This window comes from Ambystoma mexicanum, chromosome 9, assembly GCF_040938575.1.
Source record: "Ambystoma mexicanum isolate Mex_15411 chromosome 9, UKY_AmexF1_1, whole genome shotgun sequence".
In the NCBI taxonomy this organism is placed as follows: domain Eukaryota; kingdom Metazoa; phylum Chordata; class Amphibia; order Caudata; family Ambystomatidae; genus Ambystoma; species Ambystoma mexicanum.
In genome coordinates, this window is record NC_090931.1 from 336,097,927 (window position 1) to 336,158,713 (window position 60,787).

The window sequence follows — 60,787 nt, forward strand, 5'->3', positions numbered from 1 at the left end:
CTGCTGTTTGATTGACAGCTTGGCTGGAATGAATGCGAGAAACCTGCATGAAAGGCAAGGCTTTTAGGCTTGCAAGGCAGAGTCGACCACTGGACAAAGGAATCCAAAGAACTTGGAAGAGAGGCCTGCTGCAACTCCCAGGCCGTTGGTTTGCCCGGTGAAGCCCTGCTGCTGTGCTGAAGCTCTGAATTCACCTCGACTAGAGAAGCCCTGCAAGGATGACTTCTCCCTTTGAGTTAGTAGGACCAATCAACTCCAAAGTAAGCCCGCCTGGACATCCTCTCGAAGCTGGTTGCATTTCCACTGCTGTTGCTGCTGGAACTGAAGTGCCAGGGAGAGGAACACCAGATTGCATGTGTTGCTTTTAAGTCTGGCCTGAGCACTAGGAAGATCCTCTGGACTTCCCTGATGCAGGACTATCAAGCCTGAGCCACCTCAAGAGTGCTGGACAACCAGATGCGAGGAAAGTCTGAAGTGGTATCCGAGAACCACAGTGTTGCTATTTGCTGCCAGATGCGAGGAGCAGAAACAGAAATCACTGAATCGAAGTTTACCCATTGCTGCTGCCGACCTTCCCACTGCAGAGCAGGAGTCCCCCAGACGTCCTCCCTCTTGTTCCCACGACTGTGGCTCAGAAATAAGCCAGCTGGAACCATTTCTTCTAACCAGATGTACCGTAAGTCTAAGATCACTTACCTCTTGTGTGGCCTTTCGTTTGAGACCAGTCTTGGTTACCTTGCAGAGTTGCTAAAGCTTTGCCCCTCACAAGCCTCCCAGCTTGTAGCCCTTAATGTGTTCTACTTTTCTAGAAACATTTCTAAAAACATTGTGCAAGGCTTTTTACCTACCTGCAAAGATGATCTTCAGCTCCCTTTGGCATTGTGCAATTAACATTGGCTGTCCTGGCTCCCTGAGACTCTTTACCTCTGACTTTGTACTTTGGCCTTTCCCCCAGGAAAGGGTCAATTTACTCTGCTTTGGAAGGTTCCTAAAAAGTACTTACCCATTTAAGAATGTGTTGTTAAAGGGGTAGTGCCATCAGAATGTTATTGGCTCAAGATAGACCATCAAAAATATACACAAAAAATAGAAAGTTGCTATGTAAACTTTTGAGCAAACGAGGCTCAAAGTACTAGTAGGCATCCATTTTGTGAAATGGATGAGCCTCCTGTGCTTGTGTTAATTTCTGCCCTTGCTGCACTAATAAAGCAAAAGCCAGCCAGCTGTAATACACAAATGCTACCAGCAGGTGGCTTTAGCTCCATTATTGCCGGAGAGCAGAGATTAACACAACCGGCTGCTGGAAAGTGCTTTAAATTTCTTTTTTTTAAGAGAACTGGAAAATAAAAGCTGCGGTTTTCTTTCCAACTTAGAAAGAAAACCGCAGCATTTAAAACTTGCATTTGTTCACTGTGGCTTCAGCTTTGAGTCTCCTGGGCTCACCCAAGTCAGGGGAACCCAGGAGACAAACAGCAAACCTAAAAACAACGTATTTAAATATGCAGCGGTTTTCCTTCTACGTTTCCTGGAGCCCGAGAAACGTAGAAAGAAAACTGCAGCATATTTAAATACGTCATTGCATTTCTGACTGTGGCAGCTTTCACTTTGAGTCTCCTGGGTTCCCCCGACCCGGGAGAGACCAGGAGACAAAGCGAAAGCTGCCGCAGTCAGGAATACAAAGTGGTATTTGTGATTGCCGTGGTTTTCCAACCACGGCAATCACAAACACAACATTGTATTTGTAATTGCTGCACTTTTGCTTTCACTCATTTTACGTTTTCTGTGCTTCCCTTTGCTTGGGGAGCACCGACAACATAGAATGAAAGTGAAGGCAGCCCCCTCAGCTCATGCAGCTCTGCTCTGGCTGCAGTAAGTAAAAGCACCCAGTAGGGAGGCTTTTGCTGCTTGTTTAGTGCCGCCAGGGCAGACCTGAACATGAGCTGAGCAGGCTGCCTGAAATGGCAAAATGGATGCTCCCATGCAAACGCTTTGAGCCTCGTTTGCTCAAAACATTACATAGGAACTTCCAGTAAAATTGTTTAATGCAGGTTTTGGATTATTGCCAATCTTTTGGGACAATATTGGAGCATACTACTCCTCTAACCTTTCTTTTATTGCTTTATTCCATCTTTTGCACCAAACTCAGTATTACGCTACATGTACCAGTGATAAATGAAAGTCAACAGTGTCCTGGCTTTTTAAGTCATCTGAGGGTGTAGTGTGTGCCATCCCCGATGGGTATCATCTGGTTTAGAGAAACTAAGTCTGTTATGAAGTATATTTAAGTGTTACCCATTTTGCTCCCTTTCTGAAGAATGCTTATATAACTGACTGAAATAAAATAATTGTTTTCTTGAGAAAAGTGTGAGTAACTGCGAAACTGTCACAACCTTACTGCTCACATTGACCCCTCTTGATAAGCCTGGCTGCTCAGCCACACTACCAGCCTGTGTAGTTCGGACTTACAAAGGTTGAGTCCCTATTGCCAGGTGGTCAAGGTTATTGTAGTGCACCTAAAGGGTACTGCATACAATCTTGCCAAACAAATGTCATCCTCCTCCCCTTCATATATGGGACAGTCATCTTTCTAAATTGTCTGTACATTCTTATGTCAGACAGTTGCAGGGTTTACCGCTTGGGCACAAGAGGATAATCTTGTATGCTGATGCTCTTTGTGTTGTCAGAGTAGATTTCAATCTTCAATCTTTCTAAAATTGCAAACACTGACTGTTCCTCATACAAAGTGACTGAGCATCCCATTACAATTGTGGAACTCGGATTGCAAAAGCAGCAGCGCGTTTGCACACAATGCATAACTGAGTAGCATACCACTGTAATGGGCCAGTGGCCCATGGGGCTCTACTGGGTTAGCACAGCAGTCATAAGTTTGCAGTTGGAATGTGAGCATATGTAAAATTCCCTGTGTGTAGTCTGGGGTGCCAAGAACTTGCTTTTCTGCTTCTTTGAGGGTCCTGCAGGAGCAATCTTGTGTACACTGCATAGTCTAGAATCCATGCTCTGCAGTAACTGCACAACACAAAGAAATGTTTGCATATCCTTCACTGTCACAGGTCTGGGTGTGGCACGCAGATGCCACTGTCTGGTATTCTGTGGCTGATATTAATTGGGCCAAGTACAGCACTTTCTGCAGGCAATACTGAGTTAGCACTGTCATTGTACCCCTTGCAGGCCAAATGGTAATGGAGTCTCTTCGGCAGTTCTGCTAACTGTCACTGCACACAGTCATCCGCATACTGGATGAATGTGCTGGGCACTTGGATGTGACCTAGTTCAATGTGTAGTACTGTTAAAGATGCTTGGGCTTTCACCATACCCTTGGGGCAAACAAGTGCGTTTGCAGCGCTTTCCACTATTGGTAAAGGCAGAGAGGTACTGTGAGTCTGGGAATCGAAAAGGTGTTCTTTAAATGTACCATAAAGTGGGTCACTTCTTTGGGGCTACTACACAAAATGGTGGCCAGGTTCGGAACCACAGGAAATTCTGCACATCACATAAGGGGCATACATCCTCGATCATCCTCCACTTGCAGCTCACCACATCCCCCCTCCCCCCATGGCCTTTTTGACAGGATAGCTCACAGTATTGTGAGGTGGATGGCATCATTATCCCTGGGAGCAGGGCCTGTATCATGTCCTTTATTCCCTCCTCCACCTCTTGATGGTGGGTACTGTTTCACTCATGGTAATAATGCTCCAGCCTTCAATGTGATGTGTACTGAAGTCACTTTTCAAAGCCAAACGTCATGAGAATGTGTGGTCCAAAACTGTGCGGCTACATACTCCAAGTCTGCCTCAATGAAGGGAGGAGGCATCACAACAGCCATCAGGAGGCACTGCACCCTTTTGTACTGTACCAGGATCCCACAGGGGATACAAATCTCTAAGACTCTCCATCAGTCATTGTTTTTTTAAAAAAATCTGAATCGGTTACCTCCTTGAGGGGTATTGCGGGATGTAAAGCACTGTACACCATTTGCACCCTTGTCTGTTCCCAGCACAACCACTCCTTTCTTACCACCAAGCCTTGTAGGTCTAGAGAAAGACTGAACACCACCAATTCTGTGTGACACTACAGGGCAAAAAAAATAAATTGACTCCACAACAGCCCTTGGCAATTAGTGGCACCGCCTCCACAAATACGGTTATGCTGTAGATTAACATGTCAGGGTCTACAGGTATTCCCCAGACCACCTCACCTGCCAATGTGTATTATCACCATTGCATGGCGCAGACTATGCCATGATCAGAAAAGGAGATGGTCATATCCAACTTACTAAGCAGATCCACACCGAGCAGGTTGACAGGAGAACTCGAGAACAGGGGAACACACAGCACCCTCCCCCCTACTTTTACAACCAAATCTTCAGCATATGTAACCATACAAATAGCCCCAGAGAATCCCAGTGTGCCAAGAGTTTAGCCAGATAATGGGCAGTCCCCTCCCCGATGCAAGATTTCTCAGTGCCCGATTCGGCCATAGAAATGAATTGCTGTCTCCCATCTCTGCCACAACTAAAGGTTCCTCTTCAGGATTAAGTGTCATTGACCAGACACACAAGAGCTCTCTGTGGGCTATCCTAGTCAGGGTATATTTGTCCCAGGAAATTAGGCGTTTCCAACCCCAGCACGGCTGCGCCTTGAAACAGGGCAACCATACCATTCAGAGTTCCATTAAATGAGTTTGTGCCACCTGCCTGTTGGGAGGGGAGCATACTGTTGCATTGCTCGTCACTGCAGCAGCAAGGGTGCATCTGGGATCTGTGCTGGCAACTGCGTGTATGTCTGGTGGTCATTCTGGGCGTGCAGCCCCTGTGGGGGGGTGGGGGGGAGGTACCAATGTGGTAGACCATAATTCTGTTGACCATAGCTGTACCCCATCTGCTCCTACTCCCTTGAAAAATTAAATTTTTTTTCCACAGTTCCAACATTTCTTCCAAATCCTGCTCTTCCTTGCAGCGGTCCTCCTTGGTACTCCTGTATTCCCAACCCACTGTCCTCCTTCCGACCACAGCTATTCTAGCATTTGCAAAGTTTGTGTTGTATCCTGCCACTTGTATGAGCCGACCACTCCGGAGCAACCTTAAGCTAGTTTTGTACTAGTGTTGCCGCCTCTGAGCCATTTCTTTGCCACGCCCCTTTATTATTCTGCAACGTAAATTATGGTTTGTATTTCAGGCCCCCCCCCCCCCCCCAGAGTGCTGCCAAGGCCTTTTTTTGGTATTTCACTTTAATGGTTTCTGTTCCATGAACCCCTTCCAAGGAAGATGTATCTTGTCCTTGGCAACAGTGATATTGATTGGTCCCATGAATTCCCGTCTCCACATCTCCTGAACCTTAAGAATGAATTGAGCATGGTCTATCACCCAAAGCACATAGCATAGATCAAATCGGGTATGTCTGGGAATGCTCGCCATAGCAAATCCTATCCCTGGCTCTAATCTCGTTAAATACTCCATCGTGTGCATAATTTCTCCCCCCCTCCCAAGTCACTCCCATGTACCCCACTTTCACCCACGCCTCCCCAGCCTGACCTCCATCATTGCCAACAATAAGGTATTTGCCACCTGGCAGTTTGCTTTTCTTATATCCATGTGCTCGCTCCCAACGTGAGGTGCTGGAAGGCCTTTATCAAATTGTTTATCCATATGTGCCAATAGTACATAGTGTGGTCAGCCTCCGAAGGGTGAACAAGGCCTTACTACCAGATCTGGGCATTCCCTGGGAGGTGCAATCTTAAGATACTTGGGGATCCACATCATGCACACGCCTAAAGGCACCCAAGGCCATGGAGGGCCTAAGAGGTCTATCTGGTCCAGACCACTAGTGTCCCTTATGGGAAGAGTTCTCCCTAGATTTCTTTACTGCTTCACAAATGTTTCCCACTACATTGGGGCCCAATTTTCCACTAGACATGTGACTGATTTCCTCTGGGGCCTGAACCGTTTCCCCTAAAAGGTCCTGTACCTACCATATACTAACTCGTGTGGAACTATACTATCTGGCAGCGCAAGGTTGTTTTCAAACCCCACCTCCAAGTCAATGCTGCTTCTGCACTTGTGCTCACCTCAAATCCAATGGCTCCTGCAAAGCTCTAGTAACACCAGACAACTCCTTGTGACCCTAGGCAGAAGGATTTGGTCCCAAGCAATGAAGTACCTGCATATACGTCACCCTTAGGCATTAAACTTTCCTATTGCAGCAGATGTAATAAAGAGGACCTGGCAATCATCAGGCACTGGGAAATATGGGTCAACATGTTTGAAAAGTGGGATGTTCAGAGAATCATACCCTAACCCAACAGACTATACAGCACAAACATGAAGACACTTGACAATGATGAATGACAAACTGAAGCTGCTCCAGATTAATCCAGATGAATGTCTATCGCACGTAGATGACCTCCCCTCCCCCCCATTAGAGTGGCAGAGACAGGTGCTCATCCTCTGTGGTGCAAACTTGATGGTGCAGACAATCCAAATGTTCGGTACAAACCTTCTGGTCCTGGGTGGACCACGCCAGCAGGGCAGCCAGTATCCCAAGATATACCTGGAGCCCACACAAGTGCCTGCTTGGGGCATACTCCAAAAGGAAAACAAATCAAATATAGTACCAGGTTCATGGAGTTAGCCTCCATCCTCCCCAAGTCTTGGAAAAAAGAGGCTGCAATACAAGCTGTGGTACCTTGAACTGCACTTGGTGCAACAAAAGCATAGGCTGGTCACTGCAAGGCCTGGACGAACTTCAAGCCGGAGAATAGACCCGACGTACCAAGCCTCTTGCCCGACCGGATTGTTTACTGCTCCCACCCACTCTAAGCCCCTTACTACTGATCCCATCCCCCATTCCTATACACCTGTACCATGCCTTTGTTTCTGCATGAATGCTCCTTCGTTCCACACTGAAGGAGAGCCCTGTTGCACCATGAAGCAGAGCCCAGAAAAATGTGATGCATGTTTGTTTCCATTACCACCCCTCCACACCCCACCCCCACCACCACCACCACAATAAGCACGGATGGTTCACAAACCACCTTTGGCTGTTACCACATGTCCACTCCCAAATCCACGACACATACCGCCCACCCTCCGAGACATCCAACTAATTATTGGGCATTTATAATGCAAGTGTTTCAATGTGCAACAAGACTAAGGGGCAGGGGAGGAATGAAAGAACAAAATGGCTACTAGGCCATGCGACTTCGGATTGTGCATGTGCAGTAAACAAGTGGGTGAACTGCCAGTCAGGGCTCAAGTACAATAAGTGTGCCAAATGTACATATTTCTTCTAAACGCAGTGCATGAGCCAGCCTACCCAATTCAATCCAAGTGCACTACATGTGTTAGCCCACACAATTACGTGCAATTCAATATCCAGCCTTCACAGTTCAAGTAAACAAGTGCTAGACATACTCAAAATACGAACCCACACAATTGTGCTGACCTACAAATACCAAGTGCAGTACAACTGCTCTACATGTCTAATATATGCATGTGAGCCAAGGAAACTGAGGGTGGCAGTAGTAAGTGGGCTAGTATATTGGACAATAAAAGGGGGGTAAGTAGCAAGTAGTTGGTGACCTGGTAATGCGCAAGCAGATCACAAAGGGTTAAAGGATTACACAACATGGGAATTAAGTTACTATAAGGAATACACGCACAGTGTGGTGCAAGACATTGACACCAAAGGGCGATGTATCAAGGTCATTATCCCAAAAGGTAGGTCAGGTAGCTTGAGATATGCATGGCCTGCATGCCCCTGCACCAGACTGGACCAGTCTATACTGAAGGTATTCACCTCAATAGTGCATTTTATTGCACAGAAAAGCATTTATCCGTTTCTATTGTTGAAGATGAACAAGTTACTTTCTTACCTGGTAACGTTCTTTCGATGGGATGGTCCGACGACGTATTCCATATCTATGACATGTAATCACCACAGCTAAGCTGTGGTGATTACATGCGAGATATGGAATCCCGTCGAAACAATATTGCTTTATCGACCACCTCTTTACACATTGGTCTAAAATTATATCAGATGGCATCAACAAAGATGTAGCCTGCTGCCAACTTTACAAACTGGGACACACGGTAACTGTATCCTTCACAGCTTCCCCCCTCATTTCACAGATATTGGTGCATATGCGAGTTTCCTTGGGTCTGGGTCTCTACAAAACCATAAATGTATGAAAATATCAATAGTATGCGCTTAAGAATGGAGAATGTGGCAAGAGGCCGGTATGGAGTTAACTTATTGGATTCACCCAAGTCCTTCACTGTGGTTAATCCATGGCTCATCCATCCCAGCAGCTGGTAGCTGCCCAGTTCCACTTGAGTCATGACTGCTGTTGAATGACTCTTGGCCACGACAAACCAGGCCAATACCTTGCCCAGCTAAAATGGATGGAATGGAATTTTAGGCCGCACATAAAATATTGAGCAAAAAATAAAGACATCCAAAATCCATCATGTACAGCAAACATGGGTTTAGCCATTTTTTATTGAGAATTATCAAGTTGTCAATGTAACGCAATGTACCTCCAGACAAACACCTGAAATTAGAAAACAAAAATCAATTTAGCATCCGTGAAACAAGAACCATTGATTACTGGAAAAGCCTATACCAGAAAGTAACTTGCATAATGGCAAAGCACAAATACAAAAATGACTCCCTTGTACAAGATTACTACACCTTCGGCCCAAAACATCTGAACAAAAATTACAAGATATGCATTGCCTCTTCCCTTTTACAAAGGCTAGCTAGCAACAAGGAAACTCAAGGCATGAGTTGTACTAGCCATGTGTTAAGACGGATTTCTGAACTCTGTCCTGGTGGCGCAGAAGTTCAGAAGGCCAACCTAATTACTTGGAACAGGGTAACCTCTGGACAAGCCAGACCAATCAAGGTAGCGATCGCGGCGGTCAAGACTAGGTCTCAAGAGGGGTGAGGGTGACTGAAAGCCCGCAGTGAGCACACAAAGCAAGAGCGCTAACAAACTACTCCAAACAGTTGTTATATCAAAAATAGATACACATTTATTTTAAGGCCTTTAAAATAATGACCGTAGCGAGAAAATCACAATATCACAATATTAAACCAACACATACCATATCAACACAATATATATACAAATACACAGTCGCAAGCGTTTAAAGCACGAAATATGTAGTCCACCTGCCAGGGAAGGAAAACAGGCAGTGCGATAACGCTTTAGACTCAGTTCGCCTTCAGAGGCACCTAACTAGATGGAAGTCCGAGCCCTACGAAGAGTGGAGCCTTGTGCTCAAAGTACCTGCCACGCCGGTGCCGACGGGCACAAGGGGAAGCTCTTTGGAGGAAGTCAGGCGGTTCACGTTAGTGCACAGCAGAAGAAGAACAGGTTCCGCAACTCAAGCGCAGCCTCCACAGCGGGCAGAGCGCGAGCGCGGCAAAAGGGTGCTGTTTTTACACAGCAGGGAAAAGCAATGGGATACTGCAGGAGGGCGACCAGATCCTAGATATACTACTCACCGGTCCCCGAAGCAAGCAGACCCAGGCTTCTCCCCGATAGTTTCAGCAGCTGGCAGGTTCAGAAGAGCAGGGAACGCTTTGTAGTCGTGTAGAGCAAAAAGACGTCCCAATCGACGAAACCGGCACAGTTTTGTTGCCGCACAGGACAACGGAGCGGCCGTGTGTATTCGAGCCAAATGAACCCTCCTCCCTTCAGACCTGGGGACGCCAAGCGTACGAAGCGTGGGAGAGGGACAAGGACTCGCAATACAACACAACCTGGCGGCGGTTGCAGAGCCAAACTCCTTTGTAAGCTGGTCAGTCAACTGGATGGCCCAGAGACGCTTCCGAAGGCTTACTTGGCAGGAGATGGTTGAAGATGCCGGGAATAGCTGTTCCTGCTATTCCAAAGGTCGAAGCACCAGTACAGGCCTTCTGGTTCGATCAAAGGAGGACAGGGGCTCTCCGGACGACAGCAGTGCAAAGGAGGATTCCTTCAGCGGGTCACCAGCGATTCCTCGGTCCAGCCTCGTAGTTGCAGGATACTTGGCTCCTGTATTCCTTCGTTCGTGAGAACTCAGGAGATCGACATGGTAGTGGTGTTTCCAGCCCCCTCTTATCCACGGTTCCCTTCGCGCCAAAACGGAGGGGAGCCAATGGGAGATCCGCTCATCAAAACACATACCATACGTGGACCAATCACGGACCACGGTGGTCCCAGGCATTCACACCACCCTAGACTCTCTGGCACCCAGGATGTGTATTGGGACCAGACATCCCAGCCCACACCCTGGAGGCACGCAAACGACATGTAGAAGCCCGCGAAAGCAACCACGTTTCGCGGGAAAGTACATGCCCAAATAAGGAAGGCCCCGGGTCGCCGGACCTGGAGAAGGTGAAGGGAGCAAGACGGACAGTGGACAGGACAAAGGAGCCTCGCGGCCTGGCCATTTTGGGAGCCAGGCCACCATTTTGGGTTCAGTGCAAAAACGTGCTCAGAACGCCAAAAGGAGCTCAAAATAAACAAAACGATCGCTGCCACCATTCCAGTCCCTGAATGACTTGCACCGATCAAATACCATCCTAAAAGAGTATCTAGGGCCTGTAGAAGGCTAGAAACCCAAGAGAGCTGTAACTTAGCTTACAGTGCCCTCTTGTGTCGTGTTGCACTAAAGCTGCGACACGATAAAAGAAACTACGGGAAACCACGTTCCCCGGTACTGACTGTCTTAAGGGCATGTCAGTTTCCCCGTAAGAAAGGAGCGAAAGCCCAGAGAAGTGCGGCAGAAGGCTGTACTTCTCTGGCAAAGTCAAGAACAAGGTTAAAAACAATAGCAAAAAGTTTAGGGGTTGCCACATGGAAGGAAAATTCCCTACAATTACGAAATCTTTCCTAACACCATGTCAATACCCATGCTCAAGTTTTATAGGAGTAACCCCAATTGTTGTCCCCTCTGGAATAGACCGAATTACACGTGTGTCCCCGGTATCCTGTAGAGGGTGTCATTTTTTGGTCATAGCGTTAAGGGCTATAGGTTTTAGAGCCAAACAAGCCCTCTTTGAAATGACCACAACTTAAAGATGGACAAAAGCCTTACATAAGAGGCTCCTTCAAATGTAGGTTGCAGAAGGTCAAACGTTTTCAGGCACCCACATGATATTCAACCAAAAGGGATACATGGCAGTTGCACCACAGACTAAAAACAAGAAAATGGTATTATAGCGTTTCTATACCAGCTTTTCACCTCTGTCTGATGAAACAGGTGTCAGCTGCTGCATTTGCCTCCACCTTCATCCCTCCAAGTCATGACACGGTGCCAATCTCCAACTTGCTTTCAATAACACTTGCCCCGGTTGTTAAGACGGATTTCTGAACTCTGTCCTGGTGGCGCAGAAGTTCAGAAGGCCAACCTAATTACTTGGAACAGGGTAACCTCTGGACAAGCCAGACCAATCAAGGTAGCGATCGCGGCGGTCAAGACTAGGTCTCAAGAGGGGTGAGGGTGACTGAAAGCCCGCTGTGAGCACACAAAGCAAGAGCGCTAACAAACTACTCCAAACAGTTGTTATATTAAAAATATATACACATTTCAAGGCCTTTAAAACAATCACCGTAGCGAGAAAATCACAATATAACAATAGTAAACCAACACATACCATATCAACACAATATATACACAAATACAACAAGTCTCAAGCGTTATATGCACGAAATGTGTAGTCCACCTAAAAGGGAGGGAAAACAGGCAGTGCGCAATAATGCTTAGACCCAGTTCGCCTTCAGAGGCACCTAACTAGATGGAAGTCCGAGCCCTGCGAAGAGTGGAGCCTTGTGCTCAAAAGTACTTGCACGCGCTGATGCCAACGGGCAAAAGAAGAAGCTCTTCGAGGGAAATCAGGCAGTTCAGTTTAGTGCACAAAAGAAGAAGAACAAGTTCCGCGACTCAAGCGCAGCCTCCACAGTGGGCAGAAGCAGAGCGCGAGTACGGAAAAGGGTGCTGTTTGACACAGCGGGGAAAAGCAATGGGCTCCTGCAGGTGGGCGACCAGATCCTAGCTATGCTACTCACCGGTCCCCGATGCAAGCAGACCCAGGCTTCTCCGCGTCAGTTTCAGCAGCTGGCAGGTTCAGAAGAGCAGGGAACGCGTCGTCGTGTTGAGTAAAAAGACGTCCCAATTGAAGAAACCCGCACAGTTTGTTACCACAGCAGGGCAACGGAGCGGCCGTGTGTATCTGAGCCAAATGTACACTACTCACTTCAGACCTGAGAACGCCAAGTGTACGAAGCGTGTGAGAGTGACAAGGGCTCGAAATACTACACAACCTGGCGGCGGTTACAGAGCAAGACTCCCGTGTAAGCTGGTCAGTCAGCTGGATGGCCCAGAGACGCTGCCGAAGGCTTACTGGCAGGAGATGGTGAAGATGTCGAGAATAGCTGTTCCCGCTATTCCAAGGGTCGAAGTACCAGTACAGGCCTTCTGGTTCGATCAAAGGCGAAAAGGGTTTCACAAGGCGACAGCAGTGCAGAGGAGAAGTCCTTCAGCGGGTCACCAGCGATTCCTCGGTCCAGCCTCTTGGTTGCAGGATACTTGGCTCCTGTATTCCTTCGTGAGAACTCAGGAGATCGACATGGTAGTGGTGTTTCCAGCCCCCTCTTATCCACGGTTCCCTTCGCGCCAAAACGGAGGGGGACCCAATGGGAGATCCGCTCATCAACACTCACACCATTCGTGAACCAATCACAGACCACGGTGGTCCCAGGCATTCACACCACCCTAGACTCTCTGGCACCCAGGATGTGTGTTGGGACCAGACATCCCAGCCCACATCCTGGAGGCACACACAAGACATGTAGAAGCCCGCGAAAGCATCCGTGTTTCGCGGGAAACTACATGCCCAAATAAGGAAGGCCCCGGGTTGGCTCGACCTGGGGAAGGTGAAGGGAGCAAGACGGTCAGCGGACAGGACAAAGGAGCCTCGTGGTCTGGCCATTTTGGGAGCCAGGCCACCATTTTGGGTTAAGCGCGAGAAACGCGCTTAGAACGCCAAAAGGAGCTCAAAACACAAGAAACGATCGCTGCCACCATTCCCGTCCCTGAATCACTTGCACCGATCAGATACAATCCTAAACGAGTATCTAGGGCCTGTAGAAGGCTAGAGACCCAAGAGAGCTGTAACTTAGCTTACAGTGCCCTCTTGTGTCATGTTGCACAAAAGCCGCAACATGATAAAAGAAACTACGGGAAACAGCGTTCCCCGGTACTGACTGTCTTAAGGGCATGTCAGTTTCCCCGTAAGAAAGGAGCGAAAGCCCAGAGGAGTGGCAGAAGGCTGCACTTCTCTGGCAAAGTCAAGAACAAGGTGAAAAACAACAGCAAAAAGTTTAGGGGTTGCCACATGGAAGGAAAATTACCTACAATTACGAAATCTTTCCTAACACCGGTCATGATACGCCTGAAATCGGCCTCCAAGCATAAGAGCTGGTACAACCAATACAAGTGCAAAGTTGCTAAAAGTGGCAGACCTCAGGCTCATCCCCCGACAATGTGGCCTGTTGCCTACTGCAATACAGTATATCCACTCCCAAGATGGCTCACATCCAAGCCTGTATCTCTGGAGCCTCCCAACACAGCCGATTCAAAATACAATCCATCTGCGGTCCTCTCACCTCTTCCTTCTCAGACACCCTCTACTGCAATGGCCACCCATTTCCAAACCTCTATTATGACCTCTTCCTCCTTGCCCCCATTGCTTTTCCTATCCTGGAATATATTTCACCCCACCCTCTGCATGTATCACAATGGATGATCTCTAGAGCAGTCTGCTCAATAAAGGCCTCATCCAAACGGGTGCCCTTAATGCTGCTGGAGGAACAAGGGGCCAGCTCACTTGCTCTTGCAACCACTGGCACCTGGCCCTTTCCCTTCTTCCCTCAAGCACTCCTTGTGCACCCCAAAAACCTTCTGCCGACCCGTGTCTGGCCAACTACCACCCTCCACAAAACCATCATACGGGAAACCCCTGGATAAGTTGGTTGTCCCAAACTGACAACACACTGAGCTTACTGGTTGTTTATGACCATCAATCTGGAGCATCCAGAGGCACGGAAACTGCTCGGACCACAAGTGAAGCATTTCGCAAATCCGCTCCTGCTGTTAGCACTTATTGACCTAATTTACACCTTTTACAAGGCCAACCATTATATCCTCATGAAGCAGCTCCAATAATCTAAGACTGGGCACTGGATTGGTTAACCTCCTCCCCGACTGCCCTTCCCAGGTGCTCTGAGTTCCCTCCCCAAGGCTCCATCATCTCGCCTTGTCAACCTCTACCTAGCACACCTCACCCCGATCTCAGCCCTCCTCATTTCCAATGACCCCTTGTCACTGACTGCCCATCGGCTTTTCACAGTCTTGGTGCACCCATGATCTCGGTCTTCAGACAAGTAAAACCGATCCTATTGTAACACCTGCTCCCAGTCCCTCCTGCACCTTCTATGGGCTCGCTGCCTCCTTCCAATGAGGCCAGAAACCAACTCTCCTCATTTGTCACAAGGCCCCACTTGCAACTCCACAGCATTCTTCCTTTCCTCACATTACCCCCAGAAGCACAATCTCCAAGTTATTGTCCTCGTCAGGCTAGATTATAACAGCATCTTTCCTCCCTCTTAAACAAATCCAGAATAAGGCTGCACTACTTGGCCTCAAACCAGGTGACTGCATCTCCAGCTCAAATCTCTCTACTGGCTCCCAGTTGTTGCAAGGATCAAATTCAAGACCATTTGCATCATCCACAAGGCTGTCTGGGGCCTGGGTCCACACTATTTGCAACTTACTAAATACTCCTTCCAGATCCCTTCAATCCTGGCTCCAACTCAACTCTGAAGATCAGATGCTTCTCCAAGCAGAGAGATGGTGGCAGATCCTCTACGCAGCTGCTCCCGTCTAGGAAGTCTCCCCTTTCTGTCTTGACCTGGCCCACATCAAGTTTCACAAACCACTCAAGACTTCTCCTCCCCCTGCTAACCACCCCCCCCCCCACCCCAATCACAGATAATCAGCCTAGCCACTCGAGTCAAATAGGGTCCTGGCATCTGCCCAACTGCCACCCCCCTGCACGGCCCATACCCAGGTGTTGTCCTACTGTGTCCCCTGCCTGTGGGGCAGTAAATCTCCCTCTTCCCCTGGGATGTCTCCACCTACAAGGTACCACTTCCTCCTATAGGGCACTCCAATGGAAATTACCCTACTCAACCCTTCCTTTTCATTGCACATCACAAGGCTTAGTATGACAGCTGTTCCATCATTTTTCTCCTTTTTCCCCTTCCGGCGCTTTGAAACACTGTCTTGTTGTATAAGCGCCTTAAATATACAGAGCATGTCAATTTGAAGTGTCCGACAGCAGATATATACCACTTGCGTAGGCGAATATTTGCTGTAGGTTTATATTATGGTCATGTCCACAGCAGACTACAAATGTTAACTTCCAAGTAGCCTTGGTAATGACCACAAGCTTGCATAACAAACGAATATGGCTGAAAAGGGTATATTCACAGGAAAGTACTCAAAATCCAATTACCTGAATTGTTTCATCCAGCCCCTGCAAAGAATGAAAAAAATTACTCACGTTACAAGAGAGGTGTAGCTGCGCCATCACAACCTGATTTAGAAACTATCGAAATGGCACAGCCTGAACAAGCAAGGTAAAATAGTACCTAGCAGGGAAGGAGATTACAATAACCATAACCACTGCAGGAAATTAGCAGTCAACAGTAGGTTGCATAGCATTGCATTTACCATTATGGGAGGAACACAGTTTGTTCAGTAGGCAATATCTGCCAAACAATCTTCCCTAATCTTTTAATGCAGCAGCCCCAGATTAGTTGGGAGTAAATGCTGTGTCTGTGTGGGAGCCATCCATTTGAAGGCCATGGATTGACAGACCCGTTGAGGGGCCATTGTGTATGCCTGCAGATTGAGTCCTATGTTCTGGCAAAAAGCAGGCTACACCGAAGTGTGAAAACAGCAACTGACCCAAAGCTTTTGATTAGGTAACCGATATATTTCTAGTTGAAAACAGGTATTGCTGGCATAGTACATTAGGTGCACACTGCTGCAGGCATAGCATGTTCACCAGATAAGTAGTAAAACTATTCCTGGAGCAACTAATGCAGTTGTGGCATCTGCATCTAAATGCATATTGAATAGACAGGCGTCCGCTCATACTAACGGAAGAATGAAAACCACAGTGAATACACAAAGTATCAAAACGGAACTCATGCACTGAAACCAGCCAATTGTAATCAGATCAAAAGCACAGAAGACAGGCAATTGCATATTGAGTAGTGACATGTCTCAGTAGAAATACCAGGATTTAACAAACACTGTCTGAAAACCAACGATGCCAGATAATGAGTTATTATAGCACAGATTAATGAACACACCACCAGTGGAAGGCTAGTGGGTGCAGATACCACTCAGTGCAAGAAGCAGAGTGCCAGGAGGCGGTGCAGTCCAGCAGAATATAAAACTTTATACAATACCAAACTTTGCGTCATATATATTTATATATGTTACTATCCAGCACAAAATAGTTTTGCCAGCAGCTCACCGAACAAGAGATGCGTTGACTACAAGCCAAATCCCCAATCACGATTGTCATCTGTAAAAAGGAAACAGAACATGATGCGCCCATCATGGTACTAATGAAGCACAGGCAGGCAGTTCTGCTCAGAATAGCCTTTCAGTTCATATACTAATCACACAGCAGTTGAACAGTAGGTTTCATCATTTGAATTACAGTAGCACTATTTATAAGCGTCTTGCTGGTACAAACCTGGACAATCCAAATCTGCTATCCCTGGCACATCCAAGTCATCCCTTTGGAGGTGATCTGGAAAGTAGTGCTCTGTTAATTTTTTGTTCAAACAGTTGGAACAGGAACCTCCCCCAATCAGCCATGTTCAATTGTGTGGCACTGCTGCAGTGCTACAAAGGGACTCATTTATGCCAACACATGAACCGAAGAAAATTGCACCCAACATAAGCAGCAACATTCTATACAGTGCCCAATGCAGGCTGGCCATGACCATCAGGTTTTACAGCTTGGCCAGAATAGGACAGCAGTACGTACAGACGGTCTCAGTCACCTCCGCAACTAGCACTGCAGTGGGGTTTTGTCAAATGATATGCAACAATAATGCATGCCATTACACCACTACCTATTGCTTTCAGCAGCAAAATGCAGTGCAGGGAATGCATTGGTTAGCTTGTTAGGCGGCGCTTAAACATTTTAAAATATTAAAACAGTGGCGTAAAAAAACCTACGCCTTGAGTATTCAGAACGTGCAAATGCCGGAAGTGGGCAGGTGGCTTGTCTCTGCTTGCGGGTGAGCACGGCATGTGCTACACGGCATGTGCTACACGGCAAGGTACCAATGCGAACGTCCAGTGTGGAGGGTGTGCCGAGGCAAGTGCTGAGGGTAGACAGAAGCTGGGGCGATAGGCGTGGAAGGTCAGACTCCCCTCCCCCCCCACCGAGTACACATAAAGGTCCAGGACACCAATCACAGCCACTGAGATTAGCAGTGGGGAGGAGGTAAAGGGGAAGGTCTTGAGGAGCTTCTTGAACTAAGTCCCACTCAAGGCAAAGAGGGATGGGGGGCTGTTCAATAGGGAGTTGGCTGAGGCAAGTGATCCACCTCCTGCCCTCCGTGGTTACAGTTTGTGCCATAGGAACGTAGAGGTCTACAGGTAGAGTACTTAAGATGAATACCGCCCAGAGGGATTTGAAGCCGAGCAGCAACTGTGAGCCACTTTGACAGAAGAGATGCAGAACATGGCCTTAAGGATAGGTCTTGCTGCCTGGAAACATTCAAAAAGACCATCCATTTGTATGAAAAGACCAGAAAAGCCTGTACCATTCCTACGAATGGGAAAATATTGAACAGGAGTGGGGATGTCCCCTGCTCCTTTCAGCAATTTTGGATTAGGAGAGGGACGGGGGTAGTCCCCTGCAAAGGAAACATCCCTACAAAGGACCCTGCAGCGCCAGTTCCCAAGCATATAAGCAAAGGGTGTATATGTTGGGGAGGCATTTGCTTTGGGTTGTTTGACCATTGCAGTCAATTTAGCTACAGTCTTGCAAATACTGCTATGCGATAGCGTGGGGGGCAGTCACAGAGTGGAAGAAGGTAGATTCAGGAGGAGGCCATTGCAATAGTCGACTATGGACAAGAATCAGGTCTTGGGTAACATTGAGGCTTGGGGTGGGGGTGAGAAACGGGAGAACTCCTTTGAGATGAGCTGAAAGTGGGACTTCTTGGCTGAGTGTGAGGGAGGAGGGAGAGGAAGATGACTCAAGGTTTCTGGCTTCACAAGGAGCAGGGGGAGAGCCCATGGAGTAAGGCCTGGGTGAAGGGAGGGAGCAGGGGTCCCAATGAGAAGGATCCGTTTTACAGGCATTGAGGCAGAGCATTTGTAGGAGGTTGGAATGGTTGATTGTGTCAAAGGCAGAGGAGAGATCAAGTAGGATGAGGACAGCAGTCCAAAGATGTGAGCAGTTCACAGGTGTTCAGAAGAGCAGTTTGTGCCTCTGGGTGCTCTGAATCCAGATTGTGAGAGTTGAGACAAGGCCAGCTTCCACAGGAAGGACAGGGGGTAGAAATAGGGTGGTAGTTGGCAGGACAGGTAGGGTCTGCTGAAGGTGTTTTCAGGAGGGTGTCACAAGGGAGTGCTTGAGGGTGGATGATCCAGTGGTAAGTGTATTGCAGACAACAGCGAGTGTGTGGCAATAGAGCCAATGTCCTTGATGAGCAAGGGGAACCTGTTAAGACAAGACCTATAGGGAGCAGAAAACTCAGTAATTAGGTGCGACATGGAAGGAGGGCAAAGTGCAGCAAAGGGGTATGGGTTGGAGGGTGAGTAAAAAGGGTGTTCAGGATGTCCCGAGTGGTGGCAAAGTGTGGCCAGTGCATTGCAGAGGACCCGGGAAAGAAGGGGAGGAGACTGCAGAACCACCGGGGTTTGTGTAAAAGCTCAAAATGCTCTACACCGAGAACATTTAGGTTTCCAAGTTCACCCACTGCCTGGCTGTGGAGCAATAAAGATTTGCAAAAAGGTGAAGTAGTCTTGGATTGACAAGTCTAACTTGAAATTGTGTTTTATAAGTCATTTGTAATGCACAGCCTTTTATAATTGCCTCACAGCAGCATGGAGGCATTCCACCCATGAAAACAATACGTCAAATGAGCAAATAAATTCAGCAGATGCACCACATTAACAAAGCCTGTGCACTTGGATTGCTGCGTTCAGAAAGGCTTGTGTCAGTCACTTACTCAGAGCAGTTGAACATTGCCATTCATCATTACACAAGTTGCGCCATAATGGAAGACTGGTATGAACAGACCAATTTATATAGCGCACAAAACCTAGAGGCATCTAGGCACTTATAGCTTAAGAGAATGGTTACATTATGAGCTGGCTGTATCCGGTTACAGCAATAAGCAGTCCAGCCCAGTACAGTGGTAGCCGATCACAGGTTACATCATCTTACATTTTTCCCCAACGCTCTGACAACATAATTTGTTCCACAAGTTACATGTGTTGCCAAGAGCAGGTTGAGACTTTTTTATTTGGTTCACAAGGTTATGCTGGGGCACTGCTAGAGAGGCTTGTGTGTTAGTGAAAGGACATCGTGTTAGTGAAAGTTGATCAAACTTAAACAAGCTAGCTACGGAATGAAAGTAAAGCTGTGTTGCTCAAAGATTGCAAATTGTGAGCCTACCTATGGCAGGCCTAGGTATGATCTCGCCATGGTGAATTAATGTGGCTAACCTAGAGGGCAAAGCTAGTGTCATACACGTGCATCTTGTGTATGTGGAACCCCATCAGCTCCATGCAATAATCAGGTCATTTACACCCAGTAAAAGGTCATGCGAATATGATGTGCACATCACCAGTTTGTCATACAGCACATGGCCTTCCCAGAAAGATGGCATATCATGGCTCAGCAAAGGCATTACCAGACCTTAGTAATTGAAATGGGGAGGTTTCATAAAGAAAATAATGTGTGGGCCTATAGTAGTCAAAGTAGCGATGTGCAGGTTATTTAGTGCAGCTGGGAATAAAGCAGTTTTATAGTTGTGTAAATGGGTTTAAACATGGTACTATATGTAGCTAATTGGTTAGTGTTGCATCGACTGAATATGGACAGAATACCCTAGCATTGATAGGTGGAGTTCACTTGACTGCCAACATTAGCTACAAAAATACCACCAATGCTTGGATATTCGATAACTGCAATTAGTGTTCAACTTTTGCTAGTAATGGATACCTGAATACATTGTCCTGAAACAGAAATAATTACGTGCCTATGGTGGGCCCAAATGAGAGCGGTTGTGTGACCTAGTACTTTTATTAGGTCACCAGGCATTGATGCCCATGGTTGCCAATGTTGTACATACTAGCGCTAGAACCCCAGGGAATATATTTAAGGCAACAATACGGAACAATTGGGATCCATGTAAATGGGGAACTACACCTAATCTTGTTATATGCAGACGATATGCTGTTGTACCTACGATATCCTGAGGAAAACCTCCAATACATACTGGAAATAATGGCGAGATTTGCGGTACTATCGGGCATCGCAGTTACTCCCAAGTAATCATGTATATTCCTGCTGGGGAGGTACATAGGAGTCCCAGGAAAGCAATTGCCAGTCTTGCAAATACCATGGGAAACTGATACATTCAGGATTAGGGGGTAAACGTTTAGCACACAGAGGAGAAGGAACATAAGTATAAAACAGAGTGGTAACAAGTAAAAAAATAGCATGAAATTCTGGATTAAACTACCCTTGACTATGATGGAAAGAGGAGCGCTACTGAAAATGGCCGTACTACCCAGATTACTACATTATTTCGGGAACATCCATATATGACACCAAAATGTTTCTTTGCCAAACTTCAGAGCATATTTGGGGGTTCCTCTGGCACAGTACTAGAACAGAATAGCCCTGTGGAAACTGGAGAACATTCACAACAGAGGGGGCATAACAATGCCAAATTTTGAGGCCCATTATCTGGCTAATCAATTCGAAACATGCGACCAAATGGCTATCCGAGGACACCACGTCAGAGTCCAGATTGCTGAGTCAGGAGTGTGGCCCATATTTCCTCAAGGAGATGATATGGCTCCCCAAGTCGGAATTGAGAGGGTCCCCAGGGATGCTGGAGCTGGGATGGAAGATATGGCGAAAGGCATGTCAAGCTATGGAAAATGCAGCCCCATGTTCCCTGCTAATGGCATTCAATGCAGGGGATGAACAACTGAGGAGAATAATCCGAGGACGATGGGAATCAGTGGGGATTGCAACAGTGGGAGATATATGGCAAGAGGGGAAGATAAAAGAATTCAAGGTGCTGGTGGAGGAGACGGGTTTACAAGTGGGGCAATACATCACCTATGCTAGAATGGTATGGCAAATTAATAAGACATGGTCCAAAATAATACAAGAGGGACAACCCGACCAAGCTACAGAAATGATGTATGACATGGCAGATGGAGCATGAGATTTCTCGAATTTATGAGCTCTTGATGTCCAGGATAGGCAAAGTGACCCAACTAAGGTTAGACTGGGAGGAAGAGGTGGGGGGAGGCCATGAGTGACAGTCTATGGGGAAGAGTCCAAGGGTACCATAAAAAGGTGTCCAGAAATGCGAGGCTGCAGCTGTATGCAACTCAGAGCATATTTAACCCCACAATGAATAGCTAAATTTGAGAAAGCAGAACGACAAACATGCCGCAAATGTGGAAAAGTAAATGCAGGAATAACATGTTTTGGGCATGCCCAGACATAGGGAAGTTCTGGGGAGAGATAGCCCATCAGTTAATGGAAAAAGGGATTATGATAAATGTAAAATCAGTATGGGCATGTATGGTGGGGGGTTCCCTAGGACGCGGCAATTTAAGCATGTATGCAAGCTGAAGGATCTGGCATACATACTTGCCCAACGAAGAATTGCCATGGGATGAAGGCAAGCCACAGACCCAAAGTAGAAGTATGGTGGAGGGACCTGCAGAAATGGACTGAAGCCGAAATAGCAGTATGGCAGGAAGCGAGCAAGGAGGGGGGGCTGAAACACTGATGGCCTGGAGACATATGGTGGCCACATTACATGAACCCGCCTAGAACGAACTCCTTGAGAATGACTCAGCTGAGGAGCAGGTTACAAGATTGCCTTGAAACGGAAGAGCAGTGGAATGCGAGGTGGAGTAGGCTCGAGTTGGGGGCAGGAGGGGAGGGCTAATGGTGAACAGCAGAGCCTAAATGTTAAGCATCAGATGTTGTAGACCAAAAAAGTATACTGCTGGTTTGACGACCGTTTGTGGTTTATGAAAATCAATAAAAAATTGTTTAAAATATACCTTGCATTCAGAGACTTGGTAAAGAAGGTTACAGTTTTTCAAAGAGAAATATTCTAAGAAAATACTTGCACAGAAAAGGACATCCAAGACAAGGTCAAGCAGAAGAAAAAACAACTGAAGGTGTACCAACTACAGCAGCAACTGGAAGCTAAGTGCAGATTCATTTTCTTTTAAAAAGCAGGGAGCAGGAACTTTCATGTATATATGCTAGGTTGCAACCAATGCCTGAAGTAGTTGCCAGATAGAACTGCTGACATTAACTGGTAACATGTAACACCAAGCGCGGATGTAATTACTAGCTTTGCATGCAAAAGACAGCGATCCATACAATATATATTTTCTGTGTCACACTCATTAACTGTCAGTGTGTGCATTCTACCAGCCTTCCACGTAGTCTGCCTGAGCGAAGATCAGACATTCACGAAACTTTAGATTAAGGGACACAGCATTATGTCAGAGCATGTGTGCACACATACAGCTCTTCAATGTGGATTCTGTTGGGACAGCATGCCGGGTGAAGTTCTCAGGTTTTCTGCAGTCTCCCAGACAAGCTCAAGAGCAACACGTGACATTAGAAGAAGAGCAGCACGGCGTGTTAGGAGAGTGTGGCTATAATTTGCGACCGCAGAAGTGACAGACTAAAGTAAGGAATTCCCAGAGTTGCACCACAGTACTTTAATGTAGAACGAACCTTTAGCTTCTGTGAACTATTTATCAAGAGTAACAGTTTGGAATCCAAAATCTCAAGATTTTGTTGCAGATGCAAGACTGCTTACAAAATAATTTAGTTTAAAAAAAAAAGGATTAGTCTTTAAAATATGTCAAGAGCAGAGAAAAGGATCACTGAATCTTGAGTGGAAATAAAAGTAGTCAGTCTGACTTTAACCCTTTAGCTGAGAAAATAAATTCAGTGAAGATTTAAGCTATCTGGTACAATAGGTTTTCATGGGGGTATTCTCTGAAGGGTTATGAAATCAATAATGATCCTGTATATTTGTCAGCAGGTCTGAGAGAGTAGTCAAATCCAGTTCAGAGATCCAGTGGCAGCAACAGGACCTGGTTTGTTATTTTATCCACTTCCCCTTTCCCCTCGGGGTTGTCAGCCCTGCAATTTTTGATTAGCGTGGGCGAACCAAGGGGATCTGTGGGGCCATCATCTCCTCCTGCAGGAAGAACTGGGACCTTATAGTGGTCTAGAGCTTAGAGAAGTCTGCTCTTTAGCAGACCGTGTATTCTATATATGCTGCCGTTGGCCTGGTGTTAATTTGAACACATCCGGTGCTGTGATCTCATTAAAGAGCTCATTGAAGAAATGTGTGCCATTATCAGACCGTAGTACATCGCACAAGCCCCATCGGAGGAACACTTAACACAAGGAATTTAGCTGAATATTTGGCATCCGAGTGTGCCCACCGACCTGCCTCAACCCACCATGAAAAGGGGCAGACCACAACGATCAAGTATCGTGACCCATTGCATATTTCTTCCATGTCAGCATAATCTATCTGTAGCTCGCAGATTGGCCAAATAGTGCATGGCAAAGTGCCTCGTAGGGTCCAGAACATTTATCCTGTGGTGCATTGTACGATTGTTTGTGAGGTGCTCCTGAAGATTGGGGACAAACCAATCCTCCTGTATGTCTGCTGCAATGTGTTTCAAGCTGGAAGGGATGAAGTTGGTCAAAAGCTACTGCTAGCAGCACATAAGGCATTACTGCTTTGCCAGATCATTCCTGGCATCATAACAAATCTGTCAAACTGTTTATACCCTCTTTTGGACCACATTTCCTTTTCTTCATGCAGCTCGGTGAGCTGTGCAACGGGCAATGCTGTATATATGGTATGTCTTGATGATTGTGTGTTGTGTCGTCAGGACATACTCAAATTACTGGGACAGGAAAAAAGGCCATTTTGGCCACATCCACCGTGGCATTTCCCAATGAAATTGTCTGTTGGTGGGGGCGGCACATTTGGCAACCACCACAGAGGGTTGTGAATTCAGAAATCAATACATCTAGCAGTGCAATAGTTTGTATGGGGAACTGTCTGCTCTCTGGAAACACCTCTTCCATTGTGACAACCCATCATGCACTGTTGTAGTGACATATGCAGAGTCTGGATAGATGGTCACGTGGCAACCTTGTGAAGCATGTAGCGCTTCAATGAGCGCCACAAGCTCTGCTGCTTGGGCCAAGTAGTACATGGGTTGCCTTTTCATCACTGTTTCATAATCACCTCCGAGGCGCACTACCGCCACGTCTATGCCTTGGTCCTGTCTCTTGGTCATTTGCCACTAACCAGTCAACGAAAAGCACCTCCCCACCTCCAATGCACCAACTCTTGCTTTAGGAATGTTAGGGAGAATTCTCAGAACTGTTAATTCCCTTCTACCATGGAGACCCCCCCCCAGCTCTTTTAGGATTTCTCATGCAATTTGTATGCAATTTAATCTGTCCTTTTGACTTGAGTCTGACAAACTCCATAGGCACCTTTATATTGTGTCACACAGCATCTTCAGTGCAGTGGCACAGGGAAGTCAGTTTCCCAAAGGTTTAAATACCTTCTCTTGGTGAAACTACGGTTTCCAAGAGCAGTAAAGGGAAATTGACTTTACTTATATTTTGTAACTTTCTAGACCCAGCACACATTATCTTACCATAGGGTGCGGAAGGGGTTACTTAGTATACCCTTTGACTAGTTTCTCATGCAACATGTCCATGTTACCCCGTCTACAATTAATGGCTGGTGGTAGTGGTTTACTTTTTACTACCATTGTGCGTTTTACCACACACTGCATTGGCAGCCACAGTAAGGACCCATGGGTGCCCATTTCGTCAAAATGGGCCCTGGTTTTTTTTGCCATTTGTCGGGAAGTTCCTTGTGATTCTCTCTGCATGCCAAACCAGGTTTGGTCCCTTTGTTAGTTTTGTCTTTGGAGGGGGCGAGTTCATGAGGGAAGCCCACCTCTGGTTCCAGTATGTCTGACAGGGGCAGGCAGTGAGGGGGTGCCCGAAACTCCCAATGCTTAATCACCTTGGTTACAGGAATGTACCCAAAGGTGATGGTCAGCTGGCTGTCCAGCGAGGACAGCCACCCTGCCGTTTGATAGCTAGGCTGGAATAAATGGGAGAAACCTGCATAAAAGGCAAGGCTTTTTGGCTTGGAAGGCAGAGTGGACCACTGGACAAAGGAATCCAAAGAACTTAGAGAGGCCTGCTACAACTCCTGGACCCTTGGTTTGCCCGGTGAAGCCCTGCTGCTGTGCTGAAGATCTGAAATCACCTCGACTAGAGAAGCCCTGCAAGGACGACTTCTCCCTTTGAGTTGGTGGGACCAATCAAAGTAAGCCCACCTGGACATCCTCTTGATGCTGGTTGTATTTCCACTGCTGTAGCTTCTGGAACTGAAGTGCCAGGGAGAGGAACACCAGATTGTGTGCGTTGCTTTTAAGTCTGGCCCGAGCGCTAGGAAGAGCCTCTGGACTTCCCTGATGCAGGACTGATCAAGCCTGAGCCACCTCAGAGTGCAGGACCCCAGATGCGAGGAAAGTCTGAAGTGGTATCCGAGAACCAGTGTTGCCATTTGCTGCCAGACACGAGGAGCTAAAACAGAAGAACCACCGAATCGAAGTTTGCCCATTGCTGCTGCGGACCTTCCCTTTGCAGAGCAGGAGTCCCCAGACGTCCTCCCTTTTGTTCCCACGATTGTGGCTCAGGAATAAGCCAACTGGAACCATTTCTAACCAGATGTACTGCAAGTCTAAGAGCACTTACCTCTTGTTGTGTGGCCTTTCGGTTGAGACCGGTCTTGATTACCTTGCAGAGTTGTTAAAGCTTTGTCCCCCACAAGCCTCCCAGCTTGTAGCCCTTAATGTGTTCTACTTTTCTACAAACATTTCTAAAAACAATTGCGCAAGGCTTTTTACCTACCTGCAAAGAAGATCTTCAGCTCACCTTGACATTGTGCAATTAACATTGGCTGTCCAATGTCCATCTCTTTTTGGTTCCACTTCCCCTTTGATTTTCAAGGACTAATTCCCGATTTGGTGACATTGACCTCCAGGCCTAGGTCCTCAATATAGGTTTTTAGCGCATAAAGCTTTCTTTGAAGTCTGATGGGGTCAGATCCAGAAGGACCAGGTCGTCTGCATAAGAATCCAGCTGATAAATGCCCCATTCAGCTTTGGTGGAAACAATGTCACTCCAGCCAATGCAATGCCAACCTCCAATCTGTAAAGTGTGTCGCTCCTAGAGGGCACCCTCGTTTGACCCCCCTTGCCGTTCGTATGGGCTTGGTCAGGTGGCCTTCGCTATCTAAACAGATATGTACATGTGTGTCCCGAGTACAGTTCTTTTATAGCCTGAATTAGGCTAGGGGAGCAGCCTCTAGCTTTTAATTTAGACCATGTTTCTCAGTCAACTCCGCCAAAAGCATTTGCTAGATCTATAAATGCCAAATATATGCAGCCTGATTTTATGGCATTAATTTGTGGCTTTTATTAATTGGCCCTAGCACTTCCTGCAGGCAATACTGCCATGTGGCACTTATTGTACCCCTTGCTGTACAAATGGTAATGGAGTCTTAGTTCTGCTTACTGTCACTACACACAAGCAGTCATCCACATGAACGTGTTGGGCACTTGGATGTGACCTAGGTCAGTGTGTTTGGGCCTTCACAGTACCCTTGGGGCAAACCTGTGTTTGCAGCACTTTCCATTGGTAAAGGCAGTGAGGTACTGCAAGTCCGGGTGCAAGGGTATCAAAAAGGTGTTCTTAATCTACCATAAAGTGGGCCACTTCTTTGGGGCTACTACACAAAATGGTGGCCATGTTTGGAACCACAGGAAATTCTGTATCACATAATTTAAGGGGCATACATCCTGGATCATCCTCCACTTGCAGACCATAGCATTTAGAGTGCCATTAAATGAGTTTGTGACACCTGCCTGTTGGGAGCATACTGTTGCATTGCTCGTCACTGCTGCAGAAAGGAGGCACCTAGGATCTATGCTGGCAACCATGTGTATGTCTGGCGGTCATTCGGGATGTTCAGCCCTTTGGGGGCTACTAATGTGGTAGACCATAATTCTGTTGACCATAGCTGTACCCAGTCTGCTCCTATTGCCTTGAACCCCCCCCCCCCCCCCATTTTCAAGTTGCCCCATTCCTTCAAATCCTGCGCATTGCTACTGTCCTCCTTGGTACTGTATTCCCAACCCACTGGCCTTCTGACCACAGCTATTCTAGCATCTGCCAATTTGTGTTGTATCCTCCACTTGTCTGAGCCAACTGCTCCACAGCAACCGTAAACTAGTTTTGTACTAGTGTTGCTTCCTCTGCCTGCCGCCTCGGAGCCAATTCCTTGCCACTGCCCTTTATTTTTCTGCAGTGGCGAATTATGCTTTGTATTTCAGGCCACCCCTCTGCTTAATGCCCTTTTCACCTTTGGGCAGACCCTTAATGATATGGATCCCATGAATTCCTATCTCCACATCTCCTGAAATGGTCTATCACCCAAAGTACATTGCATAGACCAAGACAGGTATGGTCTGGGAACGCTCGCCATAGCCCATCCTAGCCCTGGCTCGAATCTCGTTAATTGTACCCCACTTCACCCACACCTCCCCAGCCTCACCTCCATCATTGCCACCAATAAGCTCTGTCGGCTGGCAGTTTGCTTTCCTTATATCCACGTGCCTGCACCCACTGCGAAGTGCTGGAAAGCCTTCGTCCCTGCTCCCACCGTGAGGTGCTGGAAAGCCTTTGTACATGGCTGGACCCCTTTTGCAATGGCGCAGAAGGGCTAAAACGTTGGTGCGGAAGGTTGCCCATTGCAATTGCCAGTGGTTGATTCATTCGAAACCTTCCACCCATCACTTTTGTGGTGTTTGTCTCTCCATGTGAGAAAGGGTGTGCCCAGGCGTGGGTCCCTTGCTCGCTGCGCCATAGGGAACCAGGCTGCACCTCACTGAGGCGGTCCAACAAGGCCGAAACATGTCTGGGTTGCTTGGTTTTCTGTGCAGAGGGGACCTGGCCTAGCAGTTTGGGCTGGGCCGCTAACATTGTGGCGGCAGCTGACTTGCACATGGCTCCACCCATCACTTTTGTGGTAACAAATATTTATCCTGCCACTAGTACATAGTGCGGTCAGCCTCCGATGGGTGAACAAGACCTTACTAGCAGATCCCTGGGAGGTGCAATATAAAGATACTTGGGGCTCCACATAATGGCCTAAGAGGTCTATGTCTATCTGGTCCAGACTACTAGTGTCCTTTATGGGTAGAGTGGCAATCGTGAAAATAAATGTTCTCCCCAGATTTCTTTACTGCTTCACAAATGTTTTCCACTACATTTGGGCCCAATTGTCCACTTCCTAGACACGTGACCGATTTCCTCTGGGTCCTGAACCACTAAAGGTCCTGTACCTACCATATACTACCTCAGTTGTGGACAATACTATCTGGCAGCGCAACTAAGCTCTGTCATGAATTGCAAACACCACCTCTGAGTCAATGCTGTTTCTGCACTTGTGCTCACCTCAAATAAATCCTATGGCTCCCCTTAAGCTCCACTAACACCAGATCACTCCTTGTGACCATAGGCAGGAAGATTTGATCCCAAGCAATTAAGCTCCTGCATATACGTCACCCATACTTATTTATGTCTTCTATTGCAGCAGATGTAAAACTAGAGGACCTGGCAATCATGCCCTCGGAAATATGGGGCAACATGTTTGAAAGTGTGATGTTCAGAGACTCATACATTAACGCAACAGACAGGGCTGCCAAGGGGGCAATTCCTGGGATATGGGAACGTTAAGCATTGCAGGTGTCAATTGACAAGGATGACCAGCTGAGCCAGAACTCTGACCTTAATGTAGATGCTGGAAGTGTTTCCAGACTACAGCATGAACCACGAACCTTAAGACACTCGGAATCAGTGCTGCGAACATGCATAGATACTTGTACTATACTTCTGTAAGAAAGTCCCCTGTAATGACAGATTGAAGCTGCTGCTCTAGATTAATCCAGATGAATGTGTTCCATCGCATGTAGATCCACCCCCCCCCCAAATAGGAGTTCATCCTCTGCGGTGCAGACATAATCCAAATGTTCTGGAAATGTGGAAAAGTGCAAACCTTCTGGTCCTGGGTTTAACACGCAAGCAGGGCAGCCAGAATCCCAAGATATACCTGCCTGGGGCATAGTCCAAATCAGACATATCACCAGGTTCATGGAGTTAGCCTCCATAGGGGCCGCAATGCAAGCTGTGGTACCTTGAACTTGACTTGGTGCAATGCTGAGACAAAAGCATGGGCTGGGTCACTACAAGACCTAGACGAAATTCAAGCAGGAGAATACACCCAAATTACTAAGCCTCTTGCCTGACTGGATTGTTTACTGCTGTACCTGTACCATGCCTTTGTTTCTGCATGAAATGTCCCTTCATGCCACACCGAAGGATAGCCCTGTTGCACCATGAAGGCCAGAGTTTCATGTTTGGTTTAACAACCTTTATCTGTTATCATTTGTCCACTCCCAAATCCATGCCACTCCAAGACATCCAACTAATTATTGGGCATTTATAATGCAAGTCAAAGTTCAACAAGACAAAGGGGCAGGGGAGGAACCAGAACAAAAATCCCTACTAGTCCATGCAACTACGGATTGTGCATGTGCAGTACACAAGTAAGGTTGCTAACTGCCAGTCAGGGCTCAAAGTATGCTAAATGTAAATGTTTCTTCTAAAAGCAGTGCATGTGCTGACATTCACAATACTTCAGCAGTACGTGGGTAGTGAGCCATCCTACCCAATTCAATCCGAAGTGCACTACATGTGCTAAGCCCAAAGGTGCAATTCAATATTCAGCCTTTACAATTCAAGTAAACAAGTGCTAGACATACTCCAAACACGAACCCACACAATTGTGTGGACCTACAAATACCAAGTGCAGTACAACTGCTCTACATGTCTAATACCTACATGTGAGCCAAAGCAACTGATGGCGGCAGTAGTGAGTGGGCTACTATATTGGACAATAAAGGGGGTGAGTAGCAAGTATGTAAGCAGAACAAAGTTACTATAAGGAATACAAGCAGTGTGGTGCAAGACATTGACGGCAAAGGGCGATGCAACAAGGTCATTAACCCAAAAGGTAGTAGCTTGAGATATGCATGGCCTGCATGCCCCTGCACCAGACTGGACTAGTCTATAATCAAGGTATTCGCCTCAATTGTGAATTGTATTGCACAGAAAAGCATTTAGCTGTTTTCTATTACTGAAGATGATTGCTTTATCGACCACCTGGCCAAAAACGTGATGGTATCAGGGAAGGGGAAGATGTAGCCTGCTGCCAACTTTACAAACTGGGACACAAGTTAACTACCCATCACAGCTTCTCCACCCCCTCCCCCCCCCCCCCATTTCACAGATATTGGTGCATATGACAGTTTTTGGGTCTGGGCCTCTACAAAAATCTTAAATGCGCTCAAAAACGGGGCCAAGAGGCCAGTATGGAGTTTACTCATTGGATTCACCCCAGTCCTTCACTGTTAATCCATGGCTCATCCATCCCAGCAGCCCGTAGCTGCTGAGTTACCGTTACCTCCATGACCACTGTTGAATGACTCTTGAACACGACAAACCAGGCCAATACCAGGCCCAGCTAAAATGGAATTTCAGCCTGCACAAAACCAATGCGCAAAAATGAAGACATCCAAAATCCATCATGTACAGCAAACATGGGTTTAGCCATTTTTTTATTGAGAATTGTCAAGTTGTCAATTTAACGAATGTACCTCCAGACAAACACCTGAAAATAGAAAAAAAAAATCCATTTAGCATCGTGAAACAAGAACCATTGATTACTGGAAAAGCCTACACCAGAAAGTAACTTGCATAATGGCAAAGCACAAAATGACTTCCATGTACAAGATTACCATACCTTCAGCCAAAACACCAAATTACAAGATATGCAGTGCCCCTTCCCCTTTAAAGGCTAGCAACAAGGAAACTCAAGGCATGAGTTGTACTACCCATGTCAACACCCATGCAAGTTTTATAGGAGTAACCCCAATTGTTGTCCCCTCTGGAATAGACCGAAGTACACATGTGTGTCCACGGTATCCTGCAGAGGGTGTCATTTTTTGGTCATAGCGTTAAGGGCTATAGGTTTTGGAGCCAAATAAGCCCTCTTTGAAATGACCATATCTTTAAGATAAAGGGACAAAAGCCTTACATGATTAGAGGCTCCTTCACATGTAGGTTGCAGAAGTTCCAACATCTTCAGGCACCCACATGATTTTTTCAACCAACTGGGTTACACGGCAGTTGCAGACTAAAAAAACAAGAAATGGTATTATAGCGTTTCTATACCAGCTTTTCACATCTGTCTGATGAAACGGGTGTCAGCTGCTGCATTTGCCTCCACCTTCATCCCCCCCAAGTCACTTCACTCAGTGCCAAACACTTGCCCTGGTCTTGAGGACACGCCTGAAGTCTGCCTCCAAGCATAAGAGCTGGTACGACTGATAAAAGTGCAGAGTTGCTAAAAAGGGGCAGACCTCAGGCTCATCCCCCTCACAATCTGGCCTGTGGACTACTCCAAAAGCAATACAGTATATCCACTCCCAAGATGGCTCACATCCAAGCCTGTATCTCTGGAGATTCCAACACAGCAGATTCAAAATACAATCCATCTGCGGTCTTCCACCTAAACTCCTTCTCAGGCCCTCTGTACTGCAATGGCCACCCTTTTTCACTCCAAACCTCCCATCATGACCCCTTTCTCCTTGCCCCGTCGCTTTTCCTACCCTGTAATTTCTTCCACCCCCATCTTATCACAATGATCTCTACAGCAGGCTGCTCTATGAAGGCCTGAACCAAACAGGTGTCCTTAATGCTGTGGGAGGAACAAGGGGCCATCTCCCTTGCTCCTGCAACCACTAGCATCTCGCCCTTTCCTTCTTCCCTCAAGCACTGTGCACCCCCAAAAGCCTGCCGACCCGTGTCTGGCCAACCACCACCCTCCACTAAACCCTCCGTTGGGAAACTCCTGGATAAGTTTGTCGTCCTGCAACTGACCCAACACACAGCTTACTGGTTGTTTATGACCATCAATCTGGAGCATCTAGAGGCACGGAAACCCACAAGTGAAGAATTTCGCGAATCAACTCCTGCTGTTGCCACTCATTGATCTAGCCCCAAGTCTCCATCCTCTCACCTTGTCAACTTCTAACCTAGCACCTCTCGTCCAGATCTCTGCCCTCATTTCTAATGAGCCACCCCTCTTCCCCGACTGCCCATCGGCTTTTCAGTCTTGGGTCACCCATGATTTTGTCTTCAGACAAACTGATCCACCTATCGAGACACCTGCTCCTAGTCCCACCTACACACTCTATGGGCTTGCTACCTCCTTCCAATGAGGCAAGAAACCAACTCCCCTCTCATTTCTCACAAGGCACCACTTGCAACTCATGGTATTCCTTTCCTCACATTACCCCCAGAAGCACAATCTACTTGTCCTCCCCAACAGCCTCTTCCCCCCCCTTAAACTAATCCAGAATAGGGCTGCACTACTTATGCCAGGTGATGTGCATCTCCAGCTCAAATCCCTCCACTGGCTCCCAGTTGGTGCAAGGATCAAATGCAAGACCATTTGCATCATCCACAAGGTTGTCTGGGTCCACACTACCTGCAACTTACTAAATACTCCTTCCAGATCCCTTCAATCCTGGCTCCAACCCTCAACTCTGAAGATCAGATGCTTCTCCAAGCAGAGAGCTGGTAGCAGATCCTCTCTGTAGCTGCTCCCGCCTAGGAAGTCTCCCCTTTCTGTCTTGACCTGGCCCACCTCAAGTTTCAAACCCTCTAACCCCCCCCCCCAAATCACAGATTAGCACCCTAGCCCCTCAAGAGTCAAATTGGGTCCTGGCCTCTGCCCAACTGCCACCCCCCTGCACGACCCACACCAAGGTGTGTCCTACTGTGCCCCCTACCTATGGGGCAGTAAATCTCCACTCTTCCCCTAGGATGTCCCCAGGTACCACTTCCTCCCATAGGGGACTCCAATAGCAATTACCCTACTCAACCCTTCCTTTTCATTGCACACTACAAATGTCACAAGGCCTAGTAGGACAGCTGTTCCATCCTTTACTCCCTTGTTCCATTCCGGCACTTTGTCTTGTTGTATAAGCGCCTTACATATACAGAGCATGTCAATTTGAAGTGTCCGACAGCAGATATATACCACTTGGGTAGTAGAATATCTGATGTAGGTTTATTCTATGGTCATGTCCACAGCAGACTAGAAACGGAACTTCCAAGTAGCCTTGGTAATGACCACAAGCTTGCATAACATCAACGATTATGGATGAAAAAAGGTATATGCACAGGATATTATTCAAAAATCCAATTACCTGAATTGTTAGAATGCCTCATCTGAAGTTATTCATCCAGCCCCTGCAAAGAATGAAAGAAATGTACTGCAGTTACAAGAGAAGGGTAGCAGTGCCATCACAACCTGCTTTAGAGACAATTGAAATGTCATAGCCTGAACAAGCAAGGTAACAGTACCTGGCAGGGAAGGAGATTACAATATAACCATAACCACTGCAGGAAATTAGCAGTCATCAGTAGGTTGCATAACATTTAACATTCTGGGATGAATGCAGTTTGTTCAGTAAGCAATATCTGAGAACCAATCTTTTAATGCAGCAACCCCAGATTAGTTGGGAGTAAATGCTGTGTCTGTGTGGGAGCCAGCTGAAGGTCATGAGTTACAGACCCGTTAAGGGGGAATTGTGTATGCACGTAGATCGAGTCCCCTGTTCTGGCAAAAAGCAGGCTACACCGAAGTGTGAAAACGGCAACTGACCCAAAGTTTTTGTTTCTAGCTCTAAACAGGTATTGCTGGCATAGTGCATTAGGTGCATACTGCTGCAGGCATGGCATGTTCAGCGGATAAAGTAGCAAAACTATTCCTTGACCAACTGATGCAGTTGCGGCACCTGCATCTAAATGCATATTGGATAAGACAGGCGTCCGCTTGAGAATACACAAAGTATCTCATGCACTGAAACCAGCCAATTGCAATCAGATCAAAAGCACAGTTAAAGACAGGCAATTGCATCTTGAGTAGTGACATGTCTCAGTAGAAATACCAGGATTTAACAAACACAGACGGTCTGAAAACCAACGATGCCAGATACCGAGTTATTATAGCACAGATTAATGAACACACCACCAGTGGAAGGCTAGTGGGTGCAGATACCATTCAGTGCAAGAAGCAGAGTGCCAGGAGGCGGTGCAGTCCAGCAGCATATAAAACTTCATACAATAAACTTTGCATCATATATTACTATCCAGCACAAAATAGCTTTGCCAGCAGCTTACCAACAAGAGATCCGTTGACTACAAGCCAAATCGCCAGCCACGATTCTCATCTGTAAAAAGGAAACAGAACATGATGCGCCCATCATGGTATACTAATAAACCAAATTTAGACAGGCAGTTCTGCTCAGAATAGCCTTTCAGTTCATATACTAATCACACAGCAGTTGAACAGTAGGTTTCATCATTTGAATTACAGTAGCACCATTTATAAGCATCTTGCTGGTACAAACCTGGACAATCCAAATCTGCTATCCATGGCACATCCAAGTCATCCCTTTAGTGGTGATCTGGAAAGTATTAAGTGCTCTGTTAATTTTTTGTTCAAACAGTTGGAACAGTAAGGTCCCTCACATCAGCATGAATACTATACATTTTGACCCACTGCATAAACTGGAATGTAATGACCAATCGCAGAAGCTGTAAGTATTGTATTATGTCTGTAATACTTATAATGTACCAACAACTGCTACCATTCCTGTACCTCTGTAACTAAGCTCTCACAAGTAACAGCGCCTCAATGCCCGTGGGCTGCTTGCGCGCTACATAAATCTAAATAAATAAAAATAAATAAGTAACCTCCCCCAATCAGCCATTTTCAATTGTGTGGCACCGCTGCAGTGCTACAAAGGGAGACTCATTATGCCAACACATGAACCGAAGAAAATTGCACCCAACATAAGGAGCAACATTCTATACAGTGCCCAATGCAGGCTGGCCATGACCATCGGGTTTTACAGCTTGGCCAGAATAGGACAGCAGTACGTACAGTCTCAAAACCCCACTGCAGTGATAGTTGCAGAGGTGACTCAACTGATGCAACAATAGCACGGGCCATTACACCACTACCAATTGCTTTCAGCAGCGAATGCAGTGCAAGAGATGCATTGGTTAGCTGGTTAGGCGGTGCTCAAAGGAATGGTTGGGTCAGAAAATATTGGCCAACAAGTAAAAAAATAAATCCCTATGGAAAGTTGAGCAGCAAAGGAAGCTCAAATTGCAAGCACTAGGGGGCATCCATTTTGTGATATGGATGCCGCCTGTGCTTGCGTTTGCGGCACTAAGGAAGCAAAAGCCAGCCGTTGTAAACAAAAGCTACCACTGGGTGGCTTTTGCTTCTTTGTTGCCGGACTCAGACTACTTCGTAAAATGAACACTTCCCAGAGGGATTTGAAGCCGAGCAGCAACCGTGAGTCACTTTGACTCAAGATATGTAGAACCTGGCCGTAAGGATAAGTCTTGCTGCCTGGAAACATCCAAAAAGACCATCCATGTATACCAGAAAGGCCTGTTCCATTCCTACGAATTGGAAAATATTGAACAGGAGTGGGTTGTCCCCTGCTCCCTTCAGCATTTTTGGGTTCCAGGGAGTATGGGGGTTAGTAGTCCCCTGCAAAGGTAACATCCCCCTACAAAAAGTGTCGGTTCCCAAGCAAGTGTTCACAGGTGTTCAGAAGAGCATTGTGCCTCTGGGCGCTTGGAATCCAGATTGATTATCACAAGTTCAGTGTGCCAGTTGAGACGAGGCCAGCTTCTCCAGCAGTTTCCACTGGAAGGGCAGTGGGTGGAAATAGGGTGGTGGTTAGGGTCTGCTGAAGGTTCGCTCAGGAGGGTGTCACAAGGGAGAAGGAGGATGATCCAGTGGCAAGTGTACTGCAGAAAACAGCGAGTGTGGCAATAGAGCCAACGTCCTTTGGTTCTGGATGAGCAAAGGGAAGCTGTTTAGACAAGATTTTGAGCAGAAAACTCAGTAACCAGGTGTGACATGGGAGGGCAAAGTGCGGCAAGGGGGTAGGATGGGTTGGAGGGCGAGTAAAAAGGGTGTTCAGGATGTCCCGAGTTGGTGGCAAAGTGTGGCCAGTGCATTGCAGAGGACCTGGGATAGAAGGGGAGGAGACTGCAGAATCACCGGGTTTGTGTCAAAACTCAAAATGCTCTACAAAGAGAACATTTAGGTTTCCCACTTCACCCACTGCCTGGCTGTGGAGCAATAAAGATTTGCAAAAAGGTGAAGTAGTCTTGGATTGACAAGTGTAACGAAATTGTGCTTTATTAAATAATGTACAGCCTTTTATAATTGCCTCACATCAGCATGGAGGCATTCCACCCATGAAAACAATACGTCAAATGAGCAAATAAATTCAGCAGATGCACCACATTAACAATGCCTGTGCACTTGGATTGCTGCGTTCAGAAAGGCTTGTGTCAGTCACTTACTCAGAGCAGTTGAACATTGCCATTCATCATTACACAAGTTGCGCCATAATGGAAGACTGGTATGAACAGACCAATTTATATAGCGCACAAAACCTAGAGGCATCTAGACACTCATAGCTTAAGAGAATGGTTACATTATGAGCTGGTTGCATCCTGTTACAGCAATAAGCAGTCCAGCCCAGTACAGTGGTAGCCGATCACAGGTTACATTTTACATTCTAATTTATTCCACAAGTTACAGGGTTAGTCAAGAGCAGGTTGAGACTGGGTTTTTGATATTTGGTACACAAGGTTATGCTGGGGCACTGCTAGAGAGGCTTGTGTGTTAGTGAAAGTTGATCAAGCTTAAAACAAACCACAGGCTAGCTACGGAATAGCTGTGTTGCTCAAGATTGCAAATTGTGAGCCTACCTGTGGCAGGCCTAGGTATGATCTCGCAATGGTTAATTAATGTGGCTAACCTTGTGTATGTGGAACCCATCAGCTCCATGCAATAATCAGGTCATTTACACCCAGTAAAAGGTCATGCGAATATGATGCACATCACCAGTTTGTCATACAGCACATGGCCTTCCCAGAAAGACGGCATATCATGGCTCAGCAAAGGCATTACCAGACCTTAGTAATTGAAATGGGGAGGTTATCAGAAAGAAAATAATGTGGGCCTATAGTAGTCAAATTAGGGATGTGTATGTTATTGGTAAGCCTGAGTGCGGGACTAGTGCAGCCTGGATTGGAGCAGTTTTATAGTCGTGTAAATGGGTTTAAGCATGGTACTCTATGTAGCCAATTGGCTAGTGTTGCATCGACTGAATATGGGCAGAATACCCTAGCATTGATAGGTGGAAGTTCACTTGTCTGCCAACATTCTTCCATTAGCTACAAAAATACCATGGATATTCGATAACTGCAATTAGTGTTCAGCTTTTGCTAGTGCAACTTCACTTACCATTTGTAATCGACGTTGGAAAGTCCAGTAAAAATACCAATGACCTGCACCTAAAAATAAATAAATTGAATTTTAAGTATCTAGCTGAAGATCCGTTTAACAGCGCGATGTTTAACGCAGTTTCCAGCTTAGGACACGTCGCCTGCCCTACAGGTATCCATCCAGTGTACCGGCCACTTTGAGAAAAGCAAACAAGAACCCAACCCCCCCCCCCCAAAGTAATCATAGTGCCCACCCCACGTTGCATCACACAAATACTGTATGACCAGAGTGATAACAGCTGGTGAGCCAGGTCACTAGCACATGCCAAATGAATAAAATCCCCCCCAATCACATCGTTACGAGAAGGACGTGCCATTTAAGATACTTCTGCAGGGCCGATTTCTCCTCATCAGCTTAGCCAATACTCAGATTCCTCGTTGCCACCACATACACCTTCACATTTTTGGATTGTACAATGTTTAACTTCCAACGACTTTCCGGTTACATATTTAATCCAGACCCCAGCTTCGATTTTGCACCCATCTTCCATTAGGAGGATGGGCACCTTTTACAAGCCACGCAAACTTTAATGCACTAGTGTCCTTTGCACTACCCAATTCCGCCGCTCCCCTAGCAAGTTCTACATTTCTCCAGTTACTATGCAATGTTTTGTTTTTTTTAGAAGGCACCTGCTTTGAGGACAGCTTTCCAAACATGACACCCTTCAAACACGGTGCTCCTTTGTACAAGTACATTCAGCAACTAACCACCCAATGTGACGTTTCCATTTCTTGCTACGCTCCAAGTATCCCCATTCTTCATATTACTGCCCTTCTCACTAGAAGAAAATAGTGAACAAATGCCAAGCCACCGTAATGTAAATTACTACCCTCGCCCGTTCCAAAAGTGCTTATATTTTCTATTACCTCTCTCCCCCAATCGACATCATGACACGTGTCCAATGTCTTACCATATAACTGACAGCTTCCTTGCAACACAAGGAAAAAAATGCAACCTCGGCTATTGAGGTCTGTTCCTTCGCTCTCCTCATGGATCTAGCCGCCCTCTATACATAGCACTTGCCCTGTCCTGCAAACGTATGACTATCCTGCCTAGCAATGAATTCTACTGCATCATGCAGACGCCATACCCATTAAAAGGTGGTCTCCCACATTCCTGCTCACTCAGCATCTTCGTTAAAAGGATCAGGCTTACCTGTGCCTGAAACACATCAAGGGCTAGCTTGCTTTGCAGAATCGAAAGCAACAATTCCAGCCACCAAAACTACACCAAGGAAAACATGCAAAATCATTCTGGTCCCTACAGGCCTTGCAGATGGGTATTTGGAAGCCACTCAAGGCCCATTAACACATTCTCACCAGTCCCTGAAGAGAAAGACCCCACAAAAACCCAACCTGCTTGCCCTTGCCATGAAACCAAGTTTCAGTTGAATCGTCAGTGTAGTCTAAATTGCTTGTATCGGCAAAAATACCAGGTTTGAGAGGCACCAAAAACCTCACAACCAACGATGCCAGGTGCCGAGTTGCTGTAGCACTGATTTATGAACACCCCACCAGTAAAAGGCTGGTGTGTGCAGATACCATTCAGTGCACGTTGGTTGTCATATGGGGCAACATTAAAGCAAACATGCCAGATCACACCAACAGCAAAAAAAAAAAAATCAAGCCAAAACCTTTAGGCGGTCAATCCATGCAGACTTATATACCCGGTTCATACCTTCACCCTCTATCGAGGGAGCCAAACCATAGAAATTACAATGAAAACAATAAATTTAAAAACAAGCATACAAAACAAACGGTTAAGCTTCCCTTGGTTGCCAAGCATAGAACATTTACACACCTGTTTTGTAACCAGGGGCTCATGGTGTTCTCCACTGCAATGCTCTGGATGTGAACTGAAAAGTAAAAAAAAAAAAGCTTAGTACGAAACACTAATGCAACGCAAGACAATGTTTTGTAGTTTTTGCCCACAGACCCAACAGGTGGATTAAGTGGGTAAAGCGAACCACAAGTTTGCTCTATGAGGCATTTCCAACGACGTGAACCTACGGATGAAGCTCCATCGGGATAGACCTCAATACTTCTATTGCTACCTCAATAGCAATTTCAGACTACGGTAAAGGCACATGCTACCGTACAAGCAATATTTGTAATTCAGGAAAAACCTGTACCAAGCCTTATATATTTTCTACTTGGCAGTGCTTGACCATTGCCCAACGCCCACAGCAGTAAGCTGTGTCCCACCCGCCAATAGCAACTGTTTTGGCTTGTGTAGGCCTGGCTTAAGTGGCCATTAATGCCATCAATCGCAAAACGTGATTACCTAGCACTTACTGCACACACCAAATGTGTTGGATGTAACAGGACTCGCTGAAGGCAGACACGTTTACAGCTCCAATGAAGCTGTAAACCCAGAAGACGGCTTTGAAATAAAAAGCCAAGCAGCACTTCGAGTTTAAGAGGCATTATGGCTTGATATGCTACCTCGAAGAGATCCCAGTAGACTTGTGCACAGGGGCCAAGAGTTGGTGGAAATGTTCACTGTGTAGATATTGGAGTGGATAACTACACCTATAAGCTCCCACACCCCCTTATGACATCTTCCCATAAAAGTGCACCACCCAATAAGCCCAAGAATGGCCTCAAATTCAGCTCTACTGTGTCTAAAGATACTAAACAAGGACGAGCCATCACTATTACTTCCTAAAATGCTTCCTCGTCAGTGTCCAGAATCACCCCACTATACGTTCGTTCCAAGTACCCCAAGATGATGAAAGCTACCCCCTGGCATACAGAGATCTCAATGGAGAACTTTAAGATAGGAAACATTAGATGGTACTAGTATGGTAGTGACAAGCTACCAAAACTAGTTTAAAGGGTGGCTTACCTGCACTGCAAAGCAGATTCTCCGATGATTTGCACCAAATGCCAGTTTCTGAAAGACAGAAGTCTTAATTCAGAGCAGCACATTAAGACAATGCAACTAGCAAAGTTTAATAACACATGTCCCTTCTTACAAGTATCACAACTCATACAATTAAAAAGTTGTGGGTTGCAAAAGAAGAATCTGTTCTTAGCACTGCTGAAGTTAGGTTTTGCTTATATGCAAGCAAAACGTATCGAGTGCCTCCAAGTCAAGCAACCAGACAATCCCTTTTCTCGTAAGAAGCTGCTGCATAGTGTTGTCGAGTCTACTTACTGTAAATGCATCAGAGTTCTGCAGCACTGTCCCCGTCCCATGTGCAGACATCTTGCACCTAAAAAGAGAAATAGGACTGAGTGCAACCGTCAGACATTTTAAGCAACAAATTAGAGTGCATGTCGCTAACAGACATACGTGGACGACCGTTCCAGTACAAGCGAACCAATCACCCGACACAGAAGACAAATGCAAAGACCACGTGTCACATGTGCCAGGTCTCATTGTCACCCCTGACATGGTGAGGTCAAGAGATGGAAGCAATACCTTGCAATTAATCTAGCCACACAATTCAAACACAACACCTACAGATGTGTGGTGTTAGTGAACACGTGGCATTTATTTTTGTAATCATGCCAGCATAAATCAATTTTGAGTTAAATTGGCTGTATTCAAACTGGGACTGAGGCTCAAAAAAAGGGAGTACGGCGACTGGTTTTAAAATGTAAAGGGGGCACAGCAAATAAAGATAAATTCTCATAAGTTTTGTTCAAAGTTGGAGGGGTATTTTTATATTACAGACATGAGACCTGAGGGGCGGAGGATACGGCATAACAAATAGCTAGCTCGCATCAGGCCATGGGTTCCCGAGCCACAGGCGTTAAGAACAAAAATTGCAACTAGTGTGACAGGACGAGTGTTGTAAGTAGTAGTTTCAGGAAACACAAGTGTGACGGTAGTTAAAAGTTCCATCGTAAATGAAGAACCATCGGCATATTAGGGCCCGGTTTATAAAGCCCAAGAGGTCCAAAAGAATGAGTGCCAATCTTATGCGATCCACCTTAGATGAAAAACTGCCTAGTACCGCTTTATTACAATCGAGAATAAGTGGACAGTATTCACGGTAGACTTGAACCAACATTACATTCGTCAAAAAGGGCCAACTCAAATACAACCGGAAACCTAGAGGGGAGCATTATCCTGCACAGCAACAGATGGTTTCCTTCAATTTGGGTGGGGGCTGGTATACAAGTAATCACACCCACTTAATCGGACTTGCTTCCTATATTGGAAGTCTTTAAATGTTTAATGGGGCACCACATTGCCAAAGGATCACCACATCTCAAACCACTAAATGAAAAAGCACATAAAAAAAAACAAATGTATCCTTAACCGTCGATCCCATTACGCTAACGGAAGGATTACTGTGGTCCTATTTCAAACATTCGCTAGGAAATGTCTTAGCAACATTAGTGCACCACTATATTTTGCTCATGTCCAACATCCGTTTTTCATCCGCAGTATGATTTGCCACTAAGCGCAAACTGCCACGCGAACAAGTCAATGTACAGTAGTACCCAACATTTCAGAAAGAACACTTAAGATATATATAAATTAAAAAAAAGAAAAAAAAAAAAAAAAACACACATCCCCCACCAAAAGACCCCAGCACCCGATGCTCACAGCAGCACTTATGCCGCTGGACCTCAACACAGATCGTTTGCGGGGCAATCAAACCCCAGGTCCTACTTACAAGCTGCACGCAACATATCAACGATGTCACGTGGCTCCTCCACCAATAAGATCACCCACAACACCCTTCAGAGTTAATACCACGTGTAACACGAGTAACGCGCAAAACAAAAAAGAAAAAAAAAGGTTGTTCGGAGAGGGGTGCCAATGGCTGTCAACATGTGCGGAACGTATTTTCGCTAACCCAATTTAGTTATCGCCCAGCGATCTGTACACATCATAAGAGCGAGTCAGAAATTGACAAACATGGTCAAAGTGAAACCGTTTCTAGTAGGTACAGGCCCGAATTAGCCACATCGGCGTCGCACACCCTTACCTGTGTATGCAAGTCGTGTAACAGACAGAACAAAAATGGTCGCCGCCTTATATCCTAAAATGAGTAGGCGTGGCCGACGCACGCCCAACGTGCTTACGTTCGGAAATGGAGCAGCACAGCATGAAGCAGTAGCTCAGCATCCAGCTCATACAAGAGCGCCTTTTTTGTAAAACGAAAAAAAAAGAGAGAAATTAAGTTATTCCATTGAAAAACCAAGACCTGTGCTCCTCAATACACGTTTCACGCTGGTAAAACAGATAGGCGAGCGTGTACGTTTAGCGAAAGCGGAAACTAGAGAGGTACCATTCTATCATAGAGTGTGTCAATCTTGGCCGCCATGCTGGTGGATAAAATACATCAGAATTCAGATTTTCAACACATTCGTTACTGAAAGTCATAATTCTATTACAGACACGGAGGCAAAGGATTATGCTTACTCCACAACTTTACTGTGCTGCTGAACAGTAAAGTTGTGGAGTAAGCATAATCCGAGCCTCAGGTCTTGACATAGAATTCGGAGATTTTAAACTCCAAACAAGGAGGCTGCATAATATGTGAGGAATTATGCACATTAACAGTGTCTTAAGGCTTGCCTTTTTAAAACCGAAACACCCTTTATAATGAGCCAGTTTAGTGATCTGATTTACTCTTTGTCTTACTCATCCTCGTCACAGTACTTAATTGTGAGGTTCTAACCTCCACTTCATGAATCCATTCCATCTTTTTCATCTACCATATATGCCCATTCCTCGCCCCAGACAGCATAACACTCCAGTCCTCCCACAATGAGCCATACATGTTAACCCTCCCAATTTAGGTGTTAGACACTGGCGCAAGGCCCAGGGGCAAACCGCGGGGAAGCAAAAACAAGTGAACCTCCAAAGCAGCACAGAAGGACTCCCAAACCTAGACATAGCCTCTGTCCTCGTTTAATATACACAGATACCAGCTACAGCATGAAACCTAGGCCTATCGGTTTGTTTGTTTGTTTGTTTGTTTGTTTATTTATTTGGTAATGCCTCCCGAACACTTAGGTAGCTGGGCGCAGCAGAGATAAGTATACTTAGGCTTAGTTACAACATACAGAGACTACAAAACATGGACATTGACCTTAGTTACCACATGAGGGTTACAAATATGCCGTGGTGCTATCGGTCACATAGAGTGGTCACAAAGTACAATGGGGCTTAATGACTTGGTTACAGTACTTACAATACATTTGGTAAAGCCATCAGCCAGAGTTACCACATGACAGTTATAGTGAAGCAGTGATACTAAGGTTAATTAGTGCTTTGAAGAGAGGCGGAGAAAGGGGATCCTGGAACAGGGATAGCTCAGTGCCGGATTGGAGTCTAGTGTTACTGGTAGTTGGTACTAAGCCAGTTTGACATATTGCGTCTGAATTTTGGGTAAGGTTGTTCAGTTCTCAGGGTAGGGGGGAGTGCATTCCAAGATATGTCCGCTTTGACCGGGAAACTGGAGCTGCCAGCTTTGGTTCGTTTGGATCTAGGAATCTCTAGAAGGTGGGCATTGGCTGATCTAGTTGGGCATGTTGAAGTTCTCCTCGTTATTCTTTCAGTAAGATATGGGGGTGCTATGTTGTTCAGGCACTTGGAGGTAAGTGTTCTTAATGTTTTAAGAAGAATCCTGTCGTTTATTTTTAGCCAATGGTGAATTCTTCTGAAATTTGATATATGTTCTCTGTCGGGTATGTTCAGGGCCGCTCTTAGGGCATTATTTTGTAGCCTTTGAATTTTCATCCAGGATGTATTTATTGGCGCCTAGGTACAGAGCATTACAGTAGTCCAGTTTGGACATTATTAGTGCATTAGCGAGAGTGATGCAGCTGGTTACAGAAAGAAAAGGTCTACAAGCTCTGATAAGTTTGCAGATGTAGGCAGTAGAGGAGGCTAGGGAGTTGACTTGTTTCTTGAGTGTTAAGGTAGAGTCAAGGTAGAAACCTAACGTTTTTACTTCGGACATCGCCTTGATTGTATTGCCGTAAATGTTAAAAGTGACGTAGCTGGAGCTGAGTTTTTTAGGTTTGCTTCTGAGCCCAGGATCAGTATCTCAGTTGTATCGTCATTCAGGCAGAGGCCGTGGGAGGCCATCCATGCCTGAATGAGGAGGTATATCTTGTTTACCAAGACCGTATCCTCGACAAAATTGCACGAAAGGGGAATGAGGATCTGGGTGTCGTCTGCATAATTTTTGTGGGTGACACCCAGTCTGTCCAATTTGTCAAAGAGGGGCTTGGTAAAGATGTTATACATTGTAGGTGAAACACAAGATCCCTGTGGTACACCACAGATATTTTGGATTGGGCATGCAGAAGCTGAGGGGGAAAAAAATCCATCTTGCGGTTAGCTAAAAAGGACTGGACCCAGGTTATGGCATCGCTTGAGAAATGGGCAGCCGACTCCAGGCGTTTGCATAAAACTGCGTGATCCACCAAGTCGAAGGCCGCTGATCGGTCAAGGAGGAGTAGCATAGCTGTTTTCCCATTGTCCTTCAGCTCATCGATTTGGGTCTTAAGGTCAATTAATGCAGTTTCCGTGCCGTGTTGAGGGCGGAAGCCGGATTGACGGGATCCTACTAAGTGGTTGACTTCAAGGTAATGCTGAATTTGAAGGTAAACTACTCTATCGATTATTTTGAGGAGGAAGGGGACCTTGGTAATCAGTCTATAGCTCGTTGGGATAGAAGGCTCTAAGGTTTGTTTTTTCAGCAGAGGGAGAACCCAAGAATTTTTAATGTTATTGGGCACAATGTTGGTCTTGAAAGATGAGTTGATGAGCTTAGAAATGAAAGGCGCTAAGTCTCTGGCTGCGTCCTTTATAATTTGTGCCGGGCAGTTGTCTCCCTAGCAGTTAGATGGACTCAAGGAGAGTGTAATTTTCTCAGTTTCTAGAATGGAGATATTAGTGAATCTAAAAGGCGTGATAGTTCTGTGGGCAGAGGGGGAGGGGTAGGTAGTGGCTCAGTGGGGGCAGTGAGGCCTTTTTATTTGCTATTTTAGTTTGGAGTGATGTGATTTTGTTTGACAGGGCATTTTGGATGTCGGTACACCATTGATGTCTTTAGGGACATTGTCTGTGGGTGGAATGGGGGCTTCCTTTTCCCGTAGGATAGCGAATAGTTCCTTGGTATTGGAATTGGGCTTTGAGATTCTGTAATTGAACGTGTTTATTTTGTGAGGATTTTTTCTTTTTTATACATGTTGGCAAAGTTAGTTAGTTTAGCTTTGTTCTCATCCGTGGGAGAGTGACGCCAGGTGGCTTGGAGTTTTCTTTTTTGGAGTCTTAATTCTTTAAGTTGTGGAGTAAACCAGGCATTGAGGTGTGATTTCTGCCTGCTTTTGCTGAGTTATATGGGTGCGATGTTGTCAAGGGCCTTGGCCATGAAACTGTTGAAGACCTCCAGTAGGAGTTTGGGGTCAGTATAAATTGCAATGGCATTAATGGATGGGAGGAGGTGAGGTAGTCATTTTTCTGCTGTGATATCCTTTTTTACTTCTTGTAGAAAGTGGAGGTGCCATGGCAATAGTTTTAGGACTATGAAGTTCTAGGGTAGAGGAGAAGCAGACTAGGTAGTGGTCCGTCCATGATTGCGGGACAATATTGGTGATTGAGATATTGCAGTTTGAATCGGCCAACCCAGTCGAGGGTGCTTCCTTTGGTATGGGAAGTGGTGAGAACGTTTTGTGTAAGGCCATGATCCGCTAGGATAGCTGCTACTGATTGGGCATGTTTATTTTCTGGGTCATTGAAGCCCAGATTGAAGTCTCCCATCAATAGTATCTGTGATGAGTGTTTCATGTTGTTGGTAAGAAGGCTAGATAGGTCCTCCTTGAAGGTTCCCAATGGACCTGGGGGGTCTGTAGACCAGATTCATGGTTAATGTCCGGTTGCAGGATGTTAAGATGGATTTCTGAACTCTGACCTGGAGGGAGGGGCAGAGGTTCAGAAGGGCAGCCTAGTTTCTTGGAACAGGGTAACCTCTGGACAAGCCAGACCAATCAGGGTAGCAATGGCGGCGGTCAAGACTAAGTCTCAAGAGGGGTGAGGGTGACTGAAAGCCCGCAATGAGCACACAAAGCAAGGACACTTACAAATTACTCCAGACAGGTGTTATATTAAAAATATAGACACATTTATTACAAGGCCTTTGTAACATCGACCATAGCAAAGAATCACAATAATACTAAAGTAAACCAACACATCACAATCAATACAATATATATACAAGAACGAGGGGTCTAAGGAGTTAGGAGCACGTAATATGTAGACCACCTAGGTGGGGAGTAAAACAGGCAGTGCAAGTAATCATTAGACCCAGTTCGACATCTGAAATACACCTAACTAGGAGGAAGCCCAAGCCCATACGAAGAGAGGAGCCTTAAGCTCAAAAGTACCTACACGCGCTGGTTCCAATGGACAAAAGAGGGCCTCTTCAAGGATATCAGGCAGTTCAGGAAGGTGAATGAAGCGATGCAGAACAAGTTCGCACTACTCAAGCAAGGCCTCCACTTGTGGGCAGAGGCAGGGTGAGAGTGCGGGATAGAGTCGCTATTTCGCAACAGCGGTAGAAAAGAAACGGGCTCCTGCGCGAGGGGCCACCGGTTGGGGTATGGACTACTCACCGGCCCTCGACGCAGGCAGACCCAGACTTCTCCAGTTCAGTTCACGTTGCTGGCAGGTTCAGCTGCGATGATCAGGACGTCTTGACACCGTGTAGATTCTGCGTAGCAGGATGCAGGGTTGAGGGTGTCCCAAAGGCAGCGGACGTGCACAGGTTGTTACCACAGCAGGGCAACACGGCAATCGCGTTTACTCTGGTCCGTGCGCACTCGTCTCACTTCAGACCTGGGAATGCCAAGAGTACGAAATTCGGTGTGAGGGTGCCGTGGACACAGAGCAAGCAGTAAACCAAGTTTCGGGGGCTTCCCCGAAACGGCGGCGGTGACAGAGCAAAGCGTCCTGCGTAAACTGGTCAGCCCACTGGTTGGCCCAGGAACGCTTCCGAAGAGGCTTACTTGCAGGGTTTGATGAAGGTGCCGGGAATAGTTGATCCCACTATTCCAATGGGTCGAAGCGCCTTCGCAGACCTTCTAGGATGATCAGATGCAGAGGGGTCTCTCAGGACGACAGCGGCTCAGGGTGGCAAACAATCCGCGGGTCACCAGCGGTTCCTCGACTCAGCGTCTTGTCGGAGAATACTTGGCTCCCTATCCCTTGATCGGTGTGAACTCAGGAGATCGACATGGTAGTGGTGTTTCCAGCCTCCTCTTATCCAAAGTTCCCTTCGCGTCCAAAGTTCCCTTCGTGCCAAAACGGAGAGGACCCAATGGGAGATCTGCTCACAAACACTCACACCATACGTGGACCTATCACATACCACGGTGGTCCCAGGCATTCAAGACACTCCAGACTCTCTGGCACCCAGGATGTGTATTGGGAACAGACATCCCAGCCCAATCAAGGAGGCACACACAAGGCATACAGAAGCCTGCGAAAGCGTTGTGTTTCGCGGGAAAGTGCATGACCAAATAAGGACTACCCTGGGTCGGCTCGACCTGGGGGAAGGTGAAGGGGCAAGACGGTCAGGGGACAGGACAAAGAACCTCGTGGCATGGCCATTTTGGAGCCAAGCCACTTACTCGTGCCAAACGTGGTAAGTGCGGATAACATGGCAAAAAAACACAAAAGAAACGATAGCTGCCACCAGTCCTGTCCGTGACACACTTGCACAGTTCATAATACGTCCAGCGAGAGGTTTCTAGGGCCTTTGGAATGACTAGAAACACAAGAGTGCGGTAACGTAAGTTACGGTGCACTCTTGTGTTATGTTGCACAATAGCTGCAACATGAGAAAAGGACTAAGGGAAACAAAGTCTCCCCGTACTGACTGTCGTAAGGGCATGTCAGTTTCCCCATAAGAACTGAGCGAAAGCCCAGAGGAGTGCGGCGGAAGGCTGCGCTTCTCTGGCAAAGTCTAGATCAGGGTGTAAAACAGCAGCAAAAAGTTTGGGGGTTGCCACATGGAAGGAAAATTACGTACAATATGAAATCTTTCCTAACACAGGATATGGGTAGTTTGGCTGTGAGCACTTCACATGATTGGCAGGGGGGTGGGGTAGCGAGTTTAATGGCAAGGTTAGTTTTGGATATAATAGCTAGGCAGCCTCCACTGGCATTAGTCCTCTCTACTCTAAGTATTTGGTAGCTGTCTGGAATTGCAAGCATGAGGGCAGGGCCTGCTGCGTCATGTAGTCAGGATTCGGTTATCGCTAGGATGTGCAAATTCGCATTAGATAGAGTATCTGCGATTTCTGTGGCATGTGCCACGATGGATCTAGCATTAATGAGAGCTCCAGACATAGTCAAGGTGCTGCTTGGTTTATGAGGGGAGGGGTGTTTAATTTTAGGTGGTTTGGTTCTCGTGTGGGTTTTAGTAGAGGGGGCATGCACAGAATTTGGGTTTTTATACCTAGGCCACCTGTTCTGGCCTAGGCGTCAGTTCCTGAACTAGAGTAGTGGCTTTAAGTTTAGGATATGTGTTTTGGGTGAAATTACTGTTAGTCTTAGGCTCATAGAGACTAGGCAGTCTTGATCTAAGTCTGTTATTTCTATTTTGTAGGGGGCATGGTGAGTTCTTAATCAGGGAGGTAGAGGTAAAGTAGGGATAGAAGTATCTGGTTCAATTGGGTCTTACTTGTGTTCGGTACAGGATTCGGCATAACCGAATCCAGAGATTCGGGTATGCCAATCCATGGAGGTGTTCAGAAAGAGGCTAAAAACCTTCTTTTTCAAATAAGTTAAGCAAGCTGTAAAGTCAGATGCAATATCTATACACTTTACTCCTGTTGGATAGTCAACATCTGCACCCAAATGCAGTTAAGTCTGTTTGGTGCGTGTAAGAAATGCTCCAAATCAAATCAAATCAAAATCACATAGACCTGGACAATTATCACTCCAGCAGAGCAATCTCTCAGCCCATGGTATGTATATCTCACACACTAGTGTGGACACAGGCCGCAGGCACGGCCAAGCATCCATGGACGACAGAACACAGCTACAGTTAAGCACATCCGGCCTAGTTTTCACATAGCCGTCCAGACTGAAACACCTGACGTACCTCAATACCTCTTCCACTAGCGTACAGCAACCACCACCCGAAAGGAATCTGGTATAGCTGGCCGCACACACACTCTCTCAACAATAGCAATCTCATTCCAACCCTCAACATCACCCACACATGTGTCTGACTTCTCTTGGGCTGCTTAGTGGAGCCTTGCCTCGCCACACAAGTCTTAGAACGGCAACATGTGTACACATGCATCTCCTAAACTAAACTCCCTAGAATCTCCAACCACATCGACTACGTTCACCAAGGGCGTTCAACTAAGAAAAAAGAGCGTTGAGGCCAGACAAGTGGGGAAAGAGCGCCATATAAATAACCAAATACAATACAATGCAATACAATACATTACATGTGCTGGGAGGTGGCAACCTCGGACAAAAATATTTTTAAAACAACAAAAAATGGTTTCTTTTTGAAGTCACTATGCCTTCATAAAGACATTGGGCCTCATTACAAATCAGGCAATCCGGAAATAACGGTGGCGGTAAACCCGCCGCCACCGTTGTTTCCGGACCGCCTGATCCCGACTCCTGCAGGCGGGAGGTGATGTTCCCGCCAGGTTTGACCTGGCGGGTTTAGCACCGCCCGCCTGCAGGCGGACGAGGAAACACCGGCAGCATTACGAGATGCTGCCGGTGTTTCCATGATCCCCATTCCCATTGAGTCCCATAGGACTCAATGGGAATGGGGATTAACACCATTCCGCCTCAGTGATTCCCGGAAAACCGGGGTTGTAATGCCCCGGTAATTCCAGGAATCACGGAGGCGGAATGGTAATACGAGTCTGGCGGTAACCAGGTGGTTTTACCGCCTCGGTTACCGCCGGACTTGTAATGAGGCCCATTATTTCTTTATGAAGGCAGATTGACTACAAAAAGACTATGGGCCTCATTACAACTCCTCCGGTCCAGACTTAACGCTGCCGGTACCGGCACCATTTCATCGTCCGTCCAATCATGAGCTGCGGACCCGGAAATAGCACCACCATAAACCGCTACTGCAGAGTTTAAGCACCCGTAAACTCTGCCTGCATGGAAACCCCTCCGTTACCAGCAATACTAAACACCGCGGGCATCACAAGTAGCACGGACATGGAAACACCGCCATAAAAATGGCGCTAAAACCATGACCACGGTGGCGGTACCGTCGACACCGTGAACAAGACGTTAAACAGTGCCTGGTGACCTGAATCAGGGCACAGGTGCACCAAATCAGCCCAGCTGGACCCAGCAGGCCACAGGGAGCCTACAAAAGGACCACACACAGGCCAACTCAAAACAGAGCAATGCAGGCAGCAGCTCTGGTAGCATTGGGACTGGGCCTACTCAACCAACAGGCAGCACTGCACATAATGGCAGTAATGGTGCAGAGGAAGAGGCGGAGGCGTAGGAGGCGCAGGCGCCAACCAGCTAACCCTGTACCCATGGCAAACCCCATTGTCCAGCCGGCACCACCCCGCAGGCAGCCTGCAATACCATGCATCAGGGCCTCACCCTGGAACCTAACCCCAGGACAGATCCACAAATTATACCTGCTGCACCGTCCAACAATCCTGTACATCACCGCCATGATAGAGGACGACATCAGCAGGCACATAGACACCCTCACCGCCACCCCCCCCTCCTGAAGGTTGTGTCAGTACTGCATTTTCTTGGCACCGGTACCTATCAACACACAGTTGGTGAGCTGCACGGCCTATCACAACCATGTTTCTCCAGAATACTGGTACAGGTACTGGATGCCCTGTTGCGCCATGTGTCTGAACAGATTGCCCTACCCCGTACCCTCCCCCAGGTCATTGCCACCAAGTTGGCCTTCCATGCCATTACAGGCATGCCAAATTGCATAGGTGCAGTTGACTGCACCCACATCGAGCTGACAGTACCACGTGCAATCGAGATGGTGTTCCGCAATAGGAAACAGTACCACTCACTGAATGTACAGATGGTATGTGATGCCACACAAGTGATAACACATTGCTGCACACGTTTCCCGGGCTCAACACATGACTCAATGGTACTGCGGAATTCGACATTGCCACGGTAAATGGAACGCTATGCTGGACAAAGCACATGGCTATTGGGTGAGTACATCTGCCAATGCACCGGCCCTCTGGAAGGGGTGTGTGTGTCCAGGGCAATAAGCAATGTGAGTGTGCTGCTGCGACTGCACATGCATCCCCCCTCCCCACCCATTAACTGAATAGACAGCCCAACCCAAACATCACAAAGCAACACATGACAGGTTGCCACAGTGTCCCCATACACACCCTGCCACATGACACACACAGCCTGAACTGACGCTGGCACATACAATTGGAGCCACTGCATATTGTGGGTGGGGGTATGCAGTGGCTCCAGGTGTATGTGCCAGTGGAGAGTGCCCTCCCAATGCACATGATGCCTGTACATGAGACATCCTGCATCGACTACATCATCACAGTGGAGTGACTCTGCCCTGTGTGCACAGCACTGCACAATGCCATACTTACAAGCCAATGTCACCCGCAGGCACACCAATGCGTTGGTCAATGTCCAGTTGCCAATCTCCACTACAATGACCAAAGAACGGTAATACCCACCGGTCCAACCACTGCATGCCACATTTTCATGATTGAACAATGACACAAGATTGCACTACATCTGATGAAGACATGACAACAAACACTGACATGTCCCCCACATCTACATCCCATGTAGGTGATGCTGGATATGCACTTACACCATAGATGATGACGCCTGTACAGAGGCCAAGGGACAGGCATGAAGAGGCGTACAACAGGGCACACGTCCGCACACGTGGCATGATTAAGAGGACATTTGGACTACTGAAGGCCCGGTTCCGCTGTTTGGGCAGATCTGGCGGATCACTGCTGTACAGCCCAATGAAGACAGGTAAAATTACACTTGTGTGTGCCATGCTGCACAATCTGTGCCTGCGCAGGAACGTTCTGATGCCCCCAGATGCAGATGATGAAGATGGGGATGGAGATGGGATGGGGATGGGATGGCTCAACCTCCTCCTGGGGATCCACTAGATGGACAACGAACACGGGATGCACTGATTCGCATTTACTTTTGAGAGACTGCACATTCACAGCATTGCATGGATATGGTGATGACAGTAAATCAATTGTTGAACTGCAAATGAAATGATGGATGTCCACTTATGTTTGTATTTTTTCAAATGATGATATATTAATGAAATCACAACAGGGGTGGAGGTGCAATGGTTAGGGAAGCTGTACACCCGTGCCCACCCACCACCCAAACGTACCCACCCCCTACCAGGTCCTAATACACAAACTCCCTAATGGACCACCCCCACCACCCAAACATACCCACCCCCTCACATCCTTGTAGTCCCCATGTGTCCTGCAGTGCCTGACACAGATGCCATCATTTCCGTGTGCGCTTCTGCGCTTGTGTATCCTTGCCCGAAGGCCCTGTTAGCCGACTCGAGCGCCTCCGTGGACTGGCAGAGGTGGAGCTGAAGGGGGTGGATGTAGTGGATGGCCCTGAGGCTGGGATTGGTGGCAAATGTGCAAGATATGCCTGTTGGCCGATCAACATGGACTCAAGAATTCTCGAAGTTTTGTCCTAGCCCTCCCTCACATGGCGTGCCAGGGTCACTAATGTGCTGGCAAAGCGTCCAATGGACCTTGAGAGGCGACGTACAGATGTGCTGTAGCACTCCCTCTGCAGCAGAGGTGTTGCAAGTGTGGGGCTAACGGGGCTATAGCCCCTGGTCTTTTGGTTGTAGCCCCGGATAGAATCTCAGGAGCTACAACCAAAAGGCTAGCTAGCCCCCAGTCCCGACGGTTCCGACATTAGCATAGCCCCAGGTCTTTTCCAGACCTAGCAACACCCCTGTCTGCAGCCTGGATTCCTCAAGCTGCCTTTCCACCAGCTGGGTGAGGGTAGCCTGCTGCTCCTCCATCCGCTGCATGCGGGAATTGAGCTCTGCCATTGAGGGGGTAGGTGACCTCATAGGACTGTGGATTGCTGTGGGGCTGAACTGCAGCTCATGGAATGATGCCAAGTCATCCAGGGTGGGCGCCATCCCCTGTGGCCCTGTATCTGACTGCAGTGCCGAGGCACTGTGGTCGCTACATGCTGCCTCCTCTGCAGTGCAGATGCTTTCTGTGGAGGGTTGTATGGGCATGATGGGTGCCCGTGGCACCTGTGTTGCATCAGGCAGCGTGGAGATGGTGGAGATGTTGGTGATGGTGGCCAACACATGTGTGGCAGATGCTACTGGGGGCAGAGATGCAGAACTGCTGGCAGCATCCTCCTGGGCAGGGGCGCTGGCTTGCACACGTGCTGGAGCTGATTGCCTGGGCTGTTGTGCGGTATCACTGTCACTTGATACGGCTGTGGGGACACAGAGGGCATGCAATTAGTTGTGTGGTGGTGCCTGATGGGTGCATCACATGCATCATACAGGTTGATCATTTATAAGTAGCATTTACATGCATATGTTTGTCGCCGGACATGCACTGTAGTGATATGGTTCACCTTCTGGATCATGATGGTGTCCTTTGGGCCAGTCATGCACTGCCTGGGGGGGAGGGGGTTGTTAATGTGTCCTTTGGGCCAGTCATGCACTGCCTGGGGGCGGGGGGGGGGGGGGGTTTAATGGGTCCTTTGGCCCAGTCATGCACTGCCTGGGGGAGAGGTTGTTAATGGATCCTTTGGCCCAGTCATGCACTGCCTGGGGGGTGGGGCGGGTTATTAATGGGTCCTTTGGCCCAGTCATGCACTGCCTGGGGGGGGGGGGTTGTTAATGGGTCCTTTGGCCCAGTCATGCACTGCCTGGAGGGGGGTGGGTTGTTAATGTGTCCTTTGGCCCAGTCATGCACTGCCTGGGGGGGTTTGTTAATGGGTCATTTGGCCCAGTCACGTACTGCCTGGGGGGGGGGTGTTAATGGGTCCTTTGGCCCAGTCATGCACTGCCTGGGGTGGGGGGGTGTTTGTTAATGGGTCCTTTGGCCCAGTCATGCACTGCCTGGGGGGGGGGGGGGGTTGTTAATGGGTCCTTTGGGCCACTCCTGGCCTCAACATATACTCTTATGGCATTCATATTTGCGCACTTACCAGCATCTGCAGGTGGGCTCACTCCTGCCTAAGCATCCCCGATCCCATGGATGCCCTCAAGGTGGAGGACACTGCTGCAGCGCTCCTCCCATGTTTGCAGCCTCAGTGGGGAAGGGGGTCCTCCGCCTGTCCCCTTCCGCCTTCCGCCTTCCGCCCACACTTCCTTCCTCCGCTGCTGTGTAGCACGCCGTTGATCGGCACTGAACAGCATCTCAGCATGCTCCACTATGCGCTCGACCAGAACAGTTAGCTCTGCCTCACTAAAGCGCTGTTTGCGCTGCCTCTGGGCTGGAATCCTGGCAGACATGCTGGTGGTCCCTTTTGGCTTCTCACAGTGTGTATTCTGCTTGTGCTGACTCTGGATGGCCATGGATTGTGCTTTATATGATGTCCGCCTCCCTGTTTCCTGTTTTGGCGATCATGGTATTTCCGGTTCTCTGTCCGTGGCGACGGTGGCGGACACGGTTTTTACGCTACTTGTGGCACCGCTATGTCCATTTCCGTGGGTGTTTCCATGGCAGCGGTTACACCGTTTCTGCGTCCGTGTGGTGCACGCGACCGACAGCACGTAATCGGCCGGTCTTTCCGCAACCTTGCGGACACAGAAACTTTATTACCGCCGCCGCGGAATCACCGCAGTCCGGACCGGAAAAGTTGTAATGAGGCCCTATTTCTTTTTGAAGTCAGAGGCTGCCCCACCCCATGACATGGAAGCCTCCAGACTGGTGGCCTCCATTTCATGGGGTCGGGCGAGCCTGATGAATTCAAAAATAGTTTCTTTTATGCTTCATAAATATTTCTTTACCGTTACGGTTCGGTCCTTTAACAGAAATACTTTTTTTTATGAAGTCAGAGGGACTTCAAAAAGAAACAATTTCTTTTTGAAGTAATAGGGCTCCCTCCACCCCATGACATGGATGCCTCCAGATCCTCTGCAGATGACGGGAACAAGCGTTCCTGTCTGCTGTTATGTGTTGTTATGTTATGTTATGTTATGTTATTTGGCATTTATATAGCACTCTATATATCATTTGTATGACCTCAAAGCGCTGGTAGGTTGAACGCTCTCAGGGACTGTAGTCCAGGTCAGTTGAGAGAATAGGGTGTTGTAGGGTGCTTTGGTGCACCGGGTATGTGCGCAGCTGATGTAATTGCCTGATGGTAGCTGCATCCTAGCATTAGGTGTGGTGATATTGATATCAGTTGAATGTGTGCAGTCTGGCGGGTGGACATCAAGACTGGGTTCTAGCTGCTTTGGGCCTGTAGGACACTTATGTGTGCAGCTAGGCGGGTTTGTCATGGGATATAGCTGTGTTTTATTAGAGTGATGAGGTGTTTATGTGTTGATGTTCGTATGTAATGCTATGCCAAATATATCGAGGGGTATAGCTGCACTCTAATTGAGTGATGGTGTATAGAAGAGAGTAAGCATAGTGATGTGGGAGGTGAGAGTTTGGATTGAGTTAATATCTAAATCATAGGCAACTATATTACACAACAAGGTCGGGTGGCACTTCTAGTTGTGAGGCCAGTGAGTGAGAGCAATCCTAATTGTGCAGCACATGCAAGTGAGTCACAGTGCCACCTAAGGGGGTACTTTCAAGATGTGAGTTGAATTAGCCTTCTAAATGTGAATCAATCTTGCAAGAACAATTCTTAAGCATGTAAATAAATCACAGTATCATCATAGCGTGCACCCTCTAGATTTGAGTCAATTGTAACAAGACCAGTTCTAGGATAACAGCACAAGCAGGCGACGCAGAATAGTAAAATCACAGTAAGGTCACAGTGGGCGCTCTGAGGGCCTTGTTCCCTGGACCAACGGTTCAAAGGTAAGAACATTTATTTTCTTTAAATGTATATGCAGTGCGTGTACGTGTGTGTTTGTGTTTGTGTATATATATATTTATATAGTGCATGAATGAGTGCATGATGAATGGGTGGCTGCCTGGGTGTGCCTGTGTGAGTGTATGGATATAAGGGTGCACACTTAAATGTATGGGTGGCTGGGTGTGCGTGTGAGAGTGTATGGTGAATAGTGTGTGTGCTTGTGTTCAGGGGTGCAATGAAACCTACATTTGGTGGGGGGTGGGGTTAACGCTTCAAATACTGGGGGAGGTGCTAACTTCACAGGCGGTGGGGGAGCCACACTTATTTGTGTGGGGGCATCAAACTTCTTTAGGCATTCAAATGAGACTATTCTAATGAAGCTTCAATGTAACAAGCAGTTAACTCTCTCCTTTCAGTCTGAAAGCACCCACTTATGGACTGCTTTTAGAATGAGCGGTCTTCTGTCCACTCTCTACCCTGCCAATCACTCCCCTGGAATGCAAGTACTAAACCCACTTCACGATTTCAATTGCCTAAATTATTATGCATCTAAATGAAGGTACTAACAGTGAAATGCTTAAAGTTAGTAATTGCCGGGCCTTTGTTAACGGCAAAACCCAGGCGCTGTTTAACACCTGTGTCTTGTTCTGTCGAGCAATGGCTCTGTAGGTCAGCCAGATCGAGTAAACATAGCCCAAAAAGTTGGGGGCGGGGGGAGGGCTGGTGCCCAGTCAGATCAGTGGTGTTGTGCCACTGCTTGTGTTTAATGCCATGATTACTTATTAGTAATCTTCATTACTGCTAGCCCTATTCTTCTTCGTCACAGTACTTGTTTATGAGGCAATTTGCCTCATAAACAAGTACTGGGATGAGGTTGAGGGACATGAAGGTAACGAGTGGCTTAGTTACCTGTAATCTTCATTACTCCTAGTCCCACTCTTTCCCATCCCAGTACTTACCTATGAGACAAGGTGCCTCATACGTAAGCACTGGGACAAGGAAGAGAGACGTGGAGGTAATTGTGGGCCGAGGAGCTAATTTTGGGTTTTGGGGCAGGAGGTGGGAGGGAGAGGGGATTGTGTGATAAATTGTAATGGTCATCCATGTCCAGGCTAAGCAGGCACGATATGTGGTATTAGTGGCTAGAGTGGCATTTTGGTGCAGCCAGTCAAGTCATTTCTTACTTTAGCTTGACTTTATTTAACAGGGCATTTCTGATAAAGCAGTCCTTCTAAGTGTAATTACCTGGCTAGGCTAGCATTTGGGTGCTGTCAGTTTAGCCGTTTCTTACTGTTGTGTTGTATATTTTTCTGGGCATCTGTGATAAAAACAACCATGATATGTGTTATTGCTTCGACTAGCATTTTGGTGCAACCAGTCCAGCTATTTTATCTATTGCCTTTTATTGGGCATTTCTAAGGTGCCTATACATCAAGAACATGGTTTTTCAAAGGGCCCACAGGGTAAAGGAAAGGGAACAAGGGAAACATCTGGACAATGGAATACGCCAATACAGACAAAACGGTCCTATGCCTTGTGAACATTTGGATTGTGCAAGTGCAGAGAGAGAGAAGGGACAGAGGAAATTAGAAAGTGCTAGAGGATCCACAAAGGAGTGAAGTGCCAGGGAGGTAGTTGCAAGGCAAAAGGTAAGTGGCAGGCAGTGACCACTGGATGTAGGAGGGGTCACCAGCCCATCAATAAGTGCAGGCCTCTGGGGCAGCACAGGCCCCGTGGTGCCCGAAAGCAGGTGCAGGGTGAGGGATGCTGCAGGCGATTGGACAGAAGGCCAGGACCCAGAAGGACAGATAAGGTCCCAGGCCACCAATCACAGCTATTGAAGGGTATAGCACGGGAGGTAGAGGGGGAAGGAGGAAGAAAAGAGGAAAGTCTTGAGGTTCTTGTGGAACTTGAGGAGATTCAGCTCGAGACAGAGAGAAAGAGGGAGGCTGTTCCAGAGAAGGGAGCCAGCTGAGAAGAGGGAACGGCCACCCGCTCTCTGCTTGGCAAAGCACTTGGCAAGCAGAGAGTTAGAGTCGGAGGATCGGAGGGATCTGGAAGGAGAGTATTTGGTGAGAGCAAGTTGCAGATAGCGTGGTCGCCAGCCCCAGACAGCCTTTTGGATGATGCAGAGGGATTTACATTTGATTCTTGCAGCAACCAGGATCTACTGGAAAGATTTTAGGGCTGGAGAGATACAGCCCCTAGGCTTAATGCCAAGGATAAATCTTGCAGCCCTATTCTGGATTAGCTGGAGAGGGTGGATAGACAAATAAGGTAAATGAAGGAAGAGGCTGTTGCAGTAGTCCAGCCTGGAGATTATCAGAGCTCTATGATACTAAACTTCTGAGGGAAAGAGGGGAAAGGGAGGATACCCCTGAGGAGGAAGAGTTGGAAATGGGCCTTCTTGCCAAGGTCCAAGATGTGAGAAATTGAGGCGAGGGAAGAGTCAAAGATAACTCACAAGTTTCTGGTCTCAGAGGAAGGACGGGGAGGAGGCCATTGAGGGTGGCCAGAGGGACGTGTGAAAAGAGGGAACAGGAGTCCTGATAGGAAGAATGTCAGTCTTGCTGGCATTTAGACAGAGGTCATTGGAGGTACACCACAACTGGATAGCGAACAGGCAGTCAGGAATGACAGAGGATGTCGAAAGGGATGCAGAGGGTAGTGAAAGGAACTCATGTTGGCAACAGTAAAGACAGACACAAGTGATCACAGTTCAAGGGTGTTTATTAAACTGTATGCAGGTTGGAAAAATGCTTGATCTAAACCTAAATCTAAGAGGGGAGCAAGTGTCAACCATCAAATTAAAATAAGTCAGTCCTAGTGGCGTCATGTCAAAATAAAAAGGGCATATACTTAGAAACCTATTGCCAAACCTTACAACTAAAACACAAAGGGTGTGGGATGGTTTTCAAGAAAAGAAAGAAGTGTTCACAAATAATATGTCAGGATACAGTAGCTTGGGTCTCCCTTCCCCACGTTTTGAGCATGTGTTAAAGTGGAATCTTGGAGCACAATACACCCTCGAGCTTCCCCAGCACGAGACGACAGTTCCACTTGCAGCTCCCAGGTCCGTCGATGACCAAGTCTTGTTTCTCTTGAAATTCTCTTGCCTTTGAGGACCTGACGTATTCAATAACAAAATAAAAAGGTAATTCAACAAAATGATAGTTTGTTTCCTGGTTTTACTTCGCGTAAGGATTCTTCACCCCTTGGTCCCCCTCTTCTGGGTGCTGACCCCTCTTTACTTTCCACCTCCCTGCTCCGGGTTCACTAAGGCTTTCCTTTCACTTTCACGTGATTCACTCCCCTTCACTTTTCAATGTCTTTTCAAACAGTTCATAGTGGACATCCCTCGGCCGGGTTCACTCTTGTCAACACACTGTTTATTGGGACTTTAGACTTTGACACTCTTTGGGTCCCCTTCTTCGGGGTGCTGACCCCTCTTGATTCTTTCAATTCTAGCAGGATTCACTTCCCTTGCTTTTTCTGCAGTTCTTAGGTCAAAGACTTTCGACTGTACATGGATTTTGCTAGACCTCCTGTATGACCACTTTGACCTGTCTTGGCAGCTCGTCTATGGTCTTCTGGTACCTGTAGTTACCAGCAACACAGGATCGACCAGGTTTTCTCAAGTCAGCACCCTCGTGATGCTGGTTCCCTCTGCAGCTGTCTACCCCCCTTTACAGTTCACTGTTTCAAAGTCTCCTTGTACTTTTCTCTCTATGCAACTTTG

General features: G+C 47.1%; 2 long non-coding RNA genes and 8 other non-coding genes across 11 annotated transcripts; all 10 read right to left on the reverse strand.

Annotated features, from left to right (window-relative positions):
* Nucleotides 1-15,083: 15,083 nt before the first annotated feature.
* On the reverse strand, nt 15,084-24,162 carry LOC138488038 (uncharacterized). The gene is made up of 3 exons (XR_011274585.1): nt 16,842-24,162; nt 16,617-16,667; nt 15,084-15,605 (listed from the first exon to the last, which is right to left on the reverse strand). It is a non-coding gene; the product is annotated as an uncharacterized lncRNA (long non-coding RNA).
* Nucleotides 16,354-16,490, reverse strand: LOC138490597 (small nucleolar RNA SNORA8). Its single transcript, XR_011275538.1, has one exon. It is a non-coding gene; the product is annotated as a small nucleolar RNA SNORA8 (small nucleolar RNA).
* Nucleotides 16,731-16,802, reverse strand: LOC138490616 (small nucleolar RNA SNORD5). The gene has a single exon (XR_011275554.1). It is a non-coding gene; the product is annotated as a small nucleolar RNA SNORD5 (small nucleolar RNA).
* A 7,002-nt stretch (nt 24,163-31,164) lies between the features above and the next one.
* LOC138488037 (uncharacterized) lies at nt 31,165-40,871 on the reverse strand. Of its 2 annotated transcripts, none has more exons than XR_011274583.1 (8): nt 40,041-40,871; nt 39,832-39,886; nt 37,990-38,039; nt 35,057-35,113; nt 34,827-34,876; nt 33,851-33,893; nt 31,672-31,770; nt 31,165-31,245 (listed from the first exon to the last, which is right to left on the reverse strand). It is a non-coding gene; the product is annotated as an uncharacterized lncRNA (long non-coding RNA). The 2 variants fall into 2 exon arrangements; XR_011274584.1 differs by having other exon boundaries at nt 39,967-40,871.
* LOC138490599 (small nucleolar RNA SNORA25) lies at nt 31,512-31,640 on the reverse strand. The gene has a single exon (XR_011275540.1). It is a non-coding gene; the product is annotated as a small nucleolar RNA SNORA25 (small nucleolar RNA).
* Nucleotides 34,575-34,715, reverse strand: LOC138490596 (small nucleolar RNA SNORA8). Its single transcript, XR_011275537.1, has one exon. It is a non-coding gene; the product is annotated as a small nucleolar RNA SNORA8 (small nucleolar RNA).
* LOC138490617 (small nucleolar RNA SNORD5) lies at nt 34,946-35,017 on the reverse strand. Its single transcript, XR_011275555.1, has one exon. It is a non-coding gene; the product is annotated as a small nucleolar RNA SNORD5 (small nucleolar RNA).
* On the reverse strand, nt 39,444-39,583 carry LOC138490590 (small nucleolar RNA SNORA8). Its single transcript, XR_011275533.1, has one exon. It is a non-coding gene; the product is annotated as a small nucleolar RNA SNORA8 (small nucleolar RNA).
* LOC138490602 (small nucleolar RNA SNORA18) lies at nt 39,939-40,070 on the reverse strand. Its single transcript, XR_011275543.1, has one exon. It is a non-coding gene; the product is annotated as a small nucleolar RNA SNORA18 (small nucleolar RNA).
* A 122-nt stretch (nt 40,872-40,993) lies between the features above and the next one.
* LOC138490607 (small nucleolar RNA SNORA40) lies at nt 40,994-41,119 on the reverse strand. Its single transcript, XR_011275547.1, has one exon. It is a non-coding gene; the product is annotated as a small nucleolar RNA SNORA40 (small nucleolar RNA).
* Between the last annotated feature and the right edge of the window lie 19,668 nt (nt 41,120-60,787).